General features: G+C 43.5%; 1 protein-coding gene across 1 annotated transcript; it reads left to right on the top strand.

Annotated features, from left to right (window-relative positions):
* The first annotated feature begins 45,035 nt into the window (after window positions 1-45,035).
* On the top strand, window positions 45,036-64,105 carry ADRA1D (adrenoceptor alpha 1D). Its single transcript, XM_060078022.1, has 2 exons — window positions 45,036-46,155; window positions 63,516-64,105. The coding sequence occupies exons 1-2, from the start codon at window positions 45,036-45,038 to the stop codon at window positions 64,103-64,105; spliced, it is 1,710 nt and encodes a 569-aa protein (XP_059934005.1).
* The last annotated feature ends 7,984 nt before the right edge of the window (window positions 64,106-72,089 follow it).

The raw sequence follows: 72,089 nt of genomic DNA, 5'->3' as shown, positions 1-72,089 counted from the left end.
CCTGGCACCAGCCCTGGGATATAAACAGGCAAAGTGTCCTGCAGTCTTGTTAATGTGCTCTGGTGCCTTCAGTCCCTGGCAAGTCCTAAGACTCACTCAGATCTCATCAGGGTTTCAGTCTCAGACTGGCATTCAATGCCCCTATGCTTACTTCCCTCTTCAGAAACTGATTCCCTGAACCCTATATGGGCCTACACAAGCAAATGTTCCAAAGAGTCTCTGTCCCAGCCTCTTGCCATGTAGGTCCCACCAAGCACCTTCTGCCTCTCTCCTTCTCTCCCTCACTCTCTCCCTGTCTCTCTCGCAATGTGAAAAGAGTCTTGTCATGTCGAAAGGAGGGTCTCTGGAGTGTGGAGTTCTGGAGTTTGGAGGTCTCTTGTTACCAAGAAAGTGAAGTCTTGGGTACTGCTAATTCCAATTAGAAGGTGGGGCAGCCATGTGGTTGACAGAGTCTTGGTGCTCCAGCCGTGTGTCAGGCCTGTATCTCTGAGGTGGGAGAGCCGAGGTCAGGACATCGGTCGACCAGAGACCTCCCGGCTCTATGTAATATCAAGCAGCGAAAGTTATCCCAGAGATCTCCATCTCAATGCTAAGACCCAGCTCCACTCAATGACCAGCAAGCTACAGTGCTGCACACCCTATGCCAAATAACTAGCAAGACAGGAACACAACCCCACCCATTAGCAGAGAGGCTGCCTAAAATCATAATAAGGTCACAGACATCCCAAAACACACCACCGGATGTGGTCCTGCCCACCAGAAAGACAAGATCCAGCCTCATCCACCAGAACACAGGCACTAGTCCCTTCCACCAGGAAGCCTACACAACCCACTGAACCAATCTTAGCCACTGGGGGCAGAGAGCAAAAACAATGAGAACTATGAACCTGCAGCCTGCAAAAAGGAAACCCCAAACACAGTAAGTTAAGCAAAATGAGAAGACAGAGAAATACAGCAGATGAAGGAGCAACATAAAAACCCACCAGACCAAACAAATGAAGAGGAAATAGGCAGTCTACCTGAAAAAGAATTCAGAGTAATGAATAGTAAAGATGATCTAAAATCTTGGAAATACAATGGAGGGAAAACAAGAAACGATTAACAAGGACATAAAAGAATTAAAGAGCAAACAAACAATGTTGAACAACACAATAAATGAAATTTAAAATTCTCTAGAAGGAATCAGTAGCAGAATAACTGAGACAGAAGAACGGATAAGTGACCTGGAAGATATAATAGTGGAAATAGCTACTGCAGAGCAGAATAAAGAAAAAAGAATGAAAAGAATGCATGACAGTCTCAGAGATCTCTGGGACAACATTAAATGTACCAACATTCAAATTATAGGGGTCCCAGAAGAAGATGAGAAAAAGAAAGGGACTTAGAAAATATTTGAAGAGATTATAGTTGAAAACTTCCCTATTATGGGAAAGGAAAGAGTAAATCAATTCTAGGAGGCACAGAGAACCTCATAAAAGATAAATCCAAGGAAAAACAGGCCAAGATACATATTAATCAAACTATCAAAAATCAAATACAAAGAAAAAATATTAAAAGCAACAAGGGAAAAAACACCAAATAATATACAAGGGAATCCCCCTAAGGTTAACAGCTGATCTTGCAGCAGAAGCTCTGCAAGCCAGAAGGGACTGGTAGGACATATTTAAAGTGATGAAAGGGAAAAACCTACAACCAAGACTATTCTACACAGCAAGGATCTCATTCAGATTTGATGGAGAAATTAAAACCTTTACAGACAAGCAAAAGCTAAGACAATTCAGCACCACCAAACTAGCATTACAACAAATGCTAAAGGACCTTCTCTAGGCAGGAAACATAAGGGAAGGAAAAGACCTACAAAAACAAACCCAAAACAATTAAGAAAATGGTAATAGGAACATACGTATTGATAATTACCTTAAATGTAAATGGATTAAATGCTCCAACCAAAAGACATAGACTGGCTGATGGATACAAAAACAACACCCATATATATTGTGTCTGCAAGAAATCCACTTCAGACCCAGGGACACATACAGACTGAAAGTGAGGGAATGGAAAAAGATATTCCATGCAAATGGAAATCAAAAGAAAGCTGGAGTAGCAATTCTCATATCAGACAAAATAAACTTTAAAGACTATTACAAGAGACAAAGAAGGACACTACATAATGATGATGGGATCAATCCAAGAAGAAGATATAACAATTGTAAATATTTATGCACTCAACATAGGAACACTTCAATACATAAGGCAAATGCTAACAGCCATAAAAGGGGAAATCGACAGTAACACAATCACAGTGGGGGATTTTAACACCCCATTTTCACCAGTTAACAGGTCATCCAAAATGAAAATAAATAAGGAAACACAAGCTTTAAATGATACATTAAACAAGATGGACTTAATTGATACTTATAGGACATTCAATCCAAAAACAACAAAATACATTTTCTTCTCAAGTGCTCATGGAACATCCTCCAGAATAGATCATATCTTGGGTCACAAATCAAGCCTTGGTAAATTTAAGAATATTGAAATCATATCAAGTACCTTTTCCGACCACAATGTTATGAGACTAGATATCAATTATATGAAAACAATCTGTAAAAAATACAAACACATGGAGGCTAAACAATACACTACCTGATAACCAAGAGATCACTGAAGAAATCAAAGAGAAAATCAAAAAATACCTAGAAACAAATGACAATGAAAACACGCCGACCCAAAACCTATGGGATGCAGCAAAAGCAGTTCTAAGAGGGAGGTTTATAGCAATACAATCCAACCGCAAGAAACAAGAAACATCTTAAATAAACAACTTAACCTTACACCTAAAGCAACTTAAGAAAGAAAAACCAAAAAAAAAAAACCCCGAAGTTAGCAGAAGGAAAGAAATAATAAAGATCAGATTGAAATAAATGAAAAAGAAATGAAGCAAACAATAACAAAGATCAATAAAACTAAAAGCTGGTTCTTTGAGAAGATAAACAAAATTGATAAACCATTAGCCAGACTCAACAAGAAAAAAAGGGAGAAGACTCAAAATCAATAGATTTAGAAATGAAAAAGGAGAAGTAACAAATGACATGGCAGAAATACAAAGGAGCATGTGAGATTACTACAGGCAACTATATGCCAGTAATATGGACAACCTGGAAGAAATGGACAAATTCTTAGAAAAGCACAACCTACCAAGACTGAACCAGGAAGAAATAGAAAACATAAACAGACCAATCATAAGCACTGAAATTGAGACTGTGATTAAAAATCTTCAAACAAACAAAAGCCCAGGACCAGATGGCTTCACAGATTAATTCTGTCAAACATTTAGAGAAGTGTTAAAACCTATCCTTCTCAAACTCTTCCAAAATATAGCAGAGGGAGGAACACTCCCAAAGTCATTTTACAAGGCCACCATCATCCTGATACCAAAACCAGACAAAGATGTCAAAAACATAGAAAACTACAGGTCAATCACTGATGAACATAGATGCAAATATTCTCAACAAAATACTAGCAAACAGACTCCAACAGCACATTAAAAGGATCATACACCATGTTCAAGTGGGGTTTACCCCAGGAATGCAAGGATTCTTCAATATATGCAAATCAAACAACGTGATAGACCATATTAACAAATTGAAGGCTAAAAACCACATGATCATCTCAATAGATGCAGAAAAAGCTTTTGACAAAATTCAACACCCATTTATGATAAAAAAAAAACCCTCCAGAAAGTAGGCATAGAGAGAACTTACCTCAACATAATAAAGGCCATATATGACAAACCCAGAGCCAACATCGTTCTCAATGGTGAAAAACTGAAACCATTTCCACTAAGATCAGGAACAAGACAAGGTTGCCCACTCTCACCACTATTATTCAACATAGTTTTAGAAGTTTTAACCACAGCAATCAGAGAAGAAAAAGGAATCCAAATTGGAAAAGAAGAAGTAAAACTGTCAGAAGTAAAGCAGATGACGTGATATTATACATAGAGACTCCCGAAAACTACTAGAGTTAATCAATGAATTTAGTAAAGTAGCAGGATACAAAATTAATACACAGAAATCTCTTGAATTCCTATACTAATGATGAAAAATCTGAAAGAGAAATTAAGGAAACACTCCCATTTACCACTGCAACAAAAAGAATAAAATACCTAGGAATAAACCTACCTAAGGAGACAAAAGACCTATATGCAGAAAACTATAAGATACTGATGAAAGAAATTAAAGATGTTACAAACAGATGGAGAGATGTACCATGTTCTTGGATTGGAAGAATCAACATTGTGAAAATGACTATACTACCCAAATCAATCTACAGATTCAATGCAATCACTATCAAACTAACAACGGCATTTTTCACAGAACTAGAACAAAAAATTTCATAATTTATATGGAAACACAAAAGATCCCGAATAGCCAAAGCAATCTTGAGAAAGAAAAATGGAGCTGGAGGAATCAGACTCCCTGACTGTAGACTGTACTACAAAACTACACTAACCAAGACACTATGGTACTGGCACAAAAACAGAAATATAGATCAATAGAACAGGAGAGAAAGCTCAGAGATAAATCCACGCACATATGTTCACCTTATCTGTGATAAAGGAGGCAAGAATATACAATGGAGAAAAGACAGCCTCTTCAATAAATGGTGCTGGGAAAACTGGGCAGCTACATGTAAAAGAAAGAAATTAGAACACTCCCTAACACCATACACAAAAATAAAATCAAAATGGATTAAAGACCTAAATGTAAGGCCAGACACTATCAAGTTCTTAGAGGAAAACATAGGCAGAACACTCTTTGACATAAATTCCAGAAATATCCTTTTTGACCCACTTTCTAGGGAAATGGAAATAAAAACAAAAATAAACAAATGGGACCTAATTAAACTTAAAAGCTTTTGCATAGCAAAGGAAACCATAAATAAGACAAAAAGAGAACCCTCAGAATGGGAGAAAATATTTGCAAATGAAGCAACTGACAAAGGATTAATCTCTAATATATGTGAGCAGCTCATGCAGCTCAATATCCAAAAAACAATCAAGCCAATCCAAAAATGGACAGAAGACCTAAATAGACATTTCTCCAAGGAAGATATACAGATTGCCAACAAACACATGAAAGAATGCTCAACATCACTAATCATTAAAGAAATGCAAATCAAAACTCAATGGGGTATCACCTCACGGCAGTCAGAATGGCCACCATTAAAAATCTACAAACAATAAATGTTGGAGAAGGTGTGGAGAAAAGGCAACCCTCTTGCACTGTTTGTGGGAATGTTAATTGATACAGCCACTATGGAGGACAGTATGGAGGTTTCTTAAAAAACTAAAAATAGAACTACCATATGACCCAGCAATCCCACTACTAGGCATATACCCTGAGAAAACCATAATTCAAAAAGAGACATGTACCAAAATGTTCATAGCAGCCCTATTTACAATAGCCCGGTGATGGAAACAACCTAAGTGTCCATCATCGGATGAATGGATAAAGAAGATGTGGCACATATATACAATGGAATATTACTCAGCCATAAAAAGAAACGAAACTGAGCTATTTGTAATGAGGTGGATAGACCTAGAGTCTGTCATACAGAGTGAAGTAAGTCAGAAAGAGAAAGACAAATACCGTATGCTAACACATATATATGGAATTTAAAAAAAAAATGTCATGAAGAACCTAGGGGTAAAATGGGAATAAAGACACAGACCTACTTGAGAATGGACTTGAGGATATGGGGAGGGGGAAGGGTAAGCTGTGACAAAGCGAAAGAGAGGCATGGACATATATACACTACCAAACGTAAGGTAGATAGATAGTGAGAAGCAGCCGCAGAGCACAGGGAGATCAGCTCGGTGCTTTGTGACCGCCTGGAGGGGTGGGATGGGGAGGGTGGGAGGGAGGGAGATGCATGAGGGAAGGGATGTGGGAACAGATGTATATGTATGACTGATTCACTTTGTTATAGAGCAGAAACTAAAAAAAAAAAAAAAAAAAAAAAAAAAAGAATTAGCCTGTTAAAGTATCAAAGTAGAATAGGCATTCTTGCCTGTAAGCTTTTGTGAGAATGGTATTGATTATGATTCAACAAAGAGGTTGCTACTCACGTGCACATACACACACGTGCACATACGTGTTAACTTTGGCTGTGGTTTCACATCTAATATCTTCCTACCAGGGAAGCAATCATATTAAAAAATCTTATTTCTACAAAAAAAAAAAGAGTTATGTACCACAATATTCGTTGCAGCTCTATTTACAATAGCCAGGACATGGAAGCAACCTAAGTGTCCATCGACAGATGAATGGATAAAGAAGATGTGGCACATATATACAATGGAATATTACTCAGCCATAAAAGGAAACAAAACTGAGTTATTTGTAGTGGGGTGGATGGACATAGAGTCTGTCACACAGAGTGAAGTAAGTCAGAAAGAGAAGAACAAATACCATATGCTAACACATATATATAGAATCTAAAAAAAGAGAAAAAAGGTTATGAAAAACCTAGAGGCAGGATAGGAATAAAGACGCAGACATTGAGAATGGACTTGAAGACATGAGGATGGGGAAGGGTCAGCTGGGACGAAGTAAGAGTGTGGCATGGACTTATACACACTACCAAATGTAAAATAGATAGCTAGTGGGAAGCAGCCGCATAGCACAGGGAGATCAGCTCAGTGCTTTTTGACTACCTAGAGGGGTGGGATAGGGAGGGTGGGAGGGAGGCACAAGAGGGAGGAGATATGAAGATATATGTATATGTATAGCTGATTCAATTTGTTATAAAGCAGAAACTAACACACCATTGTAAAGTAATTCTACTCCAATAAAGATGTTTTAAAAAAGAAAAAGAGAGAGAGCCTTGGATGAGCAGTCCAGGTCTGGTTAGGGCCAGAGATAAGCCAGCACCCATTTCTGGGCTTCTGTGCCCTCCATGAGGAAAATGGAGGACATACCACCATCCCTGCCTATGTCACAGGGCACTTTAGGATAGAACAAGGTAAACACATGGGAAAGCTCTTTGGAAACTTTCAAATGTTGTGAAGGTTTATTATGATTATTATTCATGTCTGATTTTGCCGCCTCTGTGGAGCCCCAGCTCAAGTTCCTGCCTATGCAATGCCAAAACAACCAGTCAAATCCATCAAAAAGTCACTCAGTTTAGTGGAAAAAAATGCAGACAGCTCTGTTGCATGCTATCAAAAAAATAAAGCCACCAGACGATCACTGGTGTTTTTGAGAATGTGCAGTGGGTTGTTTTCGGCACTATTTTTGAGTTTTTCTAGGGCTTTCACCTCCTGTGAACCAAAAAAAAAAAAAAAAAAAGACAATGGGTAAAATCAAGGCCCTCAATTGTTTCCCAGGGATGAGTACAGCTTCAAGATTTCAGGCTTAGGGAAAGGAAGGGAGACAGAAATTCATGCAGGGGAGGGCTTGTGTGTCACTCTTGACCCCCTCACTCATGACAGTTCTTAGGCCAGTGGATTGTATTCTGTTGGCAAGATCACTTTCTCCAGCTGAGAAGGGACTTTGGAAGATCCCATAAAGGTTAGGGAGAAAGAAGGAGATATCTGGACAGTTAGTCAAACCAACAAAGGCTGAAGGAACCCTGGCCCTGACCCAAGGGGTTGGCACCCAGGAGATGGAAACTGGGTTAGAAAGGGTTGACATCTAGGGGAAGAGAAGATTCTGAGATAAGATGTTTTTAAAGCATAATTGTCCCAAGAGGGTTGCCTCAGAGTGGCAAGTAATTCAAGCCAGTTGGTTTTGCTCCATACGAGCAGTTCTTCTAAGTGTTTTGCTGGGGGGAAAGATGGAATCTACTTTTTAAGAAGAGGCTTGGCTGTCATCCATAAGTTTTATTTATGCAGGCCTCTCCAGCACAGCATTCTCCTCAGGAGGCATCTGCCTCTAAAAGGACGTTTCTGGATGAAAATGGGGATATATATGGGTGGAAAAAAAAAAAGTCATGATGATCTTGAATTTAATTCTATCAGTTAACAAGTCCTGCCTCCCTCACCTCACTGATGGGGTAACAGCGAGGTTCTTGTTCTTCACAGTCATCCAGAGCTGCCCATGGGAATTAAGCCTCAAATGCCACAGTGGTAACTGGTTTGATAACTCACCTTTACTGGTTTCCTTCCCATCTGTTTCACTTCTCCACTCAACCAGTGTTCTCTGGGATCACCTCCCAAATAAACTACTTGTACTCAAATCCTTGTCTCAGGGTCTACTTCTTGGGGAACTAAATTCTACATGTATTTTTATCATCCTTTTATGTTTAATTTCATATTTTTATCCTATTTAATCATTCAGCAGCCTAAGGAAGTAGAATTATTCTCATTTTTCAGATGATGGAATCGAGACCCTGAAAGTTGATAACGAGCTGAAGCTCATATAACAAGTAACTGACAATTTACTGGGTTGTGTTTAACGTCCAATTTGCTGACTCTTGGTCTGATACACTCTCCACCACACCCCACTGTCTCTGGTCATTCCCATCTCTAAATGTACTCTGCACAATAATGTAGCTCTAGAGTTCATGATGGCAGTGTCCTTGCAGGAGGGGGCTATGGAATAATGCATTTTCTAAGACTTAGCATATTTAAGCTATAAAAAATACATTCCTGTTACCTTTACATATGAACAACAACTTAGTGGAGCCAAGAATTATTGGGTCACAATCCTGGGACTCTGTTCCTAAGTAATTCCCAAAGTAGTGGGAATTATCTATGGATATTAACAGAGGCATAATATTTGTTAAAGGGAAATATTGAATAAACAAAGGTAAACCATTTATTTTTTACTAAATTACGGGACTTTGTAGACTTCAAAAGAAAGTATGTAGTTTCTAGCATTTCCCAAGCATGTATCTTTCTTCCAAGAGAGTGATAGACTTAACATCCTCTTAAGAAATGATACTGAAGCATTTACCCCACTTTCTTTATCAGGGAGAAATCTGAGTCCAGACTGAATTTCTTTTCTCAACATATCTGAAATATGAAATCTTCACCAGATGCATTAAAATATCAGGCTCTTTGTTATTATTTTTTATTGAAACACAGTTCAGTTCTTTTGGTTTTCATCATTTCTCATCTCAGGGAGTATTATTTATGCCTTTGATTATTGCTTCCATTTCATTTTTGTGATGGGCTCCATGCTGTCTCTTCAGAGTTGTCATCCTCTCTCTCATCAGTTTCATCTCTTTGACCTGTTGCATGGCGCTCTAGGAGATTTTCCTAAGTTGCCCTCTCCATCCCTAATTTTATTTTCTACAATGTCATTTAGGTTCTTGACTATTTTCAATGCATACTTTAACGCTGCTATTGAACTTTTGTCTTGCTTGAATAGATAATGCACAAACAGGATGCAAAACTGAGAAAGGAAAAATGCAAACAGTGAAAAGTAGGTCTTCCTTCCAACCCTGCCCCTGAGGCATTTCTCTCCGCAGAGGTAAACATTGTTCCCAGTTTCTTAATCCTTCTAGAGATTATCTATATACAAGTGTATATACACACACATACCTATCTATATATTTCTTTATGTTTTAGTGGTAAATCCTTATACTGTTTGGGATGGTAATATGTATGACAAATAATTATATTTTCTAACTTTCTCCAGCCTCATGGTGTCAGTTATTACAGCAAAAAACAGATAGCCCAACTCAAAGTAGAATATAAGGACATGAACTATTTCCCACAACAGAATGGCAGCTTCAGGGCTTGTTGACTCACCAGCCCACACAAGTCATCAAGAACCCAGATTCCTTCCATATTCTTGTTCCACCAGGTCCACCAAATTATCTTGTTAATGTGAGTCTTTGTGGACCCAAGATGACTGCATGACTTCCAAACATTGTACCAGAAATAATAATTTCTATCAAAAAAGTAGCTATCTTTTCCTGTGTCTTTTATAAAGAATTAGAAAATAATTCCCAGAAGACATCCTTTTGCTTTCCATTAGACAGAATTTCATTTCATGCCTATACCTCAGCTAAACATTAGGTACAAAAACAGGATTTTTTGATGGCTTTAACCAATTAGGGCCCACTCCCTAGGGCTAGGGAAGGGACAAATACAAAGCTTGAAGACAGAGAGCTAAACCACCATAAGGCTCTTTTAGAAAGGAGGAATCGGGTGGGGGAAAGTACAGTGAGGAATGGATGTTGGGTAGGCAGTAAACCATGTCTCAATGCCACACACCCTTAATCATATCAATTACCATTAGTCCTCCCAAAACTCCCAAATCCTCAGCTAATAACTCTCTGTGACTACCTTTCGTGATGTAAACCATCACCTTTCCCTGCCCTCCTAAACACTTCTACTGTGTCCTCCCACTCTGTGAGAAGCACTCCCGCACTACAAGAGAGGAATTCTCAGGACATTCCACTCACCTCTTGCTTTAATCTAGCTGCCCCTATGACACTCCTTCCCTGACACCCTCTCTAGTGGTTATCTGTTTCATCTTTCACATCCCCAGAATCTCAGGCTTGGATAATTGCTATGGACTAAACGTTTGCGTCCCTCACCTCCAAATTCCTATGTCAAAGTTTTAACCCCCAATGTGATAGTATTAGGAGGTGGGGCCTTTGGAGGTAATTAGGTCATGAGGAAAGAGCTCTCATGAATTGGATTAGTGCCCTTATAAGAAGACATAAAACAGCTCGCTTTCTCTCTCTGCTCCCCACCATGTGAGGATATGAGAAGATGGCCAACTGCAAACCAGGAAGTGGACCCTCACCAAACACCAGATCTGTTGACACCTTGATCTTAGACTTATCCAGAACTATAAGAAATAAATGCTTGTTGTAACCAGTCTTTGGTAATTTGTTATAGCAGCACAAAACAACTGACAGTAGTCCTCTTGCTTCCTAACCCAGGTCTCCCCACTGGCTTATTGAAACTCCAGACACTTTGAGATTCATGTCATATGGTTTTGTCACCTTTTCCTGTTTCTCACTGCTGCCATCCATCAACCTCCTAGTCACTCTTTCCATTTGCTAACAATCATAGCACCTAATGACAGTCTTCTCATTTCCAGTTCTTGTGATTTCAACATCTACAACTATGACCCCACTCAAAACCCTGGTCTTAACTATGACACTTCCTTCTCCACTCGTCTTCCATCAACTATTCCTAACTCACACTCTAGACTTTGGTATCACACAAATAATCTCTAATAACTACTTATTTTTTAAAAGCTCTCTCATTTGACAATACCTAGGAAAATTCACATATGTATGTACTCTTTGATGCAGCAATCTCACTTCTAGGAATCTATCCAAATGCTGAACTAGCAAAAATATAAAAATGTGTGTGAATAAAGCTGTTCTGAAAGCAGCATTCTTTGTACAGTGAAAGACTAGAAAGGATCTAAATATCAAAACATACGGAAGTGGTTAAATTAGTTACAGTTCATCTATGCAATGGACTACAATGCCACTATAAAAAGCAACAAGGCACTCTCTATATACAATTAAAAAGTGATCTCCCAAATATTTTAAGTTCAAAAAAGAATCAAGGAGTAAGACAATGTGTATAGTTTGCTGTCTATTTATAAGAAAAGAAAGAGAGAGGGAGGGAGGGAGGGAGAGAGAGACAGAGAATGTGTCTAAAAGTTAGGTGTCTTAGTCAGTTTGGGTTGCTGTAACAAAAATACCATAGAGGGACTTCCCTGGTGGTCCAGTGGTTAAGACTTCACCTTCCAATGGAGGGTGTGCAGGTTCCTCCCCTGGTCGAGGAGCTAAGATCCCACATGCCTTGAGGCCAAAAAAGCAAAACATAAAACAGAAGCAATATTGTAACAAATTCAATAAGGACTTTAAAAGTGGTCCACATAAAAAAATCTTTAAAAAAATCATAGAATGGGTGGCTTAAGCAACAAACATGTACTTCTCATAATTTTGGGTGCTGGAAAGTCTAATATCAAAGCACTGGCAGAGCCAGTGTCTGGTGAGAGCACACTTCCTGATTTATAGACAGCTGCATTCTTGCTATATTCTCACATGACTGAATGAGTAAGAGGAAGCAAGCTCCTTCATGTCTCTTCTTATAACAGCACTAATCCAAATTGCCCCCTAAAGGCTCTACCACCAAATACCAGCACATTGGGGATTAGGGTTTTCCAACATATGAATTTTGGGGTAACCAAACAAGAAGGTAAGCCAAAAACTGATTGTTTAATAGTTAATAATAAGGGAAAAGGGAGGACTTGGCAGGTGAAATGGAATTTTGGAATCATGTAAATATTTCATTTTTCTAATAAGTAAGTTAATTCAAAAAGAAAAAAAGCATCTCTACAAGTAAAAATGTAAATTGAAGCAAGTGAACTGACTGTATACAAAGTTGGTGGAATAACCATACAGAGGCAAATTATTTCAACTGACTTAGAAACATAGTATTTTGATGATGCATCCCTAGTGAGTCATATTCTAAAGACAAAATGAACCACAAAGAAATCTTAAACTATACACAGTAGTCTTTTTGGTAGCAATAAAGTTGGTGTCTTGGTTTTTTATTGCTGCTGTAACAAATAACCACAGATTTAGTTATTTAAAACAACACAAATATATAATCTTATACTTCTGGAGGTCAGAAGTCTGAAAAGAGTCTCACTGGATTAAAATCAAGGTGTCAGCAGGTTTGTGTTCACTTCTGAAGGCTCTAGGAGAGAATCTGTTTTCTTGTCTTTTCCAGTTTCCAGAGGCTGCCCATATTCCTTGGCTTTGTGGGCCCTTCCATCTTCAAAGCCAGCAATGTCCAGTCTAATTTTTCTACCATCTCTCTGCTTCCAACTCTTCTGCCTTCTTCCTCCCCATTTAAAGACCCTTGTGACTATTTTGACTCACTTGGATAATCCAGGATACTCTTCTTGTTTTAAGTTCAGTTGATTAACAAAGTTAATTCTCCTCTGCAGACTTAATTTTCTCTTGCCATATGATAAAACGTATTTACAGGTTCTAGGGATTCGAAGTGGACATCTTTGCAGGACCATCTTCCCACTGGCCCCCCAAATATTCACAACTATCCCACATGAAAAATGCATTTGCTCCATCTCAAGGTCCCCAAAGTCTCAATTCATTGCAGCATGAAGTCCAAAATCTCATCTAAATATCATTAGTTCAAAAATCTCAAATCTCATTATCTAAGTCGGGTGTAGGTAAGGCTCTGGTTATCATCCACCTTAGACAAAATTCCTCTCCATCTGTGAGCCTATGAAACTCCAGAAATAAGTTACCTGTTCCCAAACAACAATGGTGGGAAAACCAATTATAGATATTTGGTTCAAAGAAGAATAAAGTGGAAGGAAAAAAGGAGTAACAGGTCCCAAGCAATTTCAATATCCAGCCAAGAAAATTCCATTTGGTTCCATCGTCTGGGAATAATCCTCTCTAGCTCAAGCCTCCACCCTTGGAGTCATGCTCTCTCTCTTTTATGAAAGGTCTTGGGTCTGCAGCTGAATAGTTATATCAACTTGTTTCCTTCCCATAGAATTTTAGGGGTCCAGAAGCTTTCTTTCATTTTCTCCTTTCTCTGTACCATTTGAACCAAGTTGGCAGTGTTTCTGCTGGCATAAGTTCTCAAGAGCCTTGTGGCTTTCCTGCACATATCTCAGGGATTCACTCCATTAGACGAGAGGTTCCCCTACAGAAATTTCCTGAATGATCCCATCTCTATCCCTGGCTTTGGCTGAGACAGGTGAGGGATCCATGAGTCACGCACCTACAAAGAGCTCTCTGTATGATCAGAAATTCTGTACTTTGATATTTTCAAGGCACTAACCAAAGTTGTCCATCCATACCCTTAGATTTCTCTCTAGAGTGTGCTTTCCTGACATTGAATCTCTTAATTTAGCTTCTTTTGCAATCTGGATAAGCTAAGAACTTCCCAGGTCATCAAATTCTGGTCCCTTCTCTTTTAACAGTTCTTTCTTCAACCTATCTCTTTCCTTCACATTTTGCTATAAGAAGCAAGAAGAAATAAGACCACACATTTAACACCTTGCTTAGAAAGCTCAGCTAAATATCTAAATTCATCATTTGCAAGTTTTGCTTTCCATGTAACTGCAGAACACAATTCAGTAAACTTTCACCTAATCCCCTTTCCACCAGTTTCCAATAACGTTTCTCATTTCCATCTGAGCCCTCACCAGCAGTACTTTTAATATCTGTGTTTCTATCAACATGGATATTATTCTATCTGTTCATGGAGACATTGCTCTGGGAAAGATCCTCAGTGTTCTCCTTATTTGCTGCAAGTAATAAATCTTTTCTTCTCAAACAAAAACAAAAACATTCTGTTCATGATGACCTATGTACTCTCTAAGGCAACTGAGGCTTTCTCTACCATGCTTCTCACTTCCTTCTGAGTTATCACTAACAAAGTTATTTCTATCAACAATCTATTCAACAACCTAGGTTTTTTCCTAGATTCATGCTCCTAAAAATTCTTCCAGCCTCCAGCCACTGCCCACTTTCATAACCTCTTGCACATTTTTAGGTATTTGTTTCAGCAGCACCTTGTTTCAGGCACAAAGAAAATTGTATTTTCTTCCTATTGCTGCTATAACAAATCACCACAAATTCAGTAGCTTAAAACAATGCAAATTTATTATCTTACAGTTTTGGAGGTCAGGTGTCCAGAATGGGCCACACTGGATTAAAATCAATGTGTTGGTAGGGCTGCACCCCTTTCTGGAGATTCTAGGGAGAATCTGTTTTCGTGCATTTTCCAGCTTCTAGATGCTGCCCCACATTGCTTGACTCATGGCCCTCTTCCATCTTCAAAGCCAGCAATGGCCAGTCTAATCTTTCTCATGATGCTGTCTCTCTGGTTGTGACTCTTCTGTCTTCCTCCTCATCATTTAAGGGCCCTCATGATTGCATTAGACCCACCTGGATAACCCAGGATGTTCTTCTTGTTTTAAGGTCAGCCGGTTAGTAAATTTAATTCTGAAACCTTAATTTCTTTCTGAAAACCTTATGTCCCCTTGCCTTAAAATATTTAAAAATTTATGGGTTCTAGGGACTAGGTCATAGACATCTTTGGGGGGGGCATTATTCCACCTACTATAGTTGGTACTGTTATTTTGAAATATACTCACACATACATGTAAACACCTATCCTATGTATTAGGATAAAGCAAATTAGTAATTATGTTAAGGTTATAAGGAATCAAACTGATTTTTGGCATATGATAAAAGAGGTACAAATATAAAACCAAATAAAGTTAAGTAAAACCCCTGTAATTTTAAATTGAATTGGAAATGCTATATTAAACTTATGATTAATTACTCTTTCTAAAATATAGATATGTATTTTCAAACTCTGTCTACTGGAAATGCAGTATGATGGTCTTAAGACTTGTACACAAATGTCTGCAAATTCCTTGACATTCCTTTCATCAAGATGTAGAGCTTATGTCCTCTCCCTTTGAACCTGGGTAGGGGATGCGACTGCCTCTATAAATAGAATACAATGGAAGTAATGCTTCACTACTTCCGAGGCTAAGTTAAAAAATACCATATTGTTTTTTGTTTGTTTGTTTGTTTGTTTTAAATCACTCTCTTTTTTTATTGAGACATAATTGTCATATAACGCTGAGCAAGTATAAGGTATACAACCTGTTGATTTGATACATTTATATATTGCAATATGATTACCGCCATAGAATTAGCTAACACCTCCATCACATCACACAATTATCATTACTTTTTTGTGGTGAGGACGTTTAAGATCTAGTCTCTTAGAAACTTTGTAAAACTCACTTTTAAGCCCACCACTCTTTCTAACTCCTACTACCTCCCCCCAACCATATTTGTTTCTGCTCATTTCTCTTCCAACACTTGCTCTGGGAGTCTTCATTACCATATAAGAAGTCCAGATATGCTGAGGCTGCCAGATGTAAAGAGCACAGAAAAGGTGGTGAAGAGAGAGATGCCCAAGGAATCTCAGCCATTCCTACCCCTAGAAGTTATTCTAGTCCAGACGCTGGACAACCAAGTGAATAAGTAGTTAAGACCCCAGACACAGGAACTAACTGCAACCACATGAGAGATCCCTGCCCCTCCAAGTGGAAACTACCAGAGTCCAGGTCAATTGCCAGAACCCTTATTGAAAAAAAATAAATTCTTGTTACTATTTTAAACTTCATCCTTGGGGTAATTTTTTACACAGCAATAGATAATCAGAACAAGCGGCTAGCACCTATATTGTGATCCCTAAAATTAAAGCAAACCAGGATTCCTTGGAGAAACAGCTGAGCCCAGGTCTAGAGCAGGAAATGTACATGATGAGCTTGGAATATATTGTTGTGACCGAAAGATCCATAGTAATAAGCTGGCATAGGAGCTAACTTAGAGGATCTTCACAGCTTTAGGAGAGAATCTTCATATTGCCCAAGAGAGAACAATGACTGCAGTGAATTGAAACACACCAAAAACATAAAAATCCATGAGTACTTAAGAATTTTTTGAAGGACTAATAGAACTGATAGGACACCAACTCATTCTGAAAGTTGATAAAGGAAAAAAAATCAAGCTTCACATAAAGTCAAATAAATAGACCAATGGAATAGAATATAGACCCCAGAAATAAACCCTCACATATGATCAAATGATCTTCAAGAAGGATTCCAAGACCACTCAGTGGGAGAAGGACAGCCTCTTCAACAAATGGTGTTGGGAAAAAACTGAATAACCATATGCAAAAGAATGAAGTTGCACACTTATTTAACAGTATATACAAAAATTAACTAAAAATAGATTAAAGACCTAAGCATAAGACCCAAAACTATAAAACTCCTGGAATAAAACATACGGGGAAATCTTCCTGACATTGGATTTTGACAGTGATTTGTTGGATATGACACAAAAAGCACAAGCAGCAAAAGCAAAAATAGACAAACAGTAATACATGAATCTTTAAAACTTTTGTGCATCAAAAGACACAACCAACAGAGTAAAAAGGCAGCCCATTGAACGGGAGAAAATATTTGCAAATCATATATCTCATTAGGGGTTAGTATCCAGAATATCTATGTAAAGAACTTCTGCAACTCAATAACAAAAAAGTAAATTAAATTAAAATATGATCAAAGGACCTAAACAGGCATTCCTCCAAAGAAGATATACAAATGGCCAAAGAGCATATGAAAAGATAATCAACATCACTAATCATCAGAGAAATGCAAATCAAAACCACAATGAGATATCACCTTATACCAATTAGGATGACTACTATTTAAAAACATAGAAAATAACAAGGGTTGGTGAGGATGTGGTGAAATTAGAACACTTGAGCACTGTTGGTGGGACTGTAAAATGGTGCAACCACTATGGAAAACAGTACAGAGGTTTCTCAAAAAATTAAAAATAAAACTACCATATAATCCAGCAATCCCATTTCTGGGCATATACCCAAAAGCAGGATCTTGAAGAGATATTTGCATACCCAAGTTCATAGCAGCACTATTTACAATAGCTAAGAATCAGAAGCAACACAAACATCCATCAACAGATGAGTGGATAAACAAAATGTAGTATATGCATACAATGGAATATTATTCACCCTCAGAAAAGAAGAAAATCCTGTCACATGCCCCATTGATGAAACTTGAGGACATTTTGTTAAGTGAAATAAGACAGTCATTGAAAGACAAATACTGTATGATTCTACCTATATGAGGTACACAAAATAGTCAAATTCATATAAACTGAAAGTAGAACGGTGGTTACCAGGGGCTGAGGGGAAGGGGGGAGGGGTGGTGGTTGTTTAATGGATATAAAGTTTCAGATTTGCAAGTTTAAAAAGTTCTGGATCTCTGTTACACAATAATGTGAATATACTTAATACCACTGAAAAATACACTTAAAATGGTTAAAGTGGTAAATTTTGTTATGTGTCTTTTTGTCATAATAAAAAATTTTAAAAATCAAATTTCTATCTTTCTTTTCTTGCATAATTATATTCCAGAATAACCAAAAAATGATGACGGAAAGTTCTTCATAGATGAATCACAGCTAATAAATGCAGAAGGAATGACAAATGTAGAAAAATCACAGTTTCACAACCTCTAAAGAAATAATGAATCTAGGCAACAAATAGCTACACAAACCATTGTGTGAAGTTTGTAAGAAAGCTTTATAACAAAGAGACTGGGCTGACAACACCTAAACTCACAGTTTATTCTTAACACCCTAAATATATGACAAGATATTACAGAATTCCTAATGTGATGCAGTAGGAAATATACAACCCAACCTATGAAATGTACTTGCTAAAGAAATAAAGACAAGCAAAGAAAACAGAAACACAGAAAAACAAAACAAAACAAAGTCTAAAAACGCCCAGATGAATATGTTAAACAACATCATGAGGAGATGGCATGAGCAAAAATGGCAGAGTAAGGATCTCTGAAAATTGTCTCCTCCATAAAAGCAAAATTCATCAGAATTAGCTTTTTTACAACTCTGAAAATTAACCAGTTTATTGTTAGCAGAGTTATTTATTCAAAGAAAAACAAGTGAATCTTATTAAGAACACTGAGCTTTGTTGCATTTTAACTTGCCTTCATCTCATTTCCCACTCTCCAGCTCCAGAGTAGTCTTAAAAAAATAACAACCCACACTCTCAGTGAAAAGTAGCTGCCTGGCAGCCACCAAGAGCACCACAGAGCTGGAGTGCCTTCAAAACTACAATCCTTAAGAATTTCCATAATTTGACCGGTTTGATGATTCCTTGGAAGATCTGCAGACTTGCAAGGCTGTCTGTATTTGACCTGACTCAGTGCTTTCGAAATATGAAAAAAGATTAAAGGCAAATGCTTAATTCCATGCTATCTATAATGATGGACAGCAGTTGGATCAAACATTAGACTAACCAAAAATTTAAAAGGAAAACATTAAGAGTGAGATATCCATAGGAACTTTGAAAATTTCTGACATATTCCTGGGAATCTAGAAGACCACTTGCATGCACAGGGCTGCGCACATGCTCAGAAAAGACCCGAGAAGGCCCTCAACTCTCATCTCTGGCTGACTGTGAGGAGATACACAAGCAAGTGAAGGCAAAAGAAGAAGGAAGGGGTATCAATTGCCTGGCTGAGTGTTAAGTTTGTGTCTCAATATGAACACAGATCACCTAGGCCAAGAATGGGAGACTTATCTAAGGAAATCTCTGTTTATTCATTATCTGACAACTAAGCTACCAAGCAGACATTTCAGTGGCCACACATGACAAACAACACAGACTTTACAGAATTAGTTCAGAAAAGTCATTAAACAAACAAAAAACAAAAACTTCTACAAAAAGCAGCAACAACATGCTTCCCTGGTGGCACAGTGGTTAAGAATCTGCCTGCCAATGCAGGGGACATGGGTTCGAGCCCTGGTCCAGGAAGATCCCACATGCCGTGGAGCAACTAAGCCTGTGCACCACAACTACTGAGCCTGCCCACGAGCCACAACTACTGAAGCCCCAGTACCCTAGAGCCCGTGCTCCACAAGAGAAGCCACTGCAATAAGCCCACACACCACAAAGAAGAGTAGCCCCCACTCACTGCAACTAGAGAAAGCCCGTGCACAGCAATGAAGACCCAACGCACACAAAAATAAATTAAATAAATAAATTTATTTAAAAAACAAACAAACAAACAGCAACAACAACAAACCCTGATGGGGAGGAGGGGGAAGAATCTGATTTCCAGACTTGCCATACTGTATTTTTTTTCAGACTGTATTTTTAAATGTACAGATTTCAGCAAAAATTTAGGAAACATGTAAAAAAATCTAGAAAGTATGACCCATACACAAAAAAAGGACAATCAATAGAACCTATCCCTGAGAAACCCAGATGAGGAATTAACTAGACAAACACTTTAAATCAGCTACTTTTAATAGAATGGAGTAATATTCATCCATAAAGAGGAATGAAGTACTGAAACATACTACAACATAGATGAATCTTGAAAATATTAAGCAAGGTGAAAGAAGCCAGTCACAAAACACATATACTATTCCGTTTTTATGAAATGTCTAGAATAGGCAAACCTATGGAGATAAAAAGTAGATTAGTGATTGCCTAGGACTGGAGAGGGTAAGTGTGAGGGAATGGGGAGTGACTGCTCATGGGTAGGGATTTTATTTTGGTGGAGGAGGGAGAGTAAGTAATGAAAATATTCTAAAAATGACTTTAGTGATAGTAGTTCACATCTATGAATCTAATAAAAACCATTGAATTGTACTCTTTAAATGGGTGAATTGTATGGTATATGACTACATCAATAAAGCTGTAATTTTAAAAAAAATAATAAAACTAGACCTAAGCAGGAAGTGCAGCCAAGGTGTGACCATACAAGGGAAAATCATTTCTTTGCCAAATGCTGCTTACCCAGCTTCTTCACACGAAAAGGAACTCTTGAAAAAAAATTGTACTTACGTACCATGTCTACTTTAACTTGCCACAGTAACCACTTGAGCCCATTCAATTCAGCCTTGATGATTTAGATGCTGATGCACTGAGAGAGGGTCACTTGCTGGCTTAAACTGTTGCATGGAATTAAAGTGGAAGCCAGCTACTATTCATTTATTCATTACTTCAGTAAGTATTTGCTAGGGTTTTTATTTTCTCCTCTTTTTTGCTATTGTGGTTCTGTTTTACATTCTGGTTGTTGTTTTGTCTACATTTTTATTTTTTCTAATATATCTGTTACTTTTCTAATATATTTTAATTTTACTCTTTGTTATTTTTCTTCTCATTTTTTCTGCCACCTCATGTGGCTTGTGGGATCTAGGTACATGAACAAGGGGTGAGCCCTGAGCTCCTATGGTGGGATCTCTAAGTCCTAATCACTGGACTAACAGAGAACCTCAGACCACAGGGAATATTCATTGGAATGAGTTCTCCTAGAAGTCCTCATCTCAGCACCAAGAACTAGCTCTACCCAACAGCCTACAAACTCCAGTGCTGGAAGCCTCAGGCCAAACAACCAGTAAGACAGGAACAAAATCCCACACATCAAAAAAAAAAAAAGTGAGACAACAAAAAAATATGTTACAGATTAAGGAGCAAGGTAAAAACCTACATGACCAAATAAATGAACAGGAAACTGGCAACCTACCTGAAAAAGAATTCAAAGTAATGACAGTAAAGATGATCCAGAATCTCAGAAATAGAATGTAGTCATGGACTGAGAAAATACAAGGAATGTTTAACAAAGATCTAGAAGAACAAAAGAACAAACAAACAGAGATGAACAACACAATAACTGAAATGAAAAGTACCATAGAAGGAAGCAATAACAGAATAACTGAGGCAGAAATACGAAGACGTGAGCTGGAAGACAGAATGGAGGAAATAACTGCCAAGGACCAGAATAAAGAAAAAAGAATGAAAAGAATTGAAGACAATCACAGAGACTTCTGGGACAACACTAAACACACCAACATTCAAATTATATGGGTCCCAGAAGAAGAAGAGTAAAAGAAAGGGTCTGAGAAAATATTTGAAGAGAGCATAGTGGAAAACTTCCCTAACATGGGAAAGGAAATAGCCACCCAAGTCCAGAAAGCACAGAGAGTCCCATACAGGTTAAACCCTAGGAGAAGCACACCAAGACACATATTAATCAAATTAACAAAAATTAAATTCAAAGAAAAAATATTAAAAGCAGCAAGGGGAAAGCAAAAAATAACATACAAAGGAATCCCCATAAGGTTATCAGCTGATTTTTCATCAGAAACTCTGCAGGCCAGAAGGAAGTGGTAGTATATATTTGAAGTGATGAAAGATTACTCTACCCAGCAAGGATCTCATTCAGATTTGACAGAGAAATCAAAAGCTTTACAGAGAATCCAAAGCTAAGAGAATTCAGTACCACCAAACCAGCCTTACCACAAATGCTAAAGGAACTTCTCTAGGAGGGAAAAACAATAGAAGAAAGAGATCCACAAATACAAACCCAAAATAATTAAGAAAATAGTAATAGGGACATACATAACAATAATAACCTTGAATGTAAATGGATTAAATGCCCCAACCAAATGACACAGACTGGCTGAATGGATACAAAAACAAGACCCTTATATATGCTGTCTACAAGAGACCCACTTCAGACCCAGGGACACATACAGACTGAAAGTGAAGGGATGGAGAATGATATTCCATGCAAATGGAAATCAAAAGAAAACTGGAGTAACAATACTCGTATCAGATAAAATAGACTCTAAAATACAGACTGTTACAAGACATAAGGAAGGACACTACATAATGATCAAGGAATCAATCCAAGAAGAAGATATACGATTATAAATGTTTATGCACCCAACACAGGAGCACCTCAATACATAAGGCAAATGCTAACAACCATGAAAGGGGAAATTGACAGTAACACAATAATAGTAGGGGACTTTAACACCCCACTTACACCAATGGACAGATCATCCAAAAAGAAAATAAATGAGAAACACAAGTATTAAATGACACAATAGACTAGATAGATTTAACTGATATTTATAGGACATTCCTCCTGAAAGTGGAAGAATACACTTTCTTCTCAAGTGCACATGGAATTATAGGGGTCCCAGAAGAAGGAGAGAAAAAGAAAGGGTCTGAGAAAATATTTGAAGAGATTATTCTCTAGGATACATCACATCTTGAGTCACAAGTCAAACCTCAGAAAAGTAAAGAGAATTGAAATGGTATCAGGCATCTTTTCTAACCACAGTGCTATGATATTAGAAATCAATTACAGGTTTAAAAAACCTGTAAAAATCACAAATACATGGAGGCTAAACAGTGCACTACTAAATAACCAAGAGATCACTGAAGAAATCAAAGGAGAACTTAAAAAATACATAGAAATAAATGACATTGAAAACATGATGACCTGGTACTTCCGTGGTGGCACAGTGGTTAAGAATACACCTGCCAATGCAGGGGGACACAGGTTCGAGCCCTGGTCCAGGAAGATCCCACATGTCCCAGAGCAACTAATCCCATGGTCACCTGTGCTCTAGAGTCTATGAGCCACAACTACTGAGCCTGTGTGCCACAACTACTGAAGCCCACGCACATAAAGCCTGTGTTCTGTAACAGGAGAAGCCACTGCAATGAGAAGCTCATGCACCACAATGAAGAGGAGCCCTCACTTGCCACAACTAGAGAAAGCCTGTGCACAAAAATGAAGACCCAACACAACCAAAACTAAATGTATTAATTAATTTTTTTAAGAAAAAGAAAACATGATGACCTCAAACCTATGGGATGCAGCAAAAGCAGGTATAAGAGGGAAGTTTATGGTAATTCAATCTCACCTCAAGAAACAAGAAAAAATCTCAAATAAAAAATCTAACCTTACACCTAAAGCAACTAGATAAAGAAGAATGAAGGAAACCTAGAATCAGGAGAAGGAAAGAAATCATAAAGATCAGAGCAGAAATAAATGAAATAGAAATGAAGAAAATAGCAAAGATCAATAAACTAAAAGTTGGCTCTTTGAGAAGATAAAAAAATGGATAAACTGTTAGCCAAACTCACCAAAAAAAAAAAAAAAAGGAGAGGACACAAACGAATAAAATTAGAAATGAAAAAGGAGAAATCAGAACTGACACCACAGAAATACAAAGGATTATAAGAGAATACTATAAACAGTTATATGCCAATAAAGTGGACAGCCACGAAGAAATAGACAGATTCTTGGAAAACTACAATTTTCCAAGACTGAACCAAGAAGAATTAGAAAATATAAACAAACCTATCACAACTCATAAAATTGAAACTGTAATTAAAAATCTTCCAACAAACAAAAGTCCAGGACCAGATGGCTTCACAGGCAAATTCTATCAAACATTTAGACAAGAGCTAACACCTACTATTCCAAAAAATTACAGAGGAAGGAACACTCCCAAACTCGTCCTATGAGGCCACCATCACCCTGATACCAAAACCAGACAAAGATGCAACAAAAAAAGAAAATTACAGACCAATCTCACTGATGAATATAGATGCAAAAATCCTGAACAAAATACTAGCAAACAGAATCCAACAGCACATTAAAAGGATCATACACCATGACCAAGTGGGACTTATCCCAAGGATGCAAGGATTCTTCAATATATGTAAAACAGTCAATGTGATACACCATATTAACAAATTAAAGAATAAAAACTGTATGATCATCTCAATAGATGCAGAAAAAGCTTTTGACAAAATTCAACACCCATTTACAATAAAAACTCTCCAGAAAGTGGGCATAGAGGGAACCGACCTCAACATAATAAAGGCCATATGTGACAAACCCACAGCAAACATCATTCTCAATGGTGAAAAACTGAAAGCAGTTCCACTAAGATCAGTAACAAGACAAGTATGTCCACTCTTGCCACTCTTATTCAACATAGTTTTGGAAGTCCTAGCCATGGCAATCAGAGAAGAAAAGGAAATAAAAGGAATACAGATTGGAAAAGAAGAAGTAAAACTATCTACTGTTTGCAGATGACATGATACTATACATAGAGAATCCTAAAGATGCCACCAGAAAACTACTAGAGCTAATCAATGAATTTGGTAAAGTTGCAGGATACAAAATTAATGCACAGAAATCTCTTGCATTCCTATACACTAACAACAAAAGATCAGAAAGAGAAATGAAGGAAACGATCCCATTTACCATTGCAACAAAAAGAATAAAATATCTAGGAATAAACCTACCTAAGGAGACAAAAGATTGTACTCAGAAAACTATAAGACACTGATGAAATAAATCAAAGATGACAGAAACAGATGGAGAGATACACCATGTTCTTGAATTGGAAGAATCGCTATTGTGAAAATGACTATACTACCCAAAGCAATCTACAGATTCAATGCAATCCCTATCAAATTACCAGTGGCATTTTTTACAGAACTAGAACAAACACTCTTAAAATTTGTATGGAGACACAAAAGACCCCAAATAGAAAAAGCACTCTTGAGGGAAAAAAACAGAGCTGGAGGAATCAGACTCCCTGACTTCAGACTATATTATAAAGCTACAGTAATCAAGACAGTATGATACTGGCACAAAAGCAGAAATATAGGTCAAAGGAACAGGATAGAAAGCCCAGAGACAAACCTACACACCAATGGTCAACTAATCTCTGACAAAGGAAGCAAGGATATACAACAGAGAAAAGACAGTCTCTTCAATAAGTGGTGCTGGGAAAACTGAACAGCTACATGTAAAAGAATGAAATTATAACACTCCCTAACACCATACAAAACAATAAACTCAAAATGGATTAGAGACCTAAATGTAAGACCAGACACTATAAAACTCTTAGAGGAAAAGATAGGAAGAACACCCTTTGACATAAATCACAGCAAGATCTTTTTTGATCCACCTCCTAGAGTAATGGAAATGGAAACAAAAACAAATAAATGAGACCTAATTAAGCTTAAAAGCTTTTGCAAAACAAAGGAAACTACAAACAAGACGAAAAGACAACCCTCAGAATGGGAGAAAATATTTGCACATGAATCAATGGACAAAGGATTAATCTCAAAAATTTCCTGGCAGCTCACGCAGCTCAATATTTTTTTAAAATATTAACCAAATAAAAAAATAGGTAGAAGTCCTAAATAGACATTTCTCCAAAGAAGACATACAGATGGCCAAGAAGCACATGAAAAGCTGCTCAACATCACTAATTATTAGAGAAATGCAAATCAAAACTACAATGAGGTATCACCTTACACCAGTTAGAATGGGCATCATCAGAAAATCTACACACAGCAAATGTTGGAGAAGGTGTGGAGAAAAGGGAACCCTCTTGCACTGTTGGTGGGAATGTAAATTGATACAGCCACTATGGAGAACAGTATGGAGGTTCCTTAAAGAACTAAAAGTAGAACTATCATATGACCCAGCAATTCCACTGCTGGTCATATACCCTGAGAAAACCATAATTCAAAAAGGGTCATGCACCCCAATGTTCATTGTAGCACTATTTACAATAGCCAGGTCATGGAAGCAACCTAAATGCTCATCAACAGATGAATGGATAAAGAAGATGTGGTACATATATACAATGGAATATTTTACCCAGCCATAAAAAGGAATGAAATTGGGTCATTTGTAGAGGCATGGATGGACCTACAAACCGTCATACAGAGTGAAGTAAGTCAGAAGTGCAAAACAGATATCATATGTTAACGCATATATTTGGAATCTAGAAAAATGGTACAGATGAACCGGTTTGCAAGGCACAAACAGAGACACAGACGTAGAGAACAAACGTATGGGCATGAAGAGGGGAAAGCCAGGGGTGGGGTGGTGGTGGGATGAATTGGGAGATTGGGATTGACATATATACATTAATATGTATAAAATAGATAACTAATAAGAACCTGCTGTATAAAGAAAGAAAGAAAGAAAGAAAGAAAGAAAGAAAGAAAGGAAGGAAGGAAGGAAGGAAGGAAGAAAGAAAGGAAGGAAGAAAGAAAGAAAGAAAAAAATTTTTTAAAAACACTATTTAACACCATACACAAAAATAAACTCCAAATGGATTGAAGATTTAAATGTAAGATCAGACACTCTAAAAACTTTTAGAGGAAAACATAGGAAAAACACTCTTTGACATAAATCACAGCAAGATCTTTTTTGACCCACCTCCTAGAATAATGAAAATAAAAACTAAAATAAACAAATGGGACCTAATTAAACTTAAAAGCTTTTGCACAACAAAGGAAATCATAAGCAAGACGAAAAGACAACCCTCAGAATGGGAGAAAATATTTGCAAATGAAGCAACGGACAAAGGATTAATCTCCAAAATATATAAACAGCTCATGGAGCTCAATATCATAAAAACAAACAACATAATTAAAAAATGGGCAGAAGACCTAAATAGACATTTCACCAGAGAAGGCATACAGATGGCCAAGAGGCACATGAAAATATGCTCAACATCACTAATTATTAGAGAAATGCAAATCAAAACTACAATGAGGTATCACCTCACGCTGGTCAGAATGGCCATCATCAAAAAATCTACAAACAATAAATGCTGGAGAGGGTGTGGAGAAAATGGAACCCTTTTGCACTGTTGGTGGGAATGTAAATTGATACAGCCACTATGGAGAACCGTATGGAGGTTCCTTAAAAACCTAAAAATAGAACTACCATATGACCCAGCAATCCCACTACTGTGCATATACCCTGAGGAAACCATAATTCTAAAAGAGTTATGTACCACAATGTTCATTGCAGCACTATTTACAATAACCAGGATATGGAACCCACCTTCCATCGACAGATGAATGGATAAAGAAGATGTGGCACATATATACAATGGAATATTCTCAGCCATAAAAAGAAACGAAATTGAGTTATTTGTAGTGAGGTGAATGGACCTAGAGTCTGTCATACAGAGTGAAGTAAGTCAGAACGAGACAAACAAACACCATATGCTAAAGCATATATATGGAATCTAAAAAAAAAAAAAATGGTACTGATGAACCTAGTTGCAGGGCAGGAATAAAGATGTAGACATAGAGAATGGACTTGAGGACACGGGGTGGGAGGAGGAAGCTGGGGCAAAGTGAGAGTAGCATCGACATATATACACTACCTAATGTAAAATAGTTGGCTGGTGGGAAGCAGCAGCATAGCACAGGGAGATCTGCACAGTGCTTTGTGATGACCTAGAGGGGTGGGATAGGGAGGATGCGAGGGAGGCTCAAGAGGGAGGGGATATGGGGACATATGGCTGATTCACTTTGGTGTACAACAGAAACTAACACAGTATTTTGAAGCAATTATACTCCAATAAATATCTGTTTTAAAAAAAGTGAGTGAGGTTTTGTCAGCAGAATCTTGTGGTCCCCATTCAGTCACTCTAGATAGGCAATAACTGGAGATTATGAATTATAGTTAGGCCAGAGCCAATCTTTTAAGGAGAAGGAAATGCATGAAACAGCACAATGAAAGTAACAAAACTCCTAACATTCCCACCACCTCCTCACCCCTACCAACCTGAGATGTTTGCAGCATCATAGCTTCTTAATCCTTAATGGCACAGGGGCAGTTCTGGTTTATTAGAGGATGTGATTGTCAAAACATCTTTGTGTGGGTGTGAAAGTGCTTTTTTCACACAGCAGGGAAAGACCGCAGCATGTAACTTTGCCCAGCCCCCCAACCAATCAATGCCATGCCACTTCCTACCCAACCTTAGAATATACCTAAAAATACCCCCAAAGATACCAGGTGGAGTTGGGGGAAGGTCTCTTAATGCCAAAGGAGATGTTAGTAAAGCAGAAAGAGCTTAAGTTATAGCTGGTTAGAGATGGGGTCAGCATTATTGAGTCAGACTTACACCAGTAACCTACCCTCTCTGGCCAACCCCCTTGCTCTGCCTGCCCACAGCCCAACCCCTCTCCTGATTACAACCCAACCCTCACTCCACCTACAGCCTAACCCTTCAGCCTGACTTCAGATGGATCCCCTTTATTCAAGGCACAAACAGTCTTGTCCTTGAATGTACATCTTTTTTCCTTACCCAGACTGTGCACTTTTTGGGTAAGAAACAAATGTCTCCTTAGAGACTGAATATACAGACAGACAATAGCCAGACCGTATATGACAATAGAACTCTGACCCACAATCTGTAGCAACCAGCCTAGGAAGACAAACCCCTGCAGCAATCAGCCCAGAATGGTAAAGAATTGGTCAATTACTTCCAACTTCCTTATGTGTTGTACCTGCTTCCAACGCAGGACCAATTATAAAAAAGCAAGTATGTTCCCCAAACCAATCACATAAGATGCCTCTCTTCTAGTCAGGCCCCCTCCAGTGCCCTCATGCCAACAACCTCTAATCATAGCTCACCTGAAGCCTTCCCTATTTTTTTTTTTTACTATAATTCTTTCTTACTCTCTGCCTGCCTTTGAGTCCCTGACAAATGCAAGTGATGGTGGCTGACTCCCTTGCTATAGCAGGCTCTGAATAAATGGCTTCGTTTTTTTTATCACTTGGGTGGTCTTTTATTTCCACAGTTTTCCTGGAGGTTCCAACGAGATACAGTCTATACCACCCATCACTGCAGATTGGTCTTTGGCCAAATGCATTATCTATAGATAATAATACATGAACCCCTTGTGCCTTGCTGCTCATGGCTTGTCAGATCCATGCCAACTTGGTAAATCAGCACTGGGCTTGAACTCCACACCCTTTGTATTGAGTTCTCAGTTGTTTATTACCAGTTTAGCACCCAGGTTTTGTTATTGGCTCCCATTTGTTTGCATCATTGGTGGAATTAGGACATTCCTTTTCATCTTTTTGGCTCTCTTTTGTGCTTCCATTTTGAGTGATGCTGTTAAAGTTGTTTTATTTTTTTTGTCACAAGGAGGAGAAGCACAAGGAAAAACACAGACATAGGAACCCTTTAGGCTTGTTGATCAAGCCAGCCTCATAGACCTCATATGTGACTTTGTGGTTCTCATTTATACTGGTTGTAGGTCAACAATAAAACTGGGTAACATTCTTCTTTCATCCCAACACTTTTCCCAGAGAGAGTATTCTCCCTGGCTTTCTGTAGGGAGTAAATTGTCAGCTCTGCATTTGGAGACAGCCAACTGTCAAGCTGAGGGCCCGAGACAAAAGGTGCCCAAACATCACATTTCTATCCACCATTGCCAGCTCTCATGGGGTCACCAAAGTCCTCTCCTCCTCCAGAAAAACTCCTGTTTCTTGTATTTATTCTCATTAGAATCCTAATTCTCTCTCTAAATGGATAAACTTCACCAGGGATCATTTGGACCTGCAATTGCCACTCTAGGAAATATGTGACTTGAACAAAATTGTTCACTTTAGAGGTTCTTTAGAAAACAAAGGGAATAAGATATTTTGGTCAGTATGCAGAGGCTTCCAAAGGAAATTTTGATTTTAAAACTGCTTCACTAAAAGATTCTTTGGCCACACTAATGAGCAATAGGACAAACTTAGGCAACAACAAACTAGACTCATTTTTATAGCAAATCTTCCCCCTCTTTTCCTCCAGTTAATTCCCTAGATCCAATCCTACCTCTTCCACTTTCTCCTCCCAAATGTTCAGCCTTCACACCTCCACTGATGCTTCCCTGCTCTTCCCCTTTCCAGCCCTTACACTTTCCCAACAAATCCAAAGATCTTTAAATATCAGTTACCTCTAAAGATATAACCCTTCCATAAGATAGCTATGCAGACAGCTGCAGAATTTAAACCTTGGACCAGAGCTGAATTAATAATTATAATTAAAGATTGTCCTAAACCCAGACAAGACCAGCAACTAGTCACAGAAGAATTTAGAATTCTTTTGGGTACATATGACCTAGGGTTTCCTGACCTATATTAATTTTATACATGTTGGTCAGAACCTCAGATACTGAATCATGGATGACAAAAGCTGATTAGACTGACTTGGATTCCTCTTTCTACTATAAACCTGAATGTCAAAAACAGGTCCAAAAAGCAGGGTAAAGTCTCCTAAAAGCCATAGCTAAAACATTTCTATAAAAATCTATTGGCCCATGATTCAATTATGCAAAAGTATAAAAGCTAGGCTATGGTTCCCTGTTGTTTGCTCAAACACTAACCTAGGTGTTGCAGTGAAGGTATGCTGTAGATGAGATTAACATCTACAATGAGTTTACTTAAAATAAAGGATACTACCCTCAATAATGTGGGTGGGCTTCATCCAATCAATTGATGGTATTAGGAGCATAAACTGAGGTTTCCCAGAGAAAAGAAATTCTGCCTGAATAATGTAACATAAGGGAGAGCAGCCAAGATGGCAGAGTAGAAAGACCCTGAGCTCAGCTCTTTTCATGAGCACACCAAAATCACAATTATCTACAAACCAATCATAGATGAAAAGGACTGGAACCTACCAGAAAAGCTCTTCTATGACTAAAGATATAGAGAAGGAAGCACAATGAGACAGGTAGGAGGGGCAAATTCATGATATAATTAAGTTCCATACCCTCAGTGGGTGATGCACAAACTGGAGAATAATTATATTGCAGAGGTTCTCATACAAGAGTGAGAGTTCTGAGCCCCACATCAGGCTCCCCAGCCTGGGGGTCCTGCACTGAGGAAACAAGACCAGTAGGGCTTAGTTTGGGGAGCCCCACAGGACTGGGGAAAATAGAGACTTCACTCTTAAAGGGCACACACAAAATCTCATGCACACTGGGACTCAGGGCAAAAGCAGTAATTTGATAGGAGTCAGGGTCAGACCCACTTGCTGGTCTTGGAGAGTCTCCCTGAATGTAAATGGAGTGAATGCCCCAACCAAAAGACACAGAGTGGCTGAATACATACAAAAACAAGACCTGTATATATACTGTCTATAAGAGACTCACTTCAGCTCTAGAGACACATACAGACTGAAAGTAAAGGGATGGAAAAAGATATTCCATGCAAATGGAAATCAAAAGAAAGCTGGAGCAGTTATACTTATATAAGCTAAATAGACTTTAAAATAAAAACTGTTACAAGAGACAAAGGACCCTAAAGATGCTACCAGAAAACTACTAGAGCTAATCAATGAATTTGGTAAAGTAGTAGGATACAAAATTAATGCACAGAAATCTCTTGTATTCCTATACACTAATGATAAAAAATCTGAAGGTGAAATTAAGAAAACACTACCATTTACCATTGCAACAAAAAGAATAAAATATTTAGGAATAAGCCTACCTAAGGAGACAAAAGACCTGTATGCAGAAAATTATAAGACACTGATGAAAGAAATTAAAGATCATACAAATAGATGGAGAGATATATCATGTTCTTGGATTGGAAGAATCAACATTGTGAAAATGACTCTACTACCCAAAGCAATCTACAGATTCAATGCACTCCCTAACAAAACTACCACTGGCATTTTTCACAGAACTAGAACAAAAAATTTCACAATTTGTAAGGAAACACAAAAGACCCCGAATAGCCAAAGCAATCTTGAGAACGAAAAATGGAGCTGGAGTAAACAGGCTTACTGACTGCAGTCTATACTACAAAGCTACAGTAATCAAGACAGTATGGTACTGGCACCGAAACAGAAATATAGATCAATGGAAAAGGATAGAAAACCCAGAGATAAACCAATGCTCATATGGTCACCTTATCTTTGATAAGGGAGGCAAGAATATACAATGGAGAAAAGACAGTCTCTTCAATAAGTGGTGCTGGGAAAACTGGAGAGCTACATGTAAAAGAGTGAAAATAGAACACTCCCTAACACCATACACAAAAAATGAACTCAAAATGGATTAAAGACTTAAATGTGGGCTTCCCTGGTGGCGCAGTGGTTGAGAGTCTGCCTGCCGATGCAGGGGACGTGGGTTCGTGCCCCGGTCTGGGAGGATCCCACGTGCCGCAGAGCGGCTGGGCCCGTGAGCCATGGCCACTGAGCCTGCGCGTCCGGAGCCTGTGCTCTGCAGCGGGAGAGGCCACAACAGTGAGAGGCCCGTGTAACGCAAAGGAAAAGAAAAAAAGAAAAAGACTTAAATGTAAGACCAGACACCATCAAACTCTTAGAGGAAAACATGGGCAGAACACTCTTTGACATAAATCACAGCAAGATCCTTTTTGACCCACCTCCTAGAGAAATGGAAATAAAAACAAAAATAAACAAATGGGACCTAATGAAACTTAACAGCTTTTGCACAGTAAAGGAAACCATAAACAAGACAAAAAGACAACCCTCAGAATGGGAGAAAATATTTCCAAATGAAGCAACGGACAAAGGATTAATCTCCAAAATTTACATGCAGCTCAATAACAAAAAAAACAAACAACCCAATCCAAAAATGGGCAGAAGACCTAAATAGACATTTCCCCAAACAAGATATACAGATTGCCAACAAACACATGAAAGAATGTTCAACATCATTAATCATTACAGAAATGCAAATCAAAACTACAATGGGATATCCTCTCACACTGGTCAGAATGGCCATCATCAAAATATCTAGAAACAATAAATGCTGGAGAAGGTGTGGAGAAAAGGGAACCCTCTTGTACTGTTGGTGGGAATGTAAATTGATAGAGCCACTATGGAGAACAGTATGGAGGTTCCTTAAAAAACTAAAAATAGGGCTTCCCTGGTGGTGCAGTGGTTGAGAGCAGGGGACACGGGTTCGTGCCCTGGTACGGGAGGATCCCACATGCCGTGGAGCTGCTGGGCCTGTGAGCCATGGCCACTGAGCCTGCGCACCCGGAGCCTGTGCTCCACAATGGGAGAGGCCACGACAGTGAGAGGCCCGCGTAACGCAAAAAAAGAAAAAAAAAAAAACTAAAAATAGACCTACCATATGACCCAGCAATCCCACTACTGGACATATACCCTGAGAAAAACATAATTCAAAAAGAGTCATGTACCAAAATGTTCATTGAAGCTCTATTTACAATAGCCAGGACGTGGAAGCAACCTAAGTGTCCAACAACAGATGAATGGATAAAGAAGATGTGGCACATGTATACAATGGAATATTACTCAGCCATAAAAAGAAACGAAATTGAGTTATTTGTAGTGAGGTGGATGGATCTAGAGTCTGTCACACAGAGTGAAGTAAGTCAGAAAGAGAAAAACAAATACCATATGCTAACACATATATATGGAATCTAAGAAAAAAAAAAGGTCATGAAAAAGCTAGGGGTAAGATGGGAATAAAGACACAGACCTACTAGAGTATGGACTTGAGGATATGGGGAGGGGGAAGGGTAAGCTGTGACAAAGTGAGAGAGTGGCATGGACATATATACACTACCAAACATAAAATAGATAGCTAGTGGGAAGCAGCCGCATGGCACAGGGAGATCAGCTCGGTGCTTTTTGACCACCTAGAGGGGTGGGATAGGGAGGGTGGGAGGGAGGGAGACATAAGAGGGAAGAGATATGGGAGCATATGTATATGTATAACTGTTTCACTTTGTTATAAAGCAGAAGCTAACACACCATTGTAAAGCAATTATACTCCAATAAAGATGTTAAAACAAAAACTAAAAATAGAACTACCATAGGACTCAGCAATCCCACTGCTTGGCATATACCCTGAGAAAACCATAATTCAAAAAGAGTCATGTACCAAAATGTTCATTGAAGCTCTATTTATAATAGCCAGGACATGGAAGCAACCTAAGTGTCCATCAACAGATGAATGGATAAAGAAGATGTGGCACATATATACAATGGAATATTACTCAGCTATAAAAAGGAATGAAACTGAGTTATTTGTAGTGAGGTGGATGGACCTAGAGACTGTCATTCAGAGTGAAGTAAGTCAGAAAGAGAAAAACAAATACCATATGCTAACACATATATATGGAATCTAAAAAGAAAATAATGGTCATGAAGAACCTAGGGGCAAGATGGGAATAAAGATGCAGACCTACTAGAGAATGGACTTGAGGATATGGGGAGGGGTAAGTGTAAGCTGGGACAAAGTGAGAGAGTGGCATGGACATATATACACTACCAAACGTAAAATAGATAGCTAGTGGGAAGCAGCTGCATAGCACGGGGAGATCAGCTCGGTGCTTTTTGACCACCTAGAGGGGTAGGATAGAGAGGGTGGGAGGGAGGGAGATGCAAGAGGGAAGAGATATGAGGGCATACATATATGTATAACTGATTCACTTTGTTATAAAGCAGAAACTAACACACCATTGTAAAGCAATTATACTCCAATAAAGATTTTTTTAAAAAAAGACAAAGAAGGACACTACATACTGATCAAGGGATCAAATGAAGAAGTTATAACATTTTAAATATATATACACCTAACATAGGACCACATAAATATATAAGGCAAGTATTAACAGACATAAAAGGAGAGATTAACAGTAACACAATAACAGTAGGAGACTTTAACACCACACTTACACCAATGGACAGATCATCCAGACAGAAAATCAGTAAGAAAACACAGACCTTAATACATTAGACCAAATGGGCTTAATTGATATCTATATAGAGCATTCCATACGAATGCAGCAGAATACACATTCTTTTCAAGTGCACATGGAACAGTCTCCAGGATAGATCACATGCAAGGCCACAAAACAATCTTCAGTATATTTAGGAAATTAAAATCATATCAAGCATCTTTTCCAACCACAGTACTATGAGACTAGAAATCAACTACAAGAAAAAAAACTGTGAAAAACACAAACACGTGGAGGCCAAACCATATGGATGGCCAAAACAACCAATGGATCACTGAAGAAATTAAAGAGGAAATCAAAAAGTACCAAGAGAAAAATGAAAACAAAGACACCTATGGGATGCAGCAAAAGCAGTTCCAAGAGGGAAGTTTATACCAATACAATCTTACCTCGAGAAAAAAAAAATCTCAAATAAACACCCTAACTTTACACCTAAAGCAACTTGAGAAAAAAGAACAAACAAAACCCAAAGTTAGTAGAAGGAAAGGAATAATAAAGATCAGAGTAGAAATAAATGAAATAGAGACTTAATAAAAAACAATAGAAAGGATCAATGAAACTAAAAGCTGGTTTTTGAAAAGATAAACAAAATTGATAAACCTTTAGCCACACTCATCAAGAAAAAAAAGGGAGAGGGATCAAATCAATAAAATTAGAAATGAAAAAGGATAAGTTACAAATGACACTACAGAAATACAAAGGATCATAAGAGACTACTACAAACAACTATAAGCCAATAAAATAGACAACCTAGAAGAAATGGACAAACTCTAACAAAGGTAAAATCTCTCAAGACTGAACCAGAGAAAAAATAGAAAATATGATCAGACTGATTACCAGGAATGAAATTGAATCAGTAATTTTAAAACTCCTAACAAATGGCTTCACAGGTGAAGTCTACCAAATATTTAGAGAAGAGTTAACACCTATCCTTCTGAAACCATTCCAAAAAAATTGCAGAGGAAGGAATACTTCTGAGCTCACTCTATAAGACTAGCATCACCCTGATACCAAAAGCAGACCAAAAAAAAGAAAATTAGAGGCTAATATCACTGATGAACATAGATGCAAAAACCCTCAGCAAAATACTAGTAAACCAAATCCAACAATACAGTAAAAGGATTATACACCATGATCAAGTGGGATTTAATCCAGGGATGCAAGAATTTTCAATATCTACAAACCAATCAATGTGATACACCACATTAACAAACTGAAGAGTAAAAACCATATACATGATCATCTCATTAGATGCAGGAAAAGCTTTTGATAAAATTCAACATCCATTTATGATAAAAACTCTCTGGAAAGCAGGTAAAGAGGAAACATACCTCAACATAATAAAGGCCATATATATGACAAACCCACAGGTAACATCATATGCAATGATGAAAAGCTGAAAGCATTTCCTCTAAAATCAGGAACAAGGCAAGGATGTCCACTCTTGCCACATTTATTCAACATAGTTTTGGAAGTCATAGCCACAGCAATCAGAAAAGTAAAAGAAATAAAAGTAATCCAAATTGGAAAGGAAGAAGTAAAAGTATCGCTGTTCGGAGATGACATGGTACTGTACATAGAAAATCCTAAAAAGCCCACCAGAAAACTACTGGAGCTTATCAATAAATTCAGTAAAGTTACAGGATATAAAATTAATACACAGGGGCTTCCCTGGTGGCGCAGTGGTTGAGAGTCCACCTGCCGATGCAGGGGACACAGGTTCGTGCCCCGGTCTGGGAAGATCTCACATGCCGCAGAGCCGCAGGGCCTGTGAGCCATGGCCACTGTGCCCGCACGTCCAGAGCCTGTGCTCCACAACGGGAGAGGCCATAAGAGTGAGAGGCCCGCATACCACAAAAAAAATAAAATAAAATAAAATAAATAATACACAGAAATCTGTTGTATTTCTATACACTAACAACATAGTATCATAAAGAGAAATTAAGGAAACAAGCCCATTTACCATCACATCAAAAAGAATAAAATGCCTAGGAATAAATCTACCTAAGGAGGCAAAAGACCTGTACTCCAAAAACTATAAGATGCTGACAAAAGAAATTGAAGACAAAACAGATGGAAAGATATACCATTTTCTTGGATTGGAAGAATCAATATTGTTAAAATGACCATAGTACCTAAGGTAACCTACAGATTCATTGCAATCCCTATCAAAATGCCAATGGCATTTTTCACAGAACTAGAACAAATAATTTTAAAATTTGTACAGCAACATAAAAGACCCCCCCCCCCAATAGCTAAGCAATCTTCAGAAAGAAGAACTGAGCTGGAGGAATCATGAGCCCTGACTTTAGAATATACTACAAATCTACAGTAATCAAAACAGTATGGTACTGGCACAAAAACAGACACATAGATCAATGGAAAAGAATAGAGAGCCCAGAAATAAACCCACACACCTAGGGCCAATTAATCTATGACAAAGGAGGCAAGAATACACAACAGAGAAAAGACAGTCTCTTCAATAAGTGGTGCTGGGAAAACTGGACAGCTACATGTAAAACAATGAAATTAGAACATTCTCCAACACCATATAAAAAAATAAATTCAAAATGTATTAAAGTCCTAAATGTAAGACGGGATAGTATAAAACTTCTAGAGGATAACATAGGCAGAACACTCCTTGACATAAATCGCAGCAATATTTTTATGGATCCATCTCCCAAAGTAAAGGAAATAAAAGCAAAAGTACACAAATGGGACCTAATTAAACTTAAAAGCTTTTGCACCACAAAGGAAACCATCAACAAAATGAAAAGACAACCCACTGAATGGGAGAAAGTATTTGCAAATGATATGACTGATAAGGAATTAATATTCAACATATATAAACAGCTCATACAACTCAACATTTAAAAAAAAACAACTCCATTAATAAATGGGCAGAAGAACTGAATAGACATTTCTCCAAAGAGGAAATGCAGATGACCAACAGGCACATGAAAAGATGCTCAACATCACTAATCATCAGTGAAAATCAAAACCACAATGAGATATCATCTCACACCTCTCAGAATGGCTTTCATCAAAAAGAACACAAATAACAAATGCTGGTGAGGATGTTGGAGAAAAGGGAACCCTCACACACTGTTTGTGGGAACGTAAGTTGGTGCAGTCACTGTGGAAAACAGGACGGAGGTTTCTTAAAAAGCTAAAAATAGAAATACCATATGCCCCAGCAATTCCACTCCTGGGCACATATCCAGAAAGAAACCAAAAATGCTAGTCAAAAAGATACATGGATCCCAATGTTCACAGTAGCATTATTTACAATTGCCAAGATATGGAAACAATCTAAGTCCATCAACAGATGAATGCCTAAAAAAGATGTGAGATTTTATATATATATACATAATCTCACATACACACACACACACACACACACACACACATATGTATGTATGTATACACAATGGAATACCATTCAGCCATTAAAAAAGAATGAAATTTTGCCATTTGCAGCAACATGGATGGACTTGGAGGGCATTAGGCTAAGAGAAATAAGTCAGGCAGAGAAAGACAAATACTGTATGTTATCACTTGTGTCTGGAATCTAAAAAATACAGTGAACTAGTGAATATAACCCAAAAAAAGAAGCAGACTCACAGATATGGAGAACAAACTAGCGGTTACCAGTGGGGAGGGGCAGGGAGGGGCATTATAGGGGTGGGGAGTGGGAGGCACAAATTATTGGTTGTAAGATAGGTTTAAGGACGTAAGATAGGTATAAATTTTTTAATTAAAAATAAATAAATAAACAAACAAATAAATAAAACACTTTTGCCTCAGAACACATAAAAAGCACCTTCCCCTCAAAAAAAAAAATCTACCTGAGTCTCCAGACTGCTGGCCTGCCCAACAGATTTCAGACTCATGACTGCAACTTAAACCCTTAATTTCCAGCCTGCCCTAAATACAGATTTTGGAGTTGCCAACACACCACAATTGAGTGAGCCAATTCCTTGAAATAAAAATAAAGCCTAAATAAAGACTTCTAAATTTATTTATTTATTTACAGATATGTATACCTCTCTCCTATTGGTTCTGTTTCTCTGGAAAACCTGACTGTTACAGCCCTGCAGATCAAAGAGCTAGATGGCACACTTCCCAACTGACCACCTTTGTTAATAAGGACATGTGTCAATATTGTAAACAGAATGCACACTGGTAAAACAGCATCCCATTTTACAAACAACCAAAAAAACCCCAAGACAAATAAAAGTCCATCAATTTAGGTCAATGAAGGTGCTACAAGAAAGGAAAATGCACCCAATATATTGTCTTACCCCTAAACATCCAAGGTATATTAACTATAATATAGATGGTCACCCTCATCCCTGTTGATGCCTCTCAGAAGCATTCCTCCTAGGAGAAAGGTACTCATGCCTGCCCTAACAGACCAGGCTCCCTAGAATGTGTGAAAACCCTCCCCAGTCATCTATTGCAAAAGGCTGGAATTCTGGGACCGAGACATATACTCACCATCAGTGACACTCGAAGGTGCACAGTCCTTCATGCTTTCGTGCATTTATTCATTTCTTCATTTGTTGATTCATACTTTCACTATCTCCAGCTACCACAGGTAAACAATGAAATTACAAAACACTAATCAACAGAGGAATAAAGATACTGGGGACCCAGAGGAGGAGGTAAGTAGGATTTTTGCCAACAATCCTCATGTGGGTCAGAGTTATTATCACTATTTATGGGGAAACGAAGGATCAGAGAGATTAAGTGACTAACCCACAGAGGACAGAGGAAGGGAGAACTGGTAGAAGCCCAAGAGATAAGGCATGGAGAACACTAAAGTGGGGAGAGCCAGCCTCACTTCCTAATTTTTTTCCTGGGACACCTGGGATTTTTTGCTTCCTCCATCCTTCCTTTCCTCCAAGGAATCATTGTCAAGGGAAATCCTCCTTTCTTCACAGTCTTCTCCAGAGACTGAATCTTGCCCCAGGAGAAAGGAAATAGAAAATGGCTCTGTGCCATCTTATTTGTGAGCTGGAAGATTGATATCCTAGCAGGAGTTGCCTCAGCCTCCCTAATTGGGATTGGAGTCATGCAACACTGCCAGGCCTCTCAAGTTGATTACATGTCACTTCCTCAGAGCTGACTGGTCTATTTTGATTCTGTTTTAGGAAATCTCCCTCATTAGCATTTGCTGCTCCGTTTGGGGGTCAGGTTAGCCAAGTTTACACCTAGAATTTTCTCATATTTCTTTTCATTACCACAGAATATCCCTATGGAACTTGTTCCCCACTCCTCCCAGTTCCACATCCCACAATGGGTAATCAGATCTCAGGGGCTGGAGGAGATGGTAACCTTATATGTCACCTCTACTAGGAGGTACAAAGAATTTGTGAAGTAATGAGAAACACTGGTTCTTGAAGTTAGAAGACCTAGATTGTAAGGGTGGGATTTGGGGCACTAATAAAGGAAGGGAAGAGATTCCCCTTGGCACTGGGTGGACTCTACTAGAGAGGGGTTGCTTATTCTCCAGGGAGGTTAAAGCAATGCTAGCTGAGTTCCCACTGCCCACCTTAATTCTCCCTTTGCATTCCCAGAGCTGAGTGAATTGGAATTATCATTGTCACCAGCACATTCCCAAATGGCATTCTCAACTCTAATGTTTTTTAGTAAGCTATACTGGAAATGTGTACATTGGGCCTGGTCTAGAAGGAATAGCCACATGAAGAGTGTCAGCTGGGCCTGGATAGAATATTAGCCAGGGTTTCAGATCAGCCAATCTACCTGCTCTTTTCACAATCCACCCATCGGGAATTGCCTTATTAATGCTCAAATGGAGTCTTCCTGGGATTCTTGCTTTCCTGCAGCATAGTGTCCTGGAGGCTGAATGGTCATCAAGTCTATTCCCTATTCTTGAGCACTTGGCTGACCCACATTTCTCCCTTGCATCTAAGTGGGGGCATGAGCTTAGACATGAGCGCTGTGCTTGACTCCTAAAATGTCTACATAATCCTCCACAAAAGGAATCCCTTTTTTCTTTGGGCAGGTGGATGTAGACAATCTAGAAGAGGTCTCCAGGGCCCTGGAGAATTCCAGGGCTCTAGGAAATAATGGAGTCACACATCGTGGCTTTGTCCAATATCCTGCTTCCCAGCTTACTTACTCTCCTGAAGAAAATAAAAAGAAACAAAAGAATATCTCTTCGGGGCAGAAGCAAACACAGCTGCAAAGCAAACAGCCACACCAAGGGTCCCCAGAGCAGTAGGCTGCTTGCCAGGCTTCAACGAGGAATATCATTCCACTGGTGCCCATCCCCAGCCTCTATCATTTCTACTATGATGAGAAATATAGTCACTAACTTCCAACTCCATTAATTTTAGGCAAGTATTAGCATAAATAATCAAATAACGGGCCTCTCGTTCCCTGTAGCTTCTGTTGACATAGGAATGAGGCTGCAAAGATGAATTACCAAGTACATATCTCCTTTCTGCTTATCTTTTCAACAATATCTTTTCCCCACATACTCCGTAACCCACAACCACTGAGAGGTAGCCAGCACCAAACTCTACTGTCCTCATGGTGGAAGAGGGTAGCACTGAGCCCTCACTCCTTTACCTAGTACCCCTGTTGACCATAGTAGGCATCTAGGGTGAATGGCACTATTAGGGGAGTTGGAAGGCTTAAGTTTGGGGTCAGTCAGGGTTGTGGGTCAGCTTGTAGCCAGAGGTAGGGTCAGGCCATTGTAAGCTTAAAGGTCAGGCCAGAGGTAGAGATCCATTTGCAGCTGAAGAATAGAAAGGATGTCCATATTCTTCATAGGAACTGATCCCAGGAAGTGGCAGCATTAGCCAAGTTTTCTAGTGACATACATGAATTTACACCCTTTCAGCCTCCACTGCTATTCTGAGGCAGGGAAGAATTGGAAAACAGTTCCTCTGCATTTGGATTTTCTTTGAGAATTTAATTGAAAAGAGTCTCCAGGACCCAGATACCAAACCCCAAAAAAACTTTTTGTCCATGGGAAAGATCTCCTCTTAACTCTTCTGGGTAGCACTTTCTACAATTTGAATGTAAGCCCCAGGATGGCAGGGATTTTACTTTATACAACATCATATCCCCAGTGCCAGGAAAAGTTCTTAGCATATAGCTAGTGCTTAGTTAATTTGTGTTGAATGAATGAATAAAAGTTGTCCAGGCTTGGTGGGGTAGGAAGGAACTGTGGGTTGACTGGCTGGCCCCCACAAACAGGATATCTGTCAGGAATGCCTGCATTCTCTCCCATTCAACACCCTGACTGAAAGAAACGACCACCCTGCACCATTTCCATGAGAGTCCAAATCTCCTCAAACCTCTCATGACCTCTTGTAGGGTTCCTTTAAACCTCCTCTTTAAGGGCTAAAGTCCCAGTTTACCAGCCTAGGAGTTAACTTCTCAGTTGTGGGATAAACCTTTCCTTTCTCTTTACTCTCACTCAAAAGGGATCTCATAAAGGAGAGGAGATAAACACAGGTGCTTAGTTTTCCTTCTTAAATTAGAAGCCATGCTGCTGGATCACAAAGAACCGAAGGGCCAGCCAGGTCTCCAGGGCTCACAGGTGCAGCAATTTGATCCCTTCCCAGATTTGAGCATAATAAACTGGTAGAGAAAACTCACAATTTCACACCTCCTGCCTTTCCCTGTTTCTTCCCCTAGAGCTCTAGAACCTCCAAAGCCCTCTTGTAGACCAAGATCTGAGATGTGGTAAAGCTGCCCCATCTCCTTCCAGGCATACTATCCCACAATTTCTCCTCACCCTGCTGGCAAGTATACCTCCAGCCAGCCTTATGCTGGTTCTCTAGACCAGAATCAGGCACAGATCTCTATGTGACACCTGTCAGGTAGCCCCCTACCACACCAGGCTCAGCTTAGATTTAACTTTGTCTCCTATTCCCAGTCATCCTTGAAAACTGACCAAGCCCAGAATCAGATGCACTCCACGAGGGTTATCCCTGTCTTATACTGTGAGATGGCAGCCAGTCACAGACACAGAGCCTGCCATCTGACACTCCCATGTGAGAAGCTCCTGGCCTCTCCTTCCAGAGACCTCTGCCCCTCCCCTTCAGAGAGGAAGCCCAAACCCACAGTTCTGCTTTTGATCAGCTGCCAAATAATCCTCATAAGGCACCTTGCTTTCATTTCAACTCTCCACAGTAAGCCCCCAAAGACCCAAGTAAAAGATGGAAGATGTAATGGGAAGCTGAGGGCCTTGGAAGAGCTGTTTCTAAGCTATGACTGTAACAGCTTTGGCTTCCTAGGCTGGGGAGGGGATGGGAAGGGGTGGTTACCCATCTCTCCCATTTCTCCCATTTTTCTGCTTTTCTCCAAAGCACCTTCTCATCTAGGACTCTCATACATCCTGAGATGTCATTCACAGCTAGTGGGCACTGAGGCCATGAGTTCTCTGCCCCCTCCCAGATACCTCTCTAAACATGTCCTCATCTCCCCGGCATGGCTCAAGACTTCCTCATCCTGCACGTACTTGGTGGCATTATTCTCCCTGCAATTCCCCCCTCCCCTGCCACCCAGAGTGTCCAACATAGCTTGACACATGACAGCAGCCTGGTTAATATTTTTATGTTGGCCAAAGGAATGGTCTCTTTTTGTTTCTCCCTACCCAGTCTTGTTAGTCAACAAGAGGCTCCTCAAACCCACTCCCCCACCTGTGGCCCGGGTTCATACCAGCTCCACATTCCGTCTATCCTCTGTCCTACCGGTTCAAATCCTGCCCTGCGTAGTCCCACTCAGCTAACAAATAGAGGCACTGCTCTGGGGTCCTAACAGATATTAATTCATTAAGTCTTCACGCCGGTAGGTAGACACTATTCTTATCTTCATTTTACAGATGAGAAATTAAGACACAAAGAGGTCAAACAGCTAACATAGGGCGGAGCCTAGATTTGGAGCCAGACTGTCTGCCCCACCTCCTTTAACCATCCCGCCAAGTGGCCTTTCCCACCCTCCAGCACTTAAACCCTCCCTCCCTAGAAGGAGGCCACTTATTTAGTGTAGCAATGGGAAGTTTTATTTCGACATCCGATATGGAGTAAAGTAACAGTGCAGAAGTTGGTGTATGCAGACCAGTGTGTCTTGGGCAGGGTCTGAAGGCTGTAACCATGTAAGTAGTCTCTTGTTCCTTCGCCCATCATAGGCCCGCAAAGCTTCCGACACCCTCTGGAGCTCTCCACGCCACGGCACTGGACAGAGGTGTTTGAGACCCTCCTTTGTCCAGTCCCCTGAGAGAAGGAAGGAGATGCGGCAGATCCATCCGGGCTCTCCCTGGAAGAAACCCGCCGCGGCATGGCGCGGTCCAGTCAGCAGGCTGCAGATCCCAGGCGCTTGCTGCTCTCTGGCGGCCGGAGCCGGGAGTCCGGGGACCCGGGAATCGCACCTTCTGCACTCGGCGCGCCCAAGGGCACCAACAGTGACCGAGACGCTGGGGAAAGGGCGGGAGGGAGACTTAACTGAGTGGTAAGAGGGAGGAGGCCGGGAAGGGGCGCGGGAGGTGGAAGGGAGCGGACCGCGAGGGGAGAGGGCGGGCGTGAGCACCCGCGGCGCGGCGGGGGTGGCTTCCGCGGGGTCGGAGCGCGAGCCAGTGCCACCGCCCCTTGGGACCCCGGAACGCCAGCTCGCCCAGAGCGCAGATCCCCTTCTTCCGGCAAGTGTGGCGCCGGGTCCCTCGGTGCCAGCGCCCCCTCCTCATCCCCGGCGCTGCCCTTCCTCCGTCCCGGCCCCGCGCCCAGTAGCTAGCACCTCAGTGGTCGCCGCCCGCACCGCCCGTCCCCGAGCCGCCGCTTTGCCCGCTCGCCTGGGCACGCTGCGAGAGAGGCGCGCGTCGCCAGCCCCGGCTCTTCGGTCCCACTCCGCGGCCGCCCGCTCCGCTTGCGGGCAGTAGTGCTCCACGTCACAGGAACTGAGGCAGGACCCCGACAGGACCAGCGCGCGGGTCTGGAGCCGGAGCCCCCAGCCCTACCAGTCGCTCGTCCTGCGCCTAGGCCCGGCCCCCGACGGCCGCGCGTTGAGATGACTTTCCGCTATCTCCTGAACGTCAGTTTCGAGGGACCCTGCTCCGACAGCAGCGCCGGGAGCTCCAGCGCGGGCGGTGGCGGGGGTGGCGCGGGCGGCGCGGCCGCCTCGGAGGGCCGGGCGGTGGACGGCGTGCGGGTGACCGCAGGCGGTAGCAGCGGCGGCGGCGTGGTGGGCGCGGGCAGCGGCGAGGACAACCGGAGCTCCGCTGGGGAGCCGGGGGGCACCGGCGCCGGCGGCGAGGTGAACGGCACGGCGGCCGTCGGGGGGCTGGTGGTGAGTGCGCAGGGCGTGGGCGTGGGCGTCTTCCTGGCCGCCTTCATCCTCACGGCCGTGGCGGGCAACCTGATGGTCATCCTCTCCGTGGCCTGCAACCGCCACCTGCAGACGGTCACAAACTATTTCATTGTGAACCTGGCCGTGGCCGACCTGCTGCTGAGCGCCACGGTGCTCCCCTTCTCGGCCACCATGGAGGTTCTGGGCTTCTGGGCCTTCGGCCGGGCCTTCTGCGACGTGTGGGCCGCCGTGGATGTGCTGTGCTGCACGGCCTCCATCCTCAGCCTCTGCACAATCTCAGTGGACCGGTACGTGGGCGTGCGCCACTCTCTCAAGTACCCAGCCATCATGACCGAGCGCAAGGCGGCCGCCATCCTGGCGCTGCTCTGGGCCGTAGCCCTCGTGGTGTCTGTGGGGCCGCTGCTGGGCTGGAAGGAGCCGGTGCCCCCTGACGAGCGCTTCTGCGGCATCACGGAGGAGGCGGGATACGCTGTTTTCTCCTCCCTGTGCTCTTTCTACCTGCCTATGGCCGTCATTGTGGTCATGTACTGCCGCGTGTATGTGGTAGCGCGAAGCACCACGCGCAGCCTGGAGGCGGGAGTCAAGCGCGAGCGGGGCAAGGCCTCAGAGGTGGTGCTGCGCATCCACTGTCGCGGCGCAAGCACTGGCTCAGACGGAGCCCACGGTGGGATGCGCAGCGCCAAGGGCCACACCTTCCGCAGCTCACTGTCGGTGCGTCTGCTCAAGTTCTCCCGTGAGAAGAAGGCGGCCAAGACGCTGGCCATCGTCGTGGGTGTCTTCGTGCTCTGCTGGTTCCCCTTTTTCTTCGTCCTGCCACTGGGTGAGTGACCCCTCTCCCACCAGCCCCTTCTCTTCCTCCCTGAGCCTGTGACCATCCCTTCCTGGCACCCAGACTTGGATGGCCCTTCCCAGTGGAAGGTGACTCTCCACCTGAACATGGAATGTTTACTGCCTCGTCTCTTAGACGTGTGCACGTGCTGCTTTGTGGGACACAAATAGGCTCTTCATGCTTGCAGGATTTGTTTTATGAGCTTCTAACTTTTCTGGCCTTCCCCCTTCTTCACTGCCATTACAAGCCCTGGGCTTGTTTTACACTCCCAACTCCTCTAAATACAAAACGTCAGTGGAAATCTGTGCAGGCATCTGCTCCCGTAGTATGTGGCGAGCAGTGTATGTTCTTGTCTACATATCTCCCTCCCTCCACCACCAGGGCCTACGTTCATTCATGGGCAGCAATCCCTGGCCAGTCTACGTGAATATCAGCAGACACCGGAAGCCACCTGCTTTCTCTCAGTTTGGAAGCTGGGCCCCCCTGGGAGGCCCTCCCCAGCTGGTATTTGTGAATGCCGTGGGCTCTCATTTCTGAAATCTCCTCTTGGCGTGGGCGGGGGGGGTGGTGGTGTCTGTGTGGGGGTGAGAAAGAAAGGGAAAGGGCATCTTATGAAATGGAAAGTTAATATTGTTCATCGTAGTTTCTTAAATTTACGGAGTCCTAGCACTTCTGGAGAACTTTGCTATTTCTTTCACAGGCTTTCCTGTAGTCCTGGGAGGTGGGCAGCTGTTCTCAGGACCTTCCTCCCATGCCTTGAGGCCCCTCCTGGAAGCCTTGGGGCTCGGTCAGCACAGGGAGAAGAAAGGGAACAGCATCTATGGGGTTGCATTTGCCCTGAGTCACTTCACCCACAGGTGCAACCAGCCAGTCTAAGCCAGGACCTTCCATGTACCTGTAATCACCCACATGGAACAGATGATAACATTTCGCCATATTTGCCTCAGATCACTTCCTCTCTCTCTTTTCAAATAAACTGAACAGCCACAACTAAGTTCCCTCCTCCTGTCCCTTCCTCATTTTCTCCCTCTCTCCGCAGAGATAAATCTGGTGTTTATCACTCCCACACACGTTTATACTCTTACTACAAACACCTGAATCCATAATAATAAATAGCATTGTTTTGTGTGTCCTTTGGGCTTATATCAATTGCACCAGCTGTGCACATCCATCTTCAGTTTGCCCTTTTCACCCAATGTTTTGTCGTTGAGATTTATCCATTCTGGTTATTTTAGCAACAGTATAGTATTCTGTTTGAGAGTATGCCATGGTGTGTTGATGCAGTCTCCTGCTGAGTGTTCGGTTTTTCTAATTTTTCGCTGTTACAGTCAACACTGCAAAAGGCTACTGTTTTTTGAGGCCGAGATCACGTCTCCCTCTTCCAAAAAGTCATCCCTAAGTCTCCATGGCCTCTGCCCTTGTTGGCAGACACTGCTCTTCCTCAACCCCTCATCTCTGCTGCTCCTCACACCTTGTGTGGGAAACCTGGGGCTATCTTGCCTCTCCCTTCCTGCCGGTCTGCACTGTGCCCAGCCTCCCATGGCATCTCACCAAGTCTAGAACAAAGCCCAGGGCCACGATACAGCTGAATTTAGTGGAATCTGGTAATAACGAGCAAGCAGGACAGAGGCCAAGCAGGGAAACAGAATATTCTGATCTGCCATGATGTGGCTTGGAGGGCAGGACAGCAGAGGGAACAGGAGGACAGAGCCTGTGCTACAAGTAGGAGTGGCCTGAGGGTTGTGCAGGAAGAAGGGGGGCCAGGAGCAACCCGCCCCCCAGGAGCTCTGGGGCCAGGCCTGGGAGGAAGGAGGCATCTTTGGAGGAACAGGGAACATTCTGAGCAGCAACTTTAGGGGTTGAATGTGGAATCCAAGGGGCTGGCATATTTTGGTAGGAGGTGCCAGTATGTGCTTGGGGGAAGAGGAGGTTGGAAACTTAGATAAGGGGACCAAGGATGGATATGGTTGCAGAAGCAGGAGTGTGGGGTACAGTCTCCCAGAAAGAGGATGGATGGCCAAAGAGAAGAGACGGGCTGTGGAAGGAGCCTTGGGGAGTACCCACTTTGAAAGAACCCAGAAGGAGGCAGAGAAGGGGGCAACCAGGAGAAGGTGGTACTGCCCTCCTTGCAGGCCCTGGTTCCCACACCAGGTGTGAGGAACAGCAAACGTGGGAGGATTGAGAAAAAGCACTGTGTGCCAGCAAGGGCCACAGGCCATGGAAATGAAGGTGCCCAGTAGGGCCACAACCTGGGGTTGTTGAACAGACCCAGGGTGCCCTTCACCCACATCTCCACACACAAAGCCAAGTGGAAGCAGGAGCCACAGCCACAGCAGTGACATGGCCAGTGAGCAGCCCCAAGAGCCCGGAGGATATCGAAAGCTTTAGGAAGTGGGCCCAGGGTCCCAGGGGTACACTGGCACAGGGGGCCATGAACAGCCATCTATCACCTGAAATGTTTTAGTCAAGCCAGAGCTGCAGCAGAGAGAGATACAGACAAGGTATGCTGACCTGTGGGGCCATTGGGGCCCAAGTTGCTGGGCAGGAAAGAATGGGACACAAGCACAGGGCGCCAAAAATCCTGAGGGGCTCAGAGAAAGACTAGGGGTCATCCCCCACACCTCTGTTTCCCTGTCTGTGACTCGAGCTAGGCAGTGACTACATTGGTGAATATATATGTAAAGTCATCCGTCTGTACTCTTAAAATGTACACACTTTATAAACTTAACTGTCAGTATCTTATGCCTTAATGAGAGAGAGAGAGAGGGAGAGAAGGCGGGAGGAGGCAGGAGGAGGTTGTGAGCCATTTGAGGAATTGGTGTCCAGGCTGGAAATCACACTTTGGCAGCCAGGTGTGGAGGGCAGATTCAGCGTTTGCGTCTCAGAGTGCTGGCCAAGTGCTGAAGGATCCATCTCCACAGGCTCCCTGAAGTGGCGCAGGGTCCACAGACTCAGGGAGAGAGGCAGGGGGTGCACTGCAGCAAGTTCTCAGGAATGGCATTACTGTTCCCTGGCCCAAAAGCCTGAAGAAGAGGCTGGCATTACATCTCCTATCTGTGCCTTTGTGGCACATGGCACATAGTAGATGCTTGGTCAGTGTGTGTATAGAAGGAAGAAGTGGCAGAACCCGTGGCCTTTGCACATCCTTCCATGCCGAGGATCTGGTTGACAAAGCACAGCCCTCTATCTTTACTATTATTATTATTATTATCCCTGTGGTAAGAACACAACATGAGATCTACCCTTTTAACAAATTTTTAAGCATGCGGTATTGTTAACTCTAGGCACAAGGTTGTACAGCAGATCTGTAGAATTTATTCATCTTGCTTAACTAAAACTTTATGCCTATTGATTAGCAACTCCCCATTTCCCCCTCCCCTCAGCCCCTGGCACCCACCATTCCACTCTTTCTTTGAATTTGACTATTTTAGATACCTCATGGAAGTGGAGTCATGCAGTCCTTCTGTGACTGGCTTATTTCACTTAGTATACCAGCCTCTGTGTAAGCAGAGACCTCCCTTACTCGCAATGCATTGGGGGTCACCCCCCATTTATGTGACCTAAAAAAGTGAGTGATTATTATGAACAAGCAATGAGCTTTTTCCATTTTTAAAAATCATGGACATAAGTAGACAGAACTGTGTGATGGCCCCAGCTTCAACAAGTATCAACCCAAGGCTGATCTTCGTTCATTTCAACCCCCGCCCACTTTCCACCACTGCTTATTATTTTGAAGAAAATCCCAGACACCATATCAGTTCATCTGTAAATTCTTCAATGTATATTTCTAGAAGAACTTTTAAAAAATAACCACAATCCATTATAACACAAAAATAGTTGTTTAATAGTACCAAATATCTTAGTGTTCAAATGTTGCTGATTTCCTTATAAAATTTTAGTTTATTTGTTTGAATCAGGGTCCAAAAAAAAAGTACATACGTTGCATGCACTTCATTTGTCTCCTCAGTTTCTTTGATTAATAAGATTCCCCTACCCCCACCTTTTCCCTTTCAGCTTGTTTGGTGAAGAAACCAGATTGTTTGTCCCAAAGGAGTTGCCCACATTTTGGAATTTGCATCCCTATTAGTGCCATTTAATGTGTCCCCTTGTTCCCTGTACTTCCTGTAAACTGGCTTGATCAGATTCAAGTTCAGTGTTTGGGACAAGATTTCTTTTCTTCTGTGATGTTAAGATTGATCAGGGGTTCAGATGCAGTCAGCCTGATTCATTCATTATAAAATGTTCCATCAGCTTTTCACCTGCTAGTTTTAGCAGCCATTGACAATGGCCTGGACCCATTATATCACTGGGACTGAAAGTGGTGATATCCAAATTCTGTCATTCCTTCTGCATTTGTAGACTAAAATTCTAAAAAGAATTCACCACTAGCTGTTTGGTCACTTGAAATAAGAGTCCATACAGGAAAATCAGGAGAGCTGCTCGATGCTCTCCTGTATCAAAAGAAGAGTCAATTTCCTAGCAATCTTTCCAAAGGGGACCAATAGGTTTTTTAGTACCATGTTAAAAGTGATTTTTAAATCTGTCACACATTATAGACATCACTGTTTTGGGGTTGGCCAATAGGTACCCTTGGCCCTAGAGTTCTTGTTACTTCCTGCCTAGGTCAGAGATCAGAGGTCAAACTGAAGCCAGGGTTAAGGGTCAGTTGACAGACATGCTTTAAGCTTTAAATCTCACCAAATGCCTCAGCACCTGCTTACCTCCCCCCAGGCTCAGCTCCAGGTTCGCTTCTGCCCTAGATCCTGGCCATGAAGGCCCTGAGCATTGCCATAGGACATGACCACTTCCTGTGTGGCTTGGTCCTCCCAGACAGCCAGAGCCCTTGAGCCCACTCCTCATGGGAAAGTCTCTTGAGCTCCTGAGCCCACCTCTGACCCCACCTGAACCCTGCCCCATCCTGCTTCATGAGCTATATGCCCACCAAAAAGATCTCCTTGAATGCTAGAGGATTTGCCTGCCCTCCTTTGTAAATGGTGACCCAGTAGAACATTGGCCTGGACCCCTGAGAGCCAGCATTGGGACCTAGTGGGCAATGCCCCAGCAATTCAGTGCTGGGACTCCTGGACAGAGCAACCACTGTCTGGGAACTTCTCTCCTCTGGCAAAAGTACTGATCTGCTCCAACTCATGAGCCATTTGCCAGTGTGGCCTGAGAACTGACAAGTTCATGTTCAGATCAGGGTCATGTTCAGCCGAGCACAAGGGCCATTTGGCAGGGACTTCAGCCTTGGGCACGCAGAGCTTGGGGTGTGACCACTCCAAGGCCACAGATCAGGGAATGAGTTAAGAAGTGACAAGAGTGGAAAAGAGGGGGAGAGAGGGAAGGTGGAGAGAGAGAGGGGGGAGAAGGGGAGGGAGAAGAGCTGAAGGGGAATGGGTGGGGTCCAGTGTAGGACACTGAACAGGTCTGTGACTCATCTCCCTGCCTTGGGCCCCAGCAGGCAGCCTCTGTGGCTCTAGGAACTACCCCTCCCTGCCAATCCGCACAGCTGCAGAATGGTGTCCAGGGCCAGACCAGTAGCTCTAGACCAGCCCCACAGAGCTCAAGGATCCTGAGGTAAACACAGGGCACAGAAGGACTTCTGATGTATTCCTTGTCTATCTCAAGCCAGACGACCCACCAGTTACCTCTCACCATGGAAGATTGGCAATGCAAGAATTCAAGAGATTTGGCTTGACACAGCTAGCCCCACAATATCCTCAACTCCGTGTCTTTATAATCCATCTGAGACCTGGACCCTATTCAGGTCACCTCTTCCTGACAGCCTTCCATGATTGTCTCTGATTCAAAATGGCCTTATTTCTTACCATCTCTCCCTCCCCTTCTCTGTTTCAGCAGTCCTAACTTCTTGGTTGTCCTTGAACGTGTGCGGTACCCTGCTGCCTCAGGGCCTTTGCACATGCCCTCTCTTCTGTCTGGAATTCTCTTTCTTCAGGTAGATGCATGACTCACTCCCTCAGAGGGTCTTCAGGTCTCAGCTCAAATGTGCCTTATGAGAGAGGCCAACCCTTTAAAATATTGCAAAGAGGTCCGCTGCTTCCCAGCCTCTCTTGGGGAAGGTGCAATTGAGTTCTAGAGTCAGAAGCACTGAGTGAGCAGCTGAAAGAACTAAGAGAGAGAAAGGGAGTCTAGGACTGGGAATTCCATCTCTGCTAGCCCTGTTGGCGGAGAAAGACCTGAATATGGTACATGGTATTTTTAACCCCTCTATTTCTTTCTGGCTAGAGAAAATGGCTGCTTCTGGATAGAAAAGTCACTGGTGAGGGAGGAGGTGGGAAAGGGGAAAAGGCTGGGGTGCAGCCTAATAGTTCATGGTTGGCTGCAAGCTATGAACAAGACTGGCTGTGAATCCTGACATTCTGATAAGAACAAGTTCCCTTCTGGTGATGCCAAAAGAGTGCTGTTAATCACACAGTCCCCCCTTGGCTTCAGCACTGTCACTCCTCAGAGAGGCTTGGCCAGATTGGCCAGTTCCAGCCTTAACCGGCATCTCAGCAGCATCTCCTGGGCCTGGACATTGCTCTTACTTAGGAGAGGGGACTGGCCTGTGATAAGGCTGCAGACCTCTGCCGCCAATCTCAGCCTGCCTTAGTTTCCCCAACAGTGTGCAGGCCAGGCTAGCCCAGCCAACATGCCAAAGAGTGGGGTAACCTGCTGACACAGGAGAGGCCCTGCCTCTTCTGACTAGTGTATGTTCAGCATCCCTGGACACTAGGTTAGACTCCTGACCAAGGCACCCCAAAACAGGGAATAGGGGAAGGCAGGTGGGAACAAGCTTGATGGATACATGCAAGAAAAGGCCGAGGAGCAGAGAGAAGCAGGCAAGAGTTGTGTTTTCAGTCATCTCCTACCTACATCCTGACCACCTCTCCTTATAGGTAGGTCAATGTGTTCATTCCTGAGCTCCAGCCTGCCTGCTGAGTGGAGAGAAATGGACATCAATATGGAAATTCATGCCCTGCCTTTCTCAGCAGTGGGCAGAAGAGTTGAAACAGTGACCAAGAGCTAATCCCTGGATTATAGGTTTAGGACCAATCAAGAGAGCTTGAAGACACATCCATGCAAAGAGTGTCCTGGGTCCCATCCCTGTATGTAGAGCCTGAGACAGGAGTTCTTATGCGAGTGATGGATTGAGGGAAGCTCTCAGGAGGTACCTGGGAGGGAGGGAAGCAGGATAAGTCAGAAAAGAGCTAAACCCAGGATATGGTCTCAAAGTCTGGCCTCAGCCTGATCCCTGGAACAAGAATGATAGCAGAGAATTGTGCCACCTCGAGACAAGGAGTCTGGCCTTTTCCAACGCCACTCAGTCTATCACTGGCTGTGGGCTGCCACCTTGGTGAGAAGGTGTCATCTCTCAGTTGAAGCAGCTCCCATTGGTCAAGGGCAATTCTCCATTAGCAGCCAACTATAAGCCATTAGCAGCCAGCACTCACAGTAGCTAGGGACCAGGGGCACCTGGGTGGGGCACTAACAGCATCAACTTCAAACCTTAAAGGTGACTTTTGAGCAAAGACTTGAAGAAGGGGAAGGAGATGGCCAAGTGGCTTTCTGGGGCTCCTCCCAGGAGGCTGGGGTCTGTCTCCTGAGATGCAGCGAGCAGGCAACAGCCCAGCCTTTCTGAGTGTTCTGGATGGGCATGCGTGCACAGGAGCCGAATTCAATGTGGCAGCCCCCACAGGCCACCCTAAAGGCCATAGAGAAGGCCAATGAATGCCACTTGGTGGAGGCAGAATCAAGAAGTGCTCAAGGCACACACACTCCAGAAACCACTCTCACCTCCGCAGACCCCAGGAGTGGAATTAATCACAGAACTGCTCCTGGAGAGGTGGTTCTACTCCCAAGTCTGAAGAACTGGAGAGACCTGCTATGGAGAAAGGAAGAGGGCCATCTTCCAGACCAGGCCAAATGTACGAAAGTCCAGAGGTAGGGATGGGCATGCTGCTTGTGGAGCAGCTGCTGGAAGGTATTAAGTGAGTCTTTGTGGATCCTGACCCCAGGACCCCTTGAAGACCAGGGGAAGTTTTTTTTTCTCTTTGCATGATGTCATGGAAAGACCAAGCACTTTAGGGCTAGACTGATGCAGGTTCAAATTCTGATGCTGCCACTTGCCCTCCGGAAATAACTAGAATCTCTGCAAAGTGGGATGCTAATGCCATGAGAATTAAATGAGAAGTGCTACATACAGGGCCCAGCATGGAGCCTGGTAGGTACTGAACACTCAGAAAGCAAGCGTGAGCTCCCATTTCCTTCCTCGTAACTTTAGAGGTTACCTACATCTACCCAAACAGCACTTATTCACTCACTCAACAGATACTTTACGACCCCTGCTCTGGATCAGGCAAGTGTGTTAGAGGCTGGGATGAAAAGAATGATTAATCCCATCCCTGTCCTCAAGAAACCTGGAGTCTAGGAGAGTAGATAGAGCAGTAACAAATTTTATTTGTTAAGATGCAGGCATGCATAAAAGGGCACCTAACCCAGGCTTGGTGGGGGAGGACACCTGACCTGGGCTGGAGGGATGGGTGGGAGGAAGCAGAAAGCACCGTGGGAGCAGTTAGAGCCATGCAGGAAGGCAGAAGGAGCCCAGCCTCTGTGGGAAGACATGCTTGTGGCTTCGTATGGCCAATTTCGGAGGGATGTAAGCTGAAGACAGCTTAGGATTCTAAAAAGACTTGAATGCAACACAAGAAAATTTGGGTTTATTCGTCAGAGCCATTAGAAGCCAACGGTTTTCAGAGGGGAAAGGAGAGAAACCATTTTTTTTTTTACAATAAGTCTCCAGCAGCTGTGTGCAGAGTAGAGGAGACAAGGGACCACTGGGGTCTGTCACAGCCATGTAGACAAAATGAGATGCCAGAGTCAGCAAATGCTTTAGGAATGAGATGAAGGGAGGGACCCCACTAGAGAGAAAATTGAATGTACCAGACATGGTGACATATAGGGTAGGAAAGAAGGACTCATTCAGCAAACTCAGCAAGTGTTGAGCACCTACTGTGTTCAGTGTGTTCATGAGGTCTTCTGGGCAATGGGAGTGCAGCACCAAGCAAAACAGACACTAGTCCTGCCCCATGAACTCTTACTGCAGGGAGAAAGGTGATAGACAAAATGAAGAATAACTCAAATAGTACAAGAGAAGGTGATAAGGGCCACAGATAGAGCCAGCTGAGGGAGATGGGGAGTATGGGGTGGGGGACACTGCAATTTTTTTTTATTGTAGTTGATTTATAATATCGTGTTGTTTTCAGTTGTATAGCAAAGTGATTCAGGGTTTTTTTTCAGATTATTTTCCTTTATAGATTATTATGAGGTACGGAATACAGTCCCATGTGTTATACAGTAAATTACTGTTGCTTATCTATTTTATGTATAGTAGTTTGTGTCTGTTAATCTCACACTCCTAATTTGTCCCTCCCTCCCTCCCTCTCCCCTTTGGTAACTATAAGTTTGTTTTCTATGTCTGTGAGTCTGTTTCTGTTTTGTATATAGATTCATTTGTATTATTTTTTAGATTCCACATGTAAGTCATATCATATAATATTTGTCTTTCTCTTACTTCACTTAGTATGACAATCTCTAGGTCCATCCATGTTTCTGCAAGTGACAATATTTCATTCTTTTTATGGCTGAGTAATATTCCATTGTTTATATATACCACATCATCTTAAACCAGTCATCTGTTGGTGGGCCCTTGAGTTGTTTCCAGGCACACTGCAATTTTAGATGGGAGGTCAGGGAACCACGTGGATTTCTGGGGGAAGAAGATTCTGGGGAAAAGCAAATGCAAAGGCCCAAGGTGGGAGTGTGTCTGGCATGTCCAAGCAGCAAAAGGAGGGTAGTGTGGCTGGAACAGAGTTGGGAGGGGTGGGTAGGAGAGGATGTCAGGGGGTCAGGGGACCACATGTTGAGCTGTGAGGGGGAATGGCAGCCCTTAGAGGGTTTTGAGCTTGAGGAGTGACATGATCTATTTCTATTGGGTTGGCCAAAAATTCCTTCGGGTTTTAAGTAAAAATAAAAGACACAGCTTTATTTTCACCCAGAACTTTATTGAACAACATATCCACTGTTTTGTTCCACTACCTTCTGAAATTTTTCAGACAACTTCATAATTCCATCTTCCCAAAACTTTTTATCTTTTTGAGCAAAGAACTGTTCCTTTTACAGTCTTCCAGGGAATTGAAATTTTTTCCATTAAGAGAATTTTGTAAAGACTGAAAAAAATGGAAATCTGAAGGTGCAATGTCTGGTGAATATGGTCAATGGATCAGAACTTCCCACCCAAGATGTAACAGTTTTTGCCTGGTCATCAAAGAAACATGTGGCCTTGCATTATCCTGACGGAAGATTATGCATTTTCTGTTGACTAATTCCAGATGGTTTTTGTTGAGTGCTGCTTTCAGTTGGTCTAATTGGGAGCAGTACTTGTTGGAATTAATTGTTTGGTTTTCTAGAAGGAGCTCATAATAGAGGACTCCCTTCCAATCCCACCATATACACAACATCATCTTCTTTGGATGAAGACCGGCCTTTGGTGTGATTGATGGTGGTTCATTTTGCTTGCCCCACCATCTCTTCCAGTATCCACTTTTCATCGCCCGTCACAATTTGTTTTAAAACGGAAACTTTTCGTTACGTGTAAGTAGAGAATCACGTGGAAATACAGTCAAGAAGGTTTTTTCACTTAACTTCTGTGGAACCCAAACATCAAAGCGATTCACGTAACCAAGCTGGTGCAAATGATTTTCAACACTTGATTTGGATATTTTGAGTATGTCAGCTATCTCCCGCATGGTATAACGTTGATGTCCTCGATTAATGTCTCGATTTGATCCCTGTCAGCTTCAACTGGTCTACCCGACCATGGAGCATCGTCCAGCAAGAAATCTCCAGCATGAAACTTCACAAACCACTTTTGACATGTTCGATCAGTCACAGCACCTTTTCCATACACTGCACAAATATTTTTTTGCGTTTCAGTTGCATTTTTACCTTTCTTGAAATAATAAAGCCTAATATGCTGTAAATGATGCTTTTTTCTTCCATCTTCAATATTAAAATAGCTACATAAAAATACACCAATTTTGGGCTTCCCTGGTGGCGCAGTGGTTGAGAGTCCGCCTGCCGATGCAGGGGACATGGGTTCGTGCCCCGGTCTGGGAAGATCCCACATGCCGCAGAGCGGCTGGGCCCGTGAGCCATGGCCGCTGAGCCTGCGCAGCCGGAGCCTGTGCTCCGCAATGGGAGAGGCCACAACAGTGAGAGGCCCACGTACAGCAAAAAAAAAAAAAAAAAAAAAATACACCAATTTTGATGTTTGTTTTTAAATGCACTCTGATATGACAGCTGTCACAATACAATCTAACAAAATTGTTTTGAATGAAGTTAAAGAAAACTAAGCACTACTCGAGCCATCTTACGGAAAAAACTGAACAAAACTTTTGCCCAACCCAATATTTTTAAAGGATCGTTCTAGTTGCCAAGTTGAGGGTAGATTTCAGGTCGCAAGGGTACATGCAAGAGACAGTCGGGCGGCTGCTGAATTACTCAAGGGGAGAGGGGATTGTGTCTCAGACAGGGTAGGAGGGTGCAGGGAGGAGGGTAGTGGTTGAGTTTCAACCTCATCCCCTTCTGCTGTGCATTCAGTCACTCCATTCTATCCACACTAGCCTTGTCATCGTTCTGCAAACATACGAGAGCCACCTCAGGCCCTTTGCACTTGCTGTTTCCTCTACCTGGAATGCTTTTCCCCAAAATGTCCACATGCCTCATTCAGCTCTTTACTCAAACGTCATATTCTCAGCAGTTTACCCAAAATTTATACCACCACCCCCAGCCACACGCACACACATACATAAATACACACTAGGTATCTTCCTTCCCTGCTTTGTTTTTTATTAGCATGTTTTATTATCTGATACGTTTGCATTTTCCTTGTTTATCATATGTATTGCTGGTCTTTCCCTATGAAATGTAAGCTTTATGAGGGAAGGATAAGTGTGAGATGCCAGTAGACATCCAAGTGGAAATGTCTGGGAGGCAGTGAGTCTTGGATCTATGAGTCTAGAATTTGGGAGAGCAAACTGAGCTGGAGATATAACTGTGGGCATTACCAGCCAAAAGTCAGTAAGCCTGGCTGAAATTGCCAAGAGAATGCAAAGAGAAGAGATTACAAGACTCTTCTTATAAGGGCACACCTACACGTAGCAGTGGGGACATGAGGAAGAAGGAGCAAAGGCAATTGACAAGGAGTAGAAAATCCAAGAGAATGGCACCCCAGAAGCCCCGGGTGAGATGAGAAGTGTCCAGGATGGATGAGAGCTGTATCTGCATGTGGGAGGGCTGGGGTGGAGTGGGGCAGTGGGGCAAAACAGTGGGGTGAAAAGCAGGTGGGGAAGAGGAGATGGCATGTTTGGATAGAAAGCGTGGAGAGAATGAAGTCATAGCCAGAGAACCAGCAAAGAGGGTGCAGCTGTGACAGAGGCAAGCTCACAAGTGACTGATGGGTCGAGAGCTCTACAACACAAGTAGGGACATGAAGCTTGGGTGGGAGGAAAGACTCCTTTCTTACCAAGGAGGAAGACAGGTAAAGAAGGTTTGAGTGAGTGCCCAACTTCTTTGTCTTGTTTTCTCTGTGAAACAGGAAGTGAGATCAACTGCTTTGGAGAAGGGAAAGGGGCAGACTGCAGAGCCTGTGGAGAGGGGTAAAGGCTTAAAGGAGCTGGTGCAGGAATAGGTGGTGGGGGAGTGGGCTGAGGATGGGTGGCAAGATTGCTTGAAGCCAGGACACAGAGCTGAGGTTGGAGACCCTAAGCGTGTTCAGAGTGTGGGTGAATCTCTCCAGAGTTAGGCTCTGGCTGGATAAATACAACCCAAATCCAGGAGGACATGCACATGGAAGGACTGAGGAAAGAATGGCTGGGGTGCAAGTGAGGAGAAGTCTCAGCTAAGCAGAGATGATAGGAGAAATCCAAGGGGCTGGCAGGTCAAAGTTCAGATGAGAAAAAAGAGAGGACAGAAAGCTGCAGTCAGCAGTGGAATATAGATTTAAGTGAAGAAATGAACTGCTCAGCCTTATGTTTTAAAAGGACACACACCCCCAGCTACTATGTGGAGAACAGGGTACTATGGGGGGCACAGGGGCAGGAACAGAGAGCCCACTTGGAAGGGCACTGTCGGTAGATGATGATAGTAGCTGGGACCAGGGTGGTAACAGGGGATGGTGCAAAGTGGGGGATTCAGGACTAACAGGAGTTGGTGATGGATGGGATGCAGAGTGTGACAGAAAGAGAGGGGTCAGAATGTGTGGAGCACCTACGATGTGCCAAGGATGGTGTGGGGAGCTCTCCATTTAAGGATCAGATAGATGGGAAACCAGTAGTTACCCGCAGTGTTCTTGGCATTGAGAAGTGAACAGATGTGCTAGGGGAGGGGGGAATACAACTAACTCTGCTGGGTCGGGAAGGGGTGGTGTGACGAAGGCTCCCAGGAGGAGGTGCCACTGGAGCCAGCACTACCAGGTGGAGGAAGGAGGAAGGGCAGTCCAGGATGATCCTGTGCAAAAGCACAGAGCCAAGACTGGGGAGCCCGCTGTGGCCAGAGGGCAGTGAGCAGTCAGTGTGGCAACTTAGCTGATGCACATGAAGACGGAAGAGAAGCGGGAATTGCAAGAGAAAGGAGAACAAGGGGGTGGTGCTGGGCACCTGGATGGCGGGAGGCTGAGAGGAGGATCCCATGAGCACCTGTTTCCAGTGACAACTGCCAAGATGAGTTAGCACAGCTGTGCTTTATGCCTGCAAGAACGACTGTGGACAATGTGGGGAGTAGGAGAGGGAGCCAGCTCAGGACAGAGAAGGGGAGTGCCAGGTACTGAGAGACAGAGGCCTGGCCTCAGAGCCCCCATGTACCCACTGAGGCTTTCCTGTAGCTGGGCTTCCGGGGCTGGCAGAGGCTTGTGCTGGGCAGCTGGAGAGGACTGTGAAGGCAAGAGAGGTGAAACCAAGTGGTCGACCTAAGAGGCCATAACTCAGAGTGGCTGGAGGAGGAGAAAGTTGGGAGTGGCTGAGAAGGGGCTTGTCCACTGATGCCCTGACAGCAAGGCAGTGCTGCAGGGATAATGCCAGTGAGCACCCTCAGGAGTCTCAGGACAGTTAACCCACCTCGTCCATGGCAAAGGGGAGGGAAGTGCCCACAATCCCCCCTCCCCCGACCCAGAGATCCTTGAAAGAGGCTGTGGGCAGAAGAGAGAACGTTGGGACAGGTAGGCAGCAAAGAGTGAGGCAGGGTGCAAGGAGGCGTAGCGGGTAGACTGCAGCACTCTGGGCAGAAGTAGGTGTGAGACTCAGGACTGCCATATGTGAAAGGAACAGAGTAAAAGTCTCTTAGGAGCTCCTGCCTGTGAAAGCTGGAGCCCAAGGCACAGATGTCTGTATTTTCCAGGCAAGATGTCTGTGCACAGAGGGCAGACAGCAATGAAACAAAATTGTGGTGGCTGCTGTCAGTGCCTCACCCATCCCCCTGAACATGGGTCACTTTCCGCCCCAGCAGCTGCCTCCATATCTTTGCCTGCAGCTTTCTCTGACCAGCAAAATCCTCAGTCCACCCACACAGCAAGCAGGAAGTATGGAAAATTAACACCCTGAGGGAGCAACCCAAACACTGGCTTATGGTAATGGGAGTAGAGATACCTCACCTCCCTCACCTTACTGATCCTGTTCTCCAGTCCCCCAGAGCTCCTAGTGAGATTGCACCCCAGCTGCCCACAGCAGTGACTAACTTGTTAACTCTCCTTTTATTGGCTTCCTTCCCTTCCCTCTTTTTATCACACTTCACTACTGGTGTTTCATTTACCTTCCAAATTAACAACTTGCATTTGAATCCTTGTCTCAGGTCTGCTTCTGGGAGAGCCCAAAGTAAGACAGAACCCTCAGCAGGACACAGTAGGAAAAACCTGGGGCTGAAAGGCTGAGTTTGCATCCCAGCTCCTTTGTGTGCAAGGAATTCCCAGCTGGCAGCTGGCTTCTGCATAGGTTGGTTGAGCATGAATTAGAATTTTAATGCTTAAAACAAGGCCCAGGCCACACTACTATATGCCATGTTGCCCACCAATCCGAATCAAAACCACACCAATAACAAAGACCTTTGGCTGGCTTTTGGCTTACTGCTTAAAGCATAGTCCCCTGATTTGTCATCCTGGGCTAAATATAAAAGAATTCTAGCCTGAGTCAGAAAGTTATTTTCAGCACTCTGTCTTATTTTGCAGCCGTTAAGGGATGCTGTTCAGAAGCCTGCCTTCCTGGAGGCTAAGGTCAACACTGGTGGCCCCCACATTCCAGGGACAACTGCCCAATTCTTCTCCCAAGGGAAATTATCTCCTTAACACATTCTGATTGATGCCCCAGCCTCCCCCAAACCCACCAGGTCTCGGCTACTGTTTCTGGCCACTCTCCAGAGCTGGGAATGGGGTCCCTTCCCAGGGCTGAGGTCTCCTCTCTCAAAAGCCACAGAAGTAGGGCAAGGGGGAGTGAACAGACTCCAGTATTTACTAAAATCCTGCGAAGTCTTGTGCCTTGAAATTTATGAATCATCACAAAATCCCTTCCAGAGAAATTGTTGTGTGTATCTCACAGAAAAGAAGAGTGAGACTTACACGGCCAAATAACTTGCTCAAGGCTGCGTGACCAGGGTTTGAAAATGCTGTGCCACGCAATACTGCCTGACACTCCTCTTCCTCCACAGTGTCTCTTAGCATCAGGAATCCCACTGGGTGGGAGGTGGGTGATATGCAAGGGTCCCCAGGTCAAAGAGGGAGGCATGGTGCCTCTGCTCCCTCAGTAGGGGACACTGTTCTTATTTCTTTGAGGGCAAGGAGAAAAGAAAGCAGGTCCCATGATTTGTCAAGGACCACTACCCCTGGTCTGCTCAGCCTGGCAGACACCTGAAGCTTTTGCCTGGGATGGGACGCTCCTGCCGCCTACCCCCAACCCCTGCTGATGTTGAGGATAGGGAGGGTGACAAAGTGGCCTCTGCTTCCTGGATGATGTCTTTGCATTTTGTTAGGTGCCTTTGGAGACATGACTCCTTGAGGTCTATGGTGGGGAAGACAGGGGAAAGGTATGCAGGGAGGAAGGTCTTCCTGGCACAGCTCAGACCCCAGTGCCCCCACCTCCTCCTGCCTGGCACTCTGCTCCCTTTCAAAGCCATCCCGGAAGCCTTCCTGACCATTTCCCACTTCCACTGGGACAGCTCCACTATCTTGCATTCTGACAGCTCATGGGCATTGTGTTTATTGAGGCTTAATTCTAGGTTCTATCTCTTGCCTGCTCAAAAATATCCATGGCTCCTAACTACCCACAAAATAAAAGCCAAACTTCCCAGCATTTAAGGCCCTTCACCATTTGTCTCAAATGAAGTTTTCTGAGCATACCCTACAGGACATTCCCATGCCCCAAACTTGTTATCCTCTTGCCCACCTGTCCCTTCCACTCCTGATACCCTCTGCCCTTCCTCATCCTGCCTGGCTCCTGTCCATCCTGAGACCCTGGAAGCCCCCCACCCCAATATACTGAGCACCACCATCATGGCCCCTGCATCCCCATGATATGTGATCCACATTGCTACCGGGAGAGCAAGGCCTCAGGTGTTTGATGAGAGCCCAGCACAGTGCCTGGCTCAAGGCAAGCCTTGGTCAACATTTAATTCAGTAGTCCCTTTTTATGCTAGGGACTACTTGGGCGTCTGGCAAAGTGTATGGAGCCTTTCTCAGAGTTACTCTTTCAAATGCAAAAAATAAAATACAAAGGATTGCAGATGAAACCGACTTCATTTAATTGAAATCTGTGATTTAGTCTCCAATGTGTTTCCATGTGAAGGCTTTAAATAACAAGATCTAGTGGTGTGTTCTAGTGACTGACACTTCCAAACAGTGAGGAGCATAGACAATATTCCAAAATATCTGTAGCAACTGCTAATATTAGGGGGTAAACTGCCAATATTGCACCAGTTTTGAGCTACAAAACAGTGATTTCATATCGTTTTGTCTAATTCTACTCAGGTTTGTTGCTTACACTCGCTGGAAATGCTCAATTTCAGGTAAACGTCAGTAAAGCTGAAGATGACTATTTTTTCTCATTCAAGTTCATGGATACCCTCGAATTATATCAGGGACTCATTGAGGAGAGATATCTTGAGAGCCACTGGTTGATGAATGGCCAGGGCCCCTGAAAGGGTTGGGGGAAGGGGGAGTAGTGCAGAGAGGGTGGCCCCTTTGCACCAGGCGCTGCCTGGGACTCCCTCTCCCTGAGCATCTAACCAGCCTGGGTCTCTGCTTCCCACAGGCTCCCTGTTCCCACAGCTGAAGCCCTCAGAGGGCGTCTTCAAGGTTATCTTCTGGCTGGGCTACTTCAACAGTTGCGTGAACCCGCTCATCTACCCTTGCTCCAGCCGGGAGTTCAAGCGGGCCTTCCTCCGCCTCCTGCGCTGCCAATGCCATCGTAGTCGCCAGCACCACCGCCCCCTCTGGAGCATCTACGGTCACCACTGGCAAGCCTCGAATGGCGGCCCGCGGCCTGACTACGCTCCTGGCCCAGGCGCCACACCCTCCGGGGCCCTGCTGGCCCTCACCGCGCCCTCAGCCCCCGGGTCCCCAGGCACACCCAAGGCACAGGCTCCGGTCATCGGCCGTCAAAAGCCGCCCTGCGCCTTTCGCAAGTGGAGGCTTCTCGGGCCATTCTGGAGACCCACCACACAGCTGCATGCCAAGGTCTCCAGCCTGTCGCAAAAGAAGTACGCCAGAGAGGCTGCGTGTGCCCTGCACTTAGAGGTGGAAGCTGTGTCCTTAGGCGTCCACAGTGAGGCAGCTGAGGGCACCACCTGCCAGGCCTACGAACTGGCAAACTCTAGCCATCTCCGGGAGACTGATATTTAAGGACCCCTGAGTTAGGCTGAGGAGTGTGCTGGGTGTGGGAGAAGGGTGTGGAGATGGAGGCTGGCTTTGTTCAAGAGGCCAGTGAGAATCAAGGACCCAGAAATTGATCAGGGCGACTGCTCTCCAGAATCCCTGAGGAACTGAGGTGTGGGTGAAGCCCTTGAAGGGTGGAAAGTTATGGGCTCCCCCTCCTGGACACAGATGCCCCCACCTCCTCCTTTCAAGGGAGAGGCTGAGGGCTCCTTGGGGCCATTTGCTTCCAATCCGTTTGAGAAACACTGCCCCATCCATGCCTTGAACCCTGGGTAGATGGCCCCAAGTATGGCCAGGCAGCCCTGTCCCTCCTCTTGGGGAGGAAAGGGCACAGAGGCCCTGCCTGGCTGCCCCCAAGGCCTCCCCTCCGGAAAAAGTCAGTGGGGCCAAAGCTTCTCAATGGACACAATTTATCCTTACTGCAGACTGGAGGAATCCAGTGGCCTGCCATTGCCACCCACAAGCTTTGGTGGCAGATTGGATGACTGTCCTACAAGCCTGTTGTATTAACCTGTGGGCCCACTTTGCCCTACTGCGGCTCCGCCCTGCCCCTCACTTTGTCTCCCAAAGGGCCTTACTGTTTACACTGTATATAGCTCCTTGTGCCTGTGCCCATCACTTCTTGCTGGGCTCTGGAACCATCAAATGGGGAGAACTTTGTCATTTTTAGACATATTTATTGGTCAGAGTACTTCTATTTTGTCCAAACTGTGCAAACTGTTCATGTTCAGCTTACAACCCATAAAGAACTACTTTTTGTTTTTCTAAAATCCTTCAAGTACTAAAGGCCCACAAGAGGATAAATTGGGTCTGTGTTCACCTTTCTAGTTTCAACCTGTCTCTATAACTGATGGCTGCTGTCCTTTGGGACTTTCAGCATAACCAAAAGACTCGGGCATTTTGTTGGCTTTTAAAACTCACATGATTAGTCTTGGGAACAAACAGTAATTATAAGCACAAAGTTTCGCTTTTTCAGTCTCACCAGATATATCTGTGATGTTCTGAGGGCCTCAGTCTGGAAGGTGGCCATCAGTTAAATGGGTGAAACATTACTTTACATGAAAAAATGTACAAGCCCAAGTAGACAGGTATACATGGTGAGAGAACACCTACCTAGGAACCATGCTTATTGGCTTTGAGTAAAATGTCCAACACTTGTCATGTTCCCAAGAGACTACAGGTAGTTCAGTCTTCAGCTAGATAATATCAACCACATACATCCAACCAACATGGGAATGATGGCTGTAGCCCAATGGACCCTTGGAAGGAGAGCTGATTAGATAATACCCTGGGCTGTCTGGAGTGGCGGTGTTCTGAAACTGGAAGAACCAACTGCTGGGGCCAACATGAACCAGTATTTTGAGCCAAAAGCTTCCATCCTGTAGTAGGGAGGTAGTCTGTTTAAAAGGTCACCACAATTTCAGACCCCTCATCCCAATATTACAAGGTAAAAAGACAGCCAATATCTGGGCTTGGGAGCAGAAATTTCACACTGTGGGTCTACAGCAGGTACTGGACTCTCAGGCCTGGTAACCCCCACAAAGCACAGGAGGGGCAGTTAAAAGCAGGTACTGGGAGCATGTTGCACACCCCAAAGAGGGCCCCATCTTGCAGCACACTGACTGCCCTAAAGCTGGGGACACTGGGCACAGCCCCCCCAGTCTTCTCACAGAGGTGGGGGCCATCCATCAAAGTTCAGCAAGGAGGCAGACCCTAGTGTCAGAGGATTGAACTCTGGGCTCCCCAGCAGGGGGTTAACAGCAGGGGAGGGTCCCTAAGAGGGTTCCCACATGCCAGGGCAGCTGAGCCCACAGGAGGTCAACAGTGAGGACAAGGGAGAAATGTAGGGAGGGAGCCTTCATCAGAAGGATTTTAGGGGGCCTCCCTGTCCTGGATAACAGTGGGTGTAGAGGCAGGTGGGGTCAGCAGCTTGCGCAGTACTTTCTCTAGGCCTGATGATCAATCAGCAAAAATATCTGACCTTTAAGCCTCAGCTCATGTCTCCTGCACACGGGACTTTCTGCACACAGCTGCCTCCTCCTGTGCGCTCCACACCAGGGAAGGAGCCTTCAGGAGAGGAGGGTGGAGCTACAGAGCCCCAGAGAGGCTGTGCCACAGCAGAGGCATCCAGCATCCCAGTTCTAATCATCAGTAAAGCACTGAGCTGCTGACCTTGTTCTCAGGGCAGGGCAGAGTCCTGGAGTGGCCAAGAGGAATGGAGGGAATAGCAACAGCCCTTCTAGAGGAGGTAGCCTCTTGCAAGTGATTCTGGGACATCTGGGAGAAGGTCCTCAGGTACCCCAGCCCAGCCCATATAACTGATTAAAGAGACCGTCCCTGAGGTGCATATAAAAAATGGGGCCCTAGACTGCAGGAGGCCCCTGTGAAATGTCAAGGTGACTGGGGGAGCGGGGAAGACTCTCAGTACCCATCAAAATGGGACTAGGAGTTCCTTTACACAATCCTCAAGGGATTGAGTGAAGCCTGAAGGATTCTGTGAGTGGGAAGGAGGATGGTCTTGTGAAATATGACAGAAACAGAAGCAAGCCTCCAAGGGCACTGGTATTTGCCCAAATCCCCACACACACACGCAATTCCTTAGAAAGCTGCATTCCCACTTCCCCCCCAAGGCCCCAGCTCCAGTCTACCCTCCCTCTCCAGCTGGGCTCTTGCCACCCATCTTGCTTGCTTCCCACACTCTTTCCAGGACCTCTGTCCCAGCATCCCCCAGGGCTGCTTTTGCAAGTCACCTGGGACCTTTCACTTCCCCAACCTCTTCCCCGCCCCCGTCTCTGCCATAGTCCACACTGGTGGCTACTCCCTGCTTCCTGAAATATTCCTCTCCCAGCCTGAACCACACCCCTGGGATCTTCTGGTCCCCTGACCACATACTCTCTCTCTCTCTCTCAATCTCTCTCTCTCTCTCACCCCCCCCCTCTCTCCCTCCCTCCCTCCCCCCTCCCCTTCCTTCTCTCTCTCCCTCCCTCCCTCTGTCCCTCTCTCCCCCTTCTCTCTCTTTCTCCCCCCCCTCCCCCACCTCCCCTTCCTGTGCAGTGCCTCTCTATGCCCTTAAGTGTCCCCCAGGGTTTTTTTTTTTTCTTATCTCAACTTGCTACCCAATCTCATCCACTCCAAATCATCTAAGTGACCATTTGTACATAAATGGATCCCAAGGGTCTACTCTAGCTCTAAATGTGTGCTCACCCTCCCCTGGATGACCCCAGACACCTCAAATACAAGCCCACCGGCCTCCTGCAAAGCCATGTCCTCTACTCCATGCAGGCATGACAAGGCCACTGATGCTGAGGCTTCAGGCTCCCAGAGGCCCTGAGCCTGCCCTCTCCACTCGCCATTATCTTCCCAAGACCTTCTTCCCAGACCCCCTGTTCAGAATTAAGCCCTGAGTAGCCCTCAGCCTCTCCAGTAGCTCACAGCAAGCTCATCCTGGCTTAGAGTCCACTGATAGAATCCATGTCTTCATCCACTATGAAGAAGTGGACTGTCTGACCCAGGGCTGCTCAAGACTAGGTGTAAGTGTTCATTAAATCCTAGATTGATGGAGTTGCCCCATTACCCTTGCCTGGGACACTGCCTCAGTGCCAACCTGATAGCTGGCTGACATCACCATCTTTGCAAGACCCTCCCCCCAGCTGGTTCCACCAGTCCTCAAGGGGCTAGAGCCTGTATTCTTCCCCAGCCAGAAAGCCAGCTACACCCTGGACTTCTGCAGAAAGAAGTCCTCCTGCTCCAGGTGCCCTGCAGCCCACCCACCCCTCCCACCTGGAGCCCCACTCTCCCCTGCAGGCCCCTCACCACCACTACCACCACTACCACCACTACAAGCTAGTCCCTTAGTCTCTCCTGCTCCAGGCACTGACAGGTTCTGGGGAAAGGTCTGGGACCTTGGTGACCTGTCAGATCCCTGACTCCTCAGTGCCCTCCTGACCCTGTTTCTATTCCCATCCTGTCATACCCCCAGGAGGTTACATGTTCACTGTCCACTTGGAAAAGAATTTCCTTTTTTTTCTTCTTCTTGTGGTTCAGCGAAGTACAAAACCAGATGCTTGTAAAGGCTAAATCCGTCCCATAGCCTCTCAGCTCAGAATAGCTCTCTGGAGAGCCCAGTGGACCCAGGTGGTGCTGGGGGTGGTACCTTTGGGAAGTGGGGCTGCACTCAGCTCTCCTGCAGGTCTGGACTGGTGTTTCTTCCCTTCCCCCATCCACCCCTTGGTGGAAGCAGGGAAACAAAGAGAGTGCTGAACAAGCCCCTGGCCTACATTCTCAAATTGCTCTTGTCTGGAGAAGAATGAAGCAGGAATTCCAGGGTGAATTTGGAACCAAGAAGAAATCCAGGAACTGGGGCCACAACAGGCTGAGCTTTTAGAGCCAGGAGCAGGAGGGAAGGATGCGTTGGAGGAGTACCTCACCCATGACATTTGTGGACGTTCCTTCCAGGAGTTCGCCATTCATGTGACTCCATCATGCTGTTTGCATCCACCTTTTTCTGTCCTGCCAGAAACCATAGGAGTCTCAGCTCTCATTCCTGAGACCAGCCACAAAGATCATGGTTCACTAGCCAGCCTATGGATTGACTAATTTGAGGTGAGGTCTGAACAGCTGAGCAGGCAGATGGGAATGAGATGGAGTACGTGATACAAACCACAGCTGTCTGGGTACCCGTGTCTGTGGGTAAAGTAACTCTCCTAGACGGGGGAGGGGTGGAGCACATAATGAAGGACATCTCTAGCACACTGGATCAGTTAAAAATGCAGCTGCAAGTAATAAGGAAGCTGCTTAAACATTGCTCATCATTTTTCTCACCTGACAATTTATGAAGTAGGTAGTTTCTGGCAGTGTAAGTCACACACACAAGCTCTTTCTGTCTTTGCTTCATATTTCATAGTCTTCAGTGTGTTGGTTTTTATCCTCCTTGTTGCTTCACCATGACCAATGGCACCATAACTCACATTCATATTCAAGGAGGAGAAAAAAGGAGAAGGGTCTGGGCTATGGAATCTGCCTCCTTTTATCAAGATAATAAAGTTTGCCCCAAACCACCCTTCCCCAGCACACCTCCACTTAGGTCTTAAGGGCCAGAAGTGGGTGCCATGTCCACCCTGCAAGGAGAACTGGTAAAATAAAAAACAAGATGGAGTGATTGGTTTAGAGCAGAGGTCTGCAAAGTGGGCCAAATTTAGCCCACCACCTGACTTTGTACAGCCTATGAACTAAGAATGGGTTTTACATTTTTAAATGGTTGGAGAAAAAAAAGTCATGAGAATATTTCATGACAGGTGTATTGTATGAAAGTTATCTCTTGGCCCACGAAGGCTAAATTAAAAAAAAAAAATTTGTCGAAAAGTTTGTCGACCCTGCTTTAGGGCAACGTGGATCATTGCCTCCCGTTGGAAACACTGCTGTTCTGAACAAAATCACGATTCTGGCAGTAGAAAGAAGCAATGCATATCAGGCAGGCAGCTTTCAGTGTCTGTCACATAGGCGAGTCACCACACTGCAAGCCTGTGTCAGTTATCTAATCTGAAACAGCATAAGCTAAGAGTTCCCCCTCTCACCACAAACATAACACAAGGGGTTTTTTTTGGAAGCCCTCTACCTCAAGGACATTTTCCTTAACTGACCAAATGTGTGGGATTTTGAAAGAGACTAGTAAAAAGTAAAAGGGGACAAAATGAAATATCTGGCTGGCTGTGCCCCAAAAGGGTCAATGAGGTATTATTTGCTCAATTAAATTGGCCCCAGCCAAGGGGCAGGTCCTCAGTATTACAGGTCCAGAAAATGGGTCTGGTCAGTGTTCCACAGTCTCATATAAGCTGACACAGATGGCCTAACTCACTAGGACATGAAGATCATAAGCCCAAAGCCAACGTGCTCATTTTTGATGGGAACTATAATTTAACTATCACACAAGCCAATGTCCTCCTGATGATAAATGAACCTGATGGGAAGCTAAACTGTGGTCTGAAAGCCACTAGTGAGTTCAGAGGCCAAGCCAGAAAGTTAAAGGGAAGAGTCACTTATTTAGTGCACCAGGCATGGAGATCGGTCCCCAGGCCAGGGTTCCATCTCCCAGTGCATTGTGCCTCTGTTTCCATCATATATCCCTCTCCATCCTCCCATCTCATGCTTTAATCCCAGCCTTTTGTCTTACTCTGTTTTTGTTTTTTGTTTTTGTTTTTTTTTGCAGTACGTGGGCCTCTCACTGTTGTGGCCTCTCCCGTTGTGGGGCACAGGCTCTGGACGCGCAGGTTCAGCGGCCATGGCTCACGGGCCCAGCCGCTCCACGGCATGTGGGATCTTCCCGGACCGGGGTACGAACCCGCGTCTCCTGCATCGGCAGGCGGACTCTCAACCACTGCACCACCAGGGAAGCCCCTCTGTACCTTTAAGTTTGCTTTACTTGTCTCTAATCTCATTTATCATGGGTCCAATTTCAGAGTAGAACCCTCAGAAGCCAGTCTTGAGAGCTTTTATGTCCAAGCTCTTAGGGAATAGTCACCCTAGTAGACAAGCCTACAAGTGCCAAATGCCTGGGCCTCTTACAGATTAGGCATTTGGTATTCCTCCAACCCCAGGTGGGAAATGCACCTGCTCAGATGGGCCCAGGTGCCTTCTGATGCCTCTCAACCAGTAACAAATGGCCAGGTGATGGTCAATAAACAATGCATGCATTTTATAATATTTACTGACCACCTACTATGTGCCCAGTCAATGGGGATACATCCATTAAAAAAAAAAATGTCAGTCTCCATGCAGTTCTCATTTCAGGAGAGACAGGAGTGATAGGTAATAACAACAAAACATACAGTAAATGGTGATAAACAAAAGAAATATAACAGGGAAAGGGAACAGAAGTGTTGAGGCTACAGGATGTTGCACTTTCAGTTTGAGTACCCAGGGAAGGTCTCAGGTAGAAGGTGATGTGTGAGAAAAGGCCTGAAGGTGGTAATGATGTAAACCATGCAGATTTCTGGGGGAAAGCACTCCAGGCAGAGGGAACAGCAGGTGCAAAGTCCTAACTTAGGAGGAGACCTGGCATGATCAGATTAGCGAGGACTGTCCTACTGCCAAGAATTGTTTTCTGAGCAGCCGAGAACACAGTAATGATTACCCATCCTCCTGATTCCCTGCAGGAACTTTCTACCTTCAGCAAAGACTTCAATACTGTCCAAACTTGTGGGTCTGGGCCAGAAGGGACCTTGAGAGCAGAGAGAAACATTGTAGTTTCTCAGGTGCTCCATTTGGTGGAAGAGGAGTAGCAGCAACTCTGAATTTTTAGAGCAAAGTTCTTCCTCATGAGCTGAGAACTGGGCAGTGGCAGTTAGAAGATCCTTCCTCAGTCTGGTAGAACAGAACTAAAAAAATGCCACTGGCTTCTATCTCTTCCAGTTCCTTAAGCCAGAGTCAAGCCATGAAATGAATCCTCCAGGAATCTGAATCCCTTGGCCCATTCCTGCCCCGCCCCTTTGCTGGAACTGTACCACCCTGTACCATGGGTGGCTTCCCAGTCTATGGGCCATTGCTCACTCTATCACTAGTGCCTAGAAATATCCTTCTTGGGCTAGATGACTCCACCATAGAGAGGTGTAACAGTCATCTATTGCCATGATAATGCTGCAAAACAAGCCACCCCTAAATTCACAGGTTATAAGAGCAAGCATTTGTTTTTCTTGTTTATGTGTCTGTCTGCAGGCAGTAGGTTTGGTTCCAGGCTTCTGTAGGTTCACATCTATTCCCCTTTCTCCATATTCTCCTTGAAACATCAGCTATCAGGGACCTGTTCTTCTTATGACAAATGGCAAGTAAACGAGAGGCCAAACCCAACTGTGCAAGCATGCTGGGAGCTTCTGCTCATACCACATCATGTCTGTTCATTTTCTGTTGGCCAAAACAAGTCAGATGACCAAGCCCAAAGTCAATGGAGCACGAAAAT

Source organism: Mesoplodon densirostris, chromosome 16, assembly GCF_025265405.1.
Source record: "Mesoplodon densirostris isolate mMesDen1 chromosome 16, mMesDen1 primary haplotype, whole genome shotgun sequence".
Lineage (NCBI taxonomy): Eukaryota > Metazoa > Chordata > Mammalia > Artiodactyla > Ziphiidae > Mesoplodon > Mesoplodon densirostris.
Note: the sequence above shows the minus strand (reverse complement) of the source record. Positions and strands in the feature narration are given on the sequence as shown.

What these genes read in the sequence shown, in the direction of transcription:
- ADRA1D (XM_060078022.1), top strand. Translation starts at nt 45,036, where the DNA reads ATGACTTTCCGCTATCTCCTGAACGTCAGTTTCGAGGGACCCTGCTCC. An exon ending in TTTCTTCGTCCTGCCACTGG is followed by an intron (nt 46,156 to 63,515) that starts GTGAGTGACCCC and finishes TGCTTCCCACAG; the next exon opens with GCTCCCTGTTCCCACAGCTG.